This window comes from Equus caballus, chromosome X, assembly GCF_041296265.1.
Source record: "Equus caballus isolate H_3958 breed thoroughbred chromosome X, TB-T2T, whole genome shotgun sequence".
NCBI classification, from domain to species: domain Eukaryota; kingdom Metazoa; phylum Chordata; class Mammalia; order Perissodactyla; family Equidae; genus Equus; species Equus caballus.
Genome location: NC_091715.1, coordinates 142,637,249 through 142,709,337, shown reverse-complemented (window position 1 = coordinate 142,709,337; position 72,089 = coordinate 142,637,249). Strand labels below are relative to the sequence as shown.

Genomic DNA, 72,089 nt, shown 5'->3' with positions numbered 1-72,089 from the left:
TCTTTTCCCACTGTGTCACAGTACAAACCACTTCCTGGCCTAGCCTTCATTCGGAGAGAAGGGCACTTTAAAAAATGTGGACTGCAGCAGTCTCATGATTGAAGGGCCTTGAGAGTTTAAGATGCACAACTCTTTGGCATGCAAGGTATCTGCCCGATGGATTATATGAATGCTTCCCTCCACTGAAGAGCTCAGATTGACAGATACTTCCTTCCAACAATGCTGCTCCCTGTCTTTAGGGCACCCCCCAAATACCCACAAGACTGGCCCCAGATTGGCCTCTGGGCCTTTGAGAGACAGAGACTGGAGGAGTCTGATTGCTTCCTACACAAAGGGCTAGACCTTTAGTTCCTTAGTCTGGATGTTCTATCTCTAGTAATGCCACAAAGATGACAAAAGTTTGGGTTTTCCAAAGCTGCATCAGTCACAACGAGGTTTTCAAAGTGTTTCTCTCTCCTGGCATCCCCTCTATTCCCACTTCTAACTTTCTCAAAATGCTTTCTCCATGTGTGGAACCAAGGGGGCTGGGGACAGGACTTTCTTCTCCTTGTAAGGTCACTGCCATTTATCACCTGTTGCTAATTCCACATTGCCACCTTCACGTCATGGGTGCCTCACGGGGATCAAAAATCCATCCACAAGCTATTAATTGGCCTCAACAAATCATGACTCAGTTAATAAGTAGATCAGGCACCCTGCACTGTGATTAACCTACTGTTAACTGTCCCCCTGGCCTGTCCAAGTACAGAAGTCTTGATCTGTCCTTTGAAACCTGCCAACGCCCAGCCCCACGGGGTTGCCAGGAGCCAGAGCCTCCTCGGAGGGAGAGGCCACAGGCTCTGTCTCAGTTCCAGCTACTGCTGGTGGAGGCAGAGCAGGAGGAACCCTGAGATTTCAGCCAGCCAAGGCCCCCACAATTTATAGACGGAAAACCAAGATCCTGACTTGCTGCCGTGTCTTGGGAGACAGGCAGAAAATTCAAGAGTTCCTCATTGAATCCTGGAGTAGAGGTGGGGCTTGCTGAGAGGATTCAGAATCCATACCAAACTCCGAACCAGCTCCCCAGGCTTGAGGGATTGACTGGGGAGACTGAGGCTATTTAAGTAAACGTTACATTGCAATTAGGAGTCTGTCTGTCTGTCTCTCTCTCTGAGTTTCACTGTTTTCTGAGCCTATAACCTTTAAGCCAGGATTTCCAGGTCCATGTGTTCAAGCTTGAGGACTCATTTCAGACTCACCAAGTGGGGACATATATGAAGGGCCATTTCAAGCTTCTAACCATCCAGTGGTATATGGTGGCACATTCCCACAGACGCCCACTTGCTCTGACCTATCAGGTCTGAGTAGCCATCCCCTACCAAGTAGAACTTTGTAAACCACGTGAAAAAAATAAGAGATTATCTAAAGAAGGGAAAATTTCTTCTCTGAGGAGTCCATTTCTTTAAGAGCCTCCATGGTCCCTGCTCTGTACCCAATCCTTAGGGAAGGCTCTTCATACTCTTGCCCATGAGAATTAACCCTGTACACAGATGCCCCACTACTCCTGAAAATAAACAACCTGGTGAACCTGATCTCACCATGCCATAACTTCCACTTCCCCCTACCTGAGCTGCCTTCCCTGTATGGAATGGAGCTTGCTCCATCAAGGCCTCTTACCTATCCGTGGAAACCCACTTAGGCAACATGCTTGGCACTGGAGGAGATGCCAAGGAGAACAAAATCTAGTCCTTGGCTTCAAGGAGTTCACAGTCTAGGAATGGAGACAGGCAGACCACAAAAGATAATGACTCTGAAAAAGGTGCGAGATGGAGGCGTAAGCAAAGGGGAATCTCAGCAAAAGGAGCTATTAAATCATCCAAGGTCATCAGGAAAGCAAAAGAAGCTTGCCTTGAAGCTGGACCTTGAGTGCTGAGTGTGAGTTCAGATGGGGAGATGAGAAGGGAAGTTCAAACAGATGGAACAGCAAGACCAAAGGCACAGTGGCAGGAGAACGAGACGTATGCTCAGAGAAGAGCCAGAAATTCTGTATGTCAGCAGCACAGGGTAGAATAAGGTTGGGTGTATGTGGCGGGGAGGAGACTAAATAGGAGGATGGGACTGAGTGTGTTTGTTTCTTCCAGTCTTGTTATTGCTGCACAACAAACTACCTCAAACTTACTGGCTTAAAACAATAGCCATTTTATTATATCTCACAATTCCATGGGTTAGGAATCCAAGCAGGGCTGAACTAGGTGATTCTTCTGCCTATATGGCCTTGACAGAGATCACTCAGTGGACGATGAGCTGGCCTGGTGAGCCCACCACAGCTTTTCTCACTTGTCTAGTGCCTTGGCAGGGATGGCTGGAAGGCTAGGCTCAGCTGGCCCTGTCAACTGGAGCACGTACACGTGGCCTTACCAGAATGGTGGTCTCAGGGTGGTTTGAGATTTTATACGGCAGCTCGGGGCTCCAAGAGCTAGTGTTTCAGTGACCCAGGTGGAAGGTGCATGGCCTTTTATGACCCAGCTGCAGAAGTAATATAGCAGCATTTCTCCAGTGCTCTATTCGTTTTAGAAGTCACAACCCCATCCAGATTCAAGTGAGACAGGGATGTATAGATCTCACCCCCCAATGAGAGGAGTGTAAAGAACTTGCAGCAATGTTTTAAAACTTCCATAGATGTCTTATCAGAATAAACCAGGTTTCTAGGGCTCAAGGCTTTCCTGGATCTTGGCTCTCTCTACTTTGTGGATCAAAAGATGAATGAGCTGAACTAGAAATTGATTCAATCCAAGGACCCTGCTCTTGGAGAGTTGCATAAAGGAGTCACAGAGCATAACCCAGCCCCCTTGCCATACGTGTCCACATTTCATTTCTTGGTGGCCAGAAAAGAAATGAAAGTGGTAACTAACTCTTATGGCATCCTTCAAGCACCATTGGAAAGTATACAAGGGAGGTGGTCCACTATATGGAAAATATCTTACCCTGTGAATCTGACACTGACTCTCTGAGGAATGTTGGACAAGCTTATTTTCCTCTCTAGGCTTTACTTCTTTATCTCTGTAGTGCTCCTGCTCAAAATGCTCATAATTTATTATGCTTTTTGCAATCTCATGACTAATTGTTACAGTTTTTCTGCTGCTTCTTTGCTGTCCCTTCCTCCAATGCTTGCCAGTATGGCTTTCATGCTCCTTCTGAGAATACTCCTTCCCTATGGCTGTCTTAAATGCAAGCCGAAACTGTTTGTTTTCTCACACACCTCATGTACCTTAGAGTATAGAAATGGCATTGGTGTCCTTTTTGCTCCAGATCATTACTCCTCCACCTCCTTGTACAATAAAACAAAAACAAAAACTAAACCTCCATTTATTTGAGTCTTATGTCATTTCGGTATACCACACTCTCTCTTTCCTTACTTTTCTGATCTACAGATCCTCTAGCCATTTATTGAGGACTTGGCACCTTGCTCACAGTGTTCCTTTGCACCCTAAGTTCTGCCATCATCAAGGATGACTTCAGCATCCATGTATGTGACTAATTCATCCAACTCCCCAACTTCCCAGTTTCTTAACCTTCTTATTTCTAAAGACGCCCTCCTCATTTCATTGCGGCCACATGCTTCCACCATCAAACCATAGATCTTGTCATTGTCTCACCTCCAGAACTAGTGCTTTAAGCATCCTATTCTCTGACCACAAACTTCTCTCCTTCTGGATTGCTTTCTCTATTCTCCACTACGACCATTTACCATCTTGTGGCTCACAAACTATTGAATCTTTTGTCTCTCCCAATCTTCTAGTCTTTTTCTTTCTCTCCATGACTCCTTATTTCTATTTGGATGGAATGGCCCATCAGTTCAGCTCCACCCTTGCCATTGCTTCCCTAGACTCTCTTGCCTCTCATTTTTTTGTAACCCCAACTCTGCATGAAGTGAACAACCCATTTTCTCTATGCTTGAGTCTCAGTAGCTAAATAATGCTAGAGAAAGTTGCATTTAAGGAAAGTTGATTGCATTCTAAACGCATGATTATCAACTTCAAACAGTCTTCCAACACTGCCTGGCAATTCTACTACATGCCTCTGGTCAATTTACCTTCTCATTTATCCACAATAACTATTTCAAACATTATGTATTATCCTCAAACCTTTAACTTTCTCCCCTAACTCTGCGCCACTCACAGCATAGGATCTCACTTCCTAGTTCACACACATATACAAAATAGAAACCAACAGAAGGAAATTTCCTTATGCTATGTATATCAAACCTACAAAACTACCTATGATAGCACTCATCTTTACCTGCTTCATTCATTTATGTTAGAGAAGGTGACCACCCTTCTGTCTTGATTGAATCCCTCCTCCTTGCTTTGGATCACAATTGGTCCCAATTTCTCATGGCATTACCCTGTTAATTATCCCTTCTCTGTCTTGTATGTTCAACTGCTACCTCTTGTCTAGAATTTGAGTAATGGCAGAACCGGGCTTCTGCTGGCTTGGTTAGGCTGAGTGTGTAACTGGCTCGCACTGGAAGCAAATTCAGTGGACTTCTAGAGCATAGTGGTTTAGAACAGTGGTCTCCAATATAAGGTGCATGGGAGTGATCCATTGTGGTGGGAGAAAAAAGACACTACAACTTGTTCCTATATCTTTAAAGTTAAAAAGTGAGGTAAGAGCTAAGAGGGAAGATGCACAGTGTTCTAGCATTTACAGTAGGGCCCTCATGGCTGCGTAGCAGAATTTTGAGCAGGTCATGTGTGCTAAGTTAAATGGATTTATAGATACCAACCAATTTTTTGTGATAGCTTTATTAAGGTATAATTCACTTACCACAAAATTCATGCCTGTAAAATACACAATTTGGTGAGTTTTAGTGTACTCACAGAGTTGTGCTACCATCACCATTACCTAATTCCAGAACATTTTCATGACCCCAAGAGAGAATCCAAGCCCATTAGCAGTCACTCCTCATTTCCCCTCAACTGTAGGCAAGTACTAAACTACTCTCTGTTTGTATGGATTTGCCTATTTGGAGTATTTCATATAAACAGAATCATATAATATATCTCCTTTTGTGTCTGGATTCTTTCACTTAGCATAATGTCTTCAAGGTTCATCTACATTGTAGCATGGATCAGACTTCATTCCTTTTTATGGCTGAATAATATTAGATTGTACGGATAGACCACATTTTGTTTATCCATTCTTCTGTTGATGGACATTTGGGTTGTTCCCACTGTTTTGCCATTATGATTAGCACTGTTATGAACATTCGTGTACAGGTTTTTGTGTAGATGTATGCTTTTAATTTCCCCTGGATAAACACCTAGTAGTGGAATCGCTGGGTCCCATGCAAACTATGTTTAGCTTTAGCTTTTTGATTAACTGTCAAACTGTTTTCCAAAGTGGGTGTACCATTTTACAATCCCATAAACAATGAATGAGGATATCTACTTCCTCACATCCTCTCCAACACAAAGAATGAGATAAAATATTTGCAAATTATATATCTGATATAGGACTTGTATCTAGAACATAAAAAGAACTCGTATAACTCGAAAAAGACAAATGACCTAAATAAAAAATGAGCAAAGGATCTGAGTAGATATTTCTCCAAAGATGGAATATAAGTGGACAAAAACCACATGAAAAGGTGTTCAACATCATTAGGTATTAGGGAAATGCAAATCAAAACCACAATGAGATTCTAAATCACATGCACTAGGATGACTAAAATCAAAAAGACATCGTCCAGTTTTAACTCAACTTACCCTCACAAAGTAGATGAGTGCTTTAAAAAGTTTCCTGCAAAGAAACAGCAGATTGAAGATAACACTAACAATACAAGCATAAATGAATGACAAGAAAATGGCACCACTGACACGTCAACTAATCTGGGAACAAACCCGTTGTAAGCTACATGACAAGTTAATCCTGTGTGACAAAAAATTGGCAAAAAGTTGAAATTATCAAGACATATGAAATGTGATATTTCATAACTATTGTTAATGATAAACTGTGCATTAAATGTATATTATGTCTTGAGAAATTAGCAAATTGCAAGGTAAAGCCATCAAGATTTATAAGATATTTACACGTATTATTTAGCTTGTATTTATATTATCCTTCTTGAAATTCTACAAATATATTTTATAATATAGATGTATAATATATTTATAATACAGAGATTGTCCAGTGGTGCATGTATATAAGCTATAAATAAATATTCATGTATTGGGGATAGATGATCAAAACTGTTAACTGATGGGATGGGCAATCACAAAAGTGTGAAGATTACTGTGTTAGAGCACAGACCTGGACATATGTTTTAAATGAATCCCTTACTAGATGGTTCACTTTAAACAAGTTATTTAGTCACTCTGTTCTTGATTCCTTATCTGAAAAGTGAGAATACTGATAATCTCTACTTCATGGAGTGGTTGTGAGGACTAAATGATATGGCGCACGTTAAACAGTATGTATGTAGTATGCTCATTAACTACGTTGATGAAGAAGAAGAAGAAGGAGGAGGAGGAGGAGGAGGAGGAAAATAAAAAGAAGAAATAATCTTGGGGGTGGGTAGCAGAGAGAGATTATAGCCCAGCACAGTAACAAACTAGAATTAAATATGAGACCTGACTGTCCTCGACCCCAGAGAATGAACAGTGTACAATATCACAGTCACCCTCACCCTTATGGCCCTGTCTGCTACTTCTCTAAATCTTTTCTCCTCCCTCCCAGATTCCCCATCAGTTCTAGTTTCCAAACTCTACTCTTCCTGGCTAACTAGAGGAAAGAGGAAAACGCCTGTTACTTTATTATGCGGAGAAATTTAATTCTTGTTGATTTCACCTCTTCCACTTCCACTTTGCCCACTGGCTCTGCCTCTCATGGCCACGTGGCCCTAATAAGATGATTTTATAAACAAAGTATTTTTTCTAATAAAATTCAGCTTTCCTCCAGGGCCAACACACTCAAACTGCAGCCGGCTCTTAAAATAATTGTTTTCCTCCTACCATAAGTGAACAAATGAATAATTGAATGAATGAACTATCTTCTCTCCTCGCTGAAAGACCTCAGGGCCTCCTTTCTAATCCAATGAGCAGCCTTACTCTGTTATCTCCCACGTCCCCTAGGAGCTTGCCTTCATTCTGCCACTCCAGGCTGATTTGACTTCCTTAAACTCTCTTCAAGTTAGCCAGGACAGTGTGAGGGTGGGGTCGGGGGCTGTCAATGGAGATTGCCCAGTTTACAAAGGAGGAAGTAGCCATATGTAGCAACATGAACTGTGTTTCACGGACTAGCAAACCTGGGTGGTAGACTCAGTTCTCATGGGCAAGAAGCTAACTTTTGTGGGCTTCAGTTTTTTGTCTGTAAAACAAGGGGATAGACCCAGATAAGAGAGATCTTGTAAATAATTCAGGGGACTACTTTATATTTCCCTGGTGTTGTGGGACAGGAACAGGGCTGAACATTACTGAATTCGATTATCTAAGAATAAACCAGACACAGGAAGGTTCAGCCACTTAAGGCCACCCACAGTGGTTATTGTTGGATGGGGAGATTACAGTAGCTCTTATTTTCACCATTTATATTTGTATACTTTCCAAAACTTACATAACTGTCATGTGCTGATTTTCCAATCAGGCACCATATACTGTCAAGTGAAAAACTCAGGATGCAACTTTAAATATATATAGTCTGATCTCACTTTTGCATAAACATTTATAAGTGTATATAAGAAAATTCCTGAAAGAAAAGAGCCCAAAATGCAATAATGTTTTTCTCTGAGTGGTGGTATTGTGATGTTTTTGATATGTTATAAATTTTATAAAATAAGCATAATTTTTTAATCAGTAAAAAATAAAATATTTAAAAATTAAATTTAAAATCCCTGTTTGCTATCAAAATGGTCGCAAAGTGGACTCCAGCCCTGCTCCATCCCCTTCCTCAGCAATGAACCCAGATCCAGTGTTTTCCTGTTTAAGGTTTGATTTTTGGTAGTTGTTTCCCCTTCAGTTCTGGGACCAGTAGAGTCTACCAGGCCTGTGTTTTGCCACGTGCTTATGGAGTCCTGGAGAAGTTTCATGAGTGTACATGTACTCCATTATTGCCTTTCTTAAAGTTCACCCAGGTACAATACAGGGCAAAGCTGGGGCTTGCTGCAGAGATGTTCGGCCACGATTTGGCCATTCAAGTCCCTGGGTCAGCCTTGAGGTCATTACCAGCTATCCAAGTGTGCTTCTGTCTGGCAAGGTCTATCTCTGCAAATTATATAGCAGCTGTGTCACCAAAAGAGGTATACATTGTAGCGCTCCTTCCACCTTCTAGGTGTGTGAAAGTTCCTGCAGACACCCTCCAGAACTGGAGAACTTAGGCCCTCAGATCCTGACACAATCCCTGATGCCCTGAAATCCTCTTTTTCTCCTTGGGCCTTCTGGGCTGATGCTAATGCAAATACAAGCTTATAGGGAGCTTGGGGTGTCACCATTGGCCTCAACTCACTCTGACTCACATGTAGCCTGCAACCCTACTGGTTCTTGGCTTCACTCTCAGCCCTTGACCACAATTCCTACTTCACTCAGAAAAACAGAAGCAGTCAGAAGAGAACTTCCATATGCTACCCTCACCACACCTACCCCCTACGACTAACTGTATCAACACCTGTTACTCTAACTGTCCATGATTCTACCTAAAGCCTATCTTTCTATTTGCATACTAGATCAGTTTCTCTCTCTTGTGAATTATCAATTCTTCATGCTCTACTTGTTCTTTCCCATAAGTATATAAACATGCTGTTATTTTCCCCAGATCAACAAAGCATTCTCTTGACTTACTTCCCCTGCCAGGTATTGCCTCACTTCTCTGCTTGCCTATACAGCAAAACTCTCTGTCTACACCATCTAAGATTTCTCATTTCTGATTTTTTCTTGAACATTCTCTGGTCAGTCTCTGCTGTCTCCCCACCACAACACACACACATTCTCACACACACACATGCACACACACACACACACACACACACAGACATCCTTCATAGGAACTGCTCTGGACAACGTCATCACTGACCTCTATATGGCTAAATCTATTGATTAATTCTCAGTATTTATCTTACAAGACTCAGTAGCAGCATTTGTCACTGTTAATCACACCCTCCGCCTTGACATACTTTCCTAACTCAGTTTCTGAGCTACAGCACAAACTTGGTTTTCCTACTACCTCACCAGTGGTTCATTCTCAGTCTCCTTTGCTTATTTTTCCTCCTCAGCGTGAACTTTTATTTTTGGAGTAACCCAGTAACCCAGGAAACAGTCTTTGAACCACTTCTCTCTATGTACACTCATTTCCATTCTCTAAATATCTTCTATATACCACTAACTCCCATATTTATATCTCCAGTTCACTTTTATCTTACAAACTGCATACCCATATATCCAACTGCCTATTCAGCATCTGCACTTGGAGATTTAATAGACATCTCAAACTCAACATGTCTAAAACCAAACTACTGATTAACTCCCACAATTTTATCCATCCACAGACTTCCTTATTTCAATTGATGAGAATTTCATACTCCATGTTGCTCAAGCCAAAAACCTTGGAATTATCCTTGATTCCTCTTTTCCTTTCACATTTTATTTTTATTTTTTTATTTTATTTTTATTTTTTTTTCGGATGTACATCATATTTCGAATTCTGCATACATTACATCATGTTCACCACCCGAACACTAATTATAGTGCATCCCCTCACATGGGACCCTAATCACCCCTTTTGCCCTTCCCCCTCTCCCCTTCCCCAATGGTAACCACCAGTCCAATCTCCAATGCTATGTGTTTTTTTTTTTTTTTTGTCATTTTTATCTTCTACTTATGAGTGAGATCATATGGTATTTGACTTTCTCCCTCTGACTTATTTCACTCAGCATAATACCCTCAAGGTCCATCCATGTTGTCACAAATGGCCGGATTTCGTAATTTCTTATGGCTGAGTAGTAGTCCATCGTGTATAAATACCACATCTTCTTTATCCATTCGTCCCTTGATGGGCACCTAGGTTGCTTCCAAGTCTTGGCTATTGTGTATAATGCCGCAGTGAACATAGGGGTGCAAGTATCTTTATGCCTTTATGGTTTCAAGTTCTTTGGATAAATACCCAGCAGTGGAATAGCTGGATCATATGGTAGATCTATCCTTAATTTTCTGAGGATACTCCAAACTGTTTTCCATAGTGGCTGCACCAGTTTGCACTGCCACCAGCAGTGAACAAGGGTTCTCTTCTCTCCACACCCTCTCCAACATTTGTTGTTTCCTGTCTTGTTAATTATAGCCATTATGACCAGAGTGAGGTGCAGCCACATGCAAAAGAATGAAAGTAGACCATTCCCTTACACCATGCACAAAAATCAACTCAAAATGGATTAAAGACTTGAATGTAAGACCCGAAACCATGAGACTTCTAGAAGAAAACATTGACAGTACGCTCTATGACTTTGGTCCAAGCAGCATATTTTCAAGTCCCATGTCTGACCAGGCAAGGGAAACAAAAGATAAAATGAACAAATGGGACTACATCAAACTAAAAAGTTTCTGCACAGCAAAGGAAACCATCAACAAAACGAAAAGACAACCTAACAATTGGGAGAAGATATTTGCCAACCACATATCAGATAAGGGGTTAATATCCAAAATATACAAAGAACTCATACAGCTCAACAACAAAAAAACCAACAATCCAATTAGAAAATGGGCAAAAGATCTGAACAGAGATTTCTCCAAAGAAGATATACAGATGACCAACAGGCATATGAAAAGATGCTCAACATCATTAGCTATCAGGGAAATGTAAATCAAAACTCCTTTCACATTTTATATGTAATCTATCAAGAAATGTTATTGAAAATAAGTTTAAAATATATTCAGAATCCAATGCTTTCTTAACATCTACATCGCTACCACCCTGGTCCAAGTCACTTTCCTGTACTGATACACTATTCTCCTGACTGGTCTCCCTGATGCCACCCTGCCCTTCTATAATCCACTCTCATCACAATAGTCAGAGAAGTCTTTTTAAAAACTAAGTCATAGCTTTCAGCTGTGATGGAGTAAATGGTAGTAGATAAGCTTTCCAGCTGTTTACAACCATGAAACTGCACAAAATATATGAGCAACTGTTTTTCAGGCATTAGAGAACAGAAAGCACATGACTCAGATAACTAAGACAAAGTAAACTCAAAGGTAAGCCTCAAAGTCACCTGACTCTCGGCCTGGAGAAATTTTCCCCATCACAGTGCAGTGAGCTAGAGTCAAGGCAAAGAATGGCATTGCCATGGAGTGAGAAGGCAGAATACAGAGGTAAGGGGATCTGAAGAAGCTGGAATCTGTGGGGCAGGGTACTACAGAGGAGGGATCTACATGAAGTATAGTACCCACAGAGCCATGTGAGGATCCCCTATGAGCGTGAGGTGGGGTTTTTTTGCTTCTTTTTTGTTTTTGTTTTTTTGCTTGAGGAAGATTGTTGCTGCGCCAACATCTGTGCCAATCTTCCTCTATTTTATGTGGGGTGCCGCCACAGTGTGGCTGGACAAGCGGTGCTAGGTCCACACCTGGGATCCAAACCTGCAACCCTGGGCTGCCGAAGCAGAGTGTGCGAACTTAACCACTACGCCACTGGCCAGCCTGTGAGTGTGAGGTGGTTTTGATTTGCATTTCCCTGATGATTAGCGATGTCGAGCACCTTTTCATGTACCTGTTGCCCATCTGTATGTCTTCTTTAGAGAAATGTCTAGTCAGGTCCTTTGCCCACTTTTTAATTGGGTTAGTTGGTTTTTTGGCTTTGGAGTTTTATGAGTGCCTTATATATTTTGGATATTAACTTCTTATCAGATACATGGTTTCCAAACATTTTCTCTCATTCTGTAGGTTGTCTTTTTATTTTGTTGATTGTTTCCTTTGCTGTGCAGAAGCTTTTTATTTTGATGTACTCCCATTTGTTTATTTTTGCTTTTGGTGTCACATCCAAAAAATCATTGCCAAGACCAATGTCAAGGAGATTTTCCCCTAGGTTTTCCTCTAGGAGTTTTATGGTTTCAGATCTTATATTTAAGTCTTTAATCCATTTTGAGTTGATTTTTGTTTATGGTCTAAGATAAGGGTCCAAATTTCATTCTTTTGATTGTGGATTTCCAGTTTTCTCAACAAAATTTATTGAAGAGACTATATTTTCCCCACTCTGTATTCTTCGCACCCTTGTGGAGGATCAGTTGATCTTATATGCATGGATTTATTTCTGGGCACTCCATTTTGCTCCATTGGTGTATATGTCTGTTTTTATGACAGTACCATTCTGTTTTGAACACTATAGCTTTGTAGTATAATTTTAAATCAGGAAGCATAGTGTCTCCAGCTTTGTTCTTCTTGCTCAAGATTGCTTTGCTTACTTGGGGTCTTTTGTGGTTCCATATGAATTTTAGGATTGTTTTTTCTATTTCTATGGAAAATGTCATTGGAATTTTGATAAGGATTTCAGTGACTCTGTAGATTGCTTTGGGTAGTATAGACATTTTAAATATTAATTCTTCCAATCTATGATAAGAAGTGTTGGTGAGGACATAGAGAAAAGGGAACCCTGGTACACGGTTGGTGGGAATGTAAATTGGTACAGCCACTATGAAAAACAGAATAGAGGTTCCTCAAAATTGAAAAAATAGAACTATAATATGATCCAGCAATCCCACTTCTTGGTATACCTCCAAAGGAATTGAAATCAATATCTCAAAGAGGTATTTTCACTCCCATGTTCATTGCAGCATTATTTACTATTGCCAAGATATGGAAACAACCTAAATGCCCATTGATGGGTGATTGGATAAAGAAAATATCGTATTTACAAGCAGCAGAATATTACTGAGCCTTAAAAAAGATGGAATTTTTTGCCATTTGTGACAACATGGATGGACCTAGAGGGCATTATGTTAAATGAAATAAGCCAGACAGAGAAAGACAAATACAGTATGACCTCATTTATATATGGAATATAAAATAGTCAATCTCACAGAAGCATAGAATAGAATGATGGTTTCCAGGTGCTGGGGAGATGGAGAAACAGGGAGGTGATGGTTAAAGGGTGCAAAGTTTCAGTAATGCAAGGTAAATAACTTCTGGAGATCTACTACTATACCCCATAGAGCATATAGCTAAGAATACTTGATTGTATACTTAAAACTTGCTAAGAAACTAGATTTTATGTTAAAAGTTCTTACCATACAAACAAAGAAAACAATAAAGGGGCAGGAGGAAACTTTGGGAGGTGATGGATGTGTTTATGGTCTTGATTGTGGTGATGGTTTCATGGGTGTATATTTATTGCCAAACTCATAGAGTTGTATATAGTAAATATGTACAGCCTTTTATATGTCAATCATACTTCAATAGTTTAACCAATAAAACAGAGTTGCAGCAAAGTGGCAGTGCAGTATTGACATAACAATTAGACATAAACATCAATGGAACAAAAGAGACAGTCTAGAAATAGACTCTTGAACATACATTTAATTGATGTTAGACTAAGGCATCAAGTCAATTCAATGAGGAAAGATACTCTTTAATGAATGGTGCTACAACAAGTGGACATCTTTATGGGAAAAAATGAACTTGAACCCTCGCCGCATACCATATACAAAAATTAATTTGAAACTGAGCATAGACCTAATTGTAAAAGCTAAAACTGTAAAATGTCTAGATGGAAGCTTTGGAGAAAATTCTCATAAACCTGGAATGGGCAAAGATTTCATAGCCAGGACTCAAAAAACACTAACCATAAAAGAAGGAAAACGATAAATTGGGCTTCATAAAAATTAAAAGCCTCCACAAAGAGCAAAGTTAGAGGTCTCATACTAACAGATTTCAAGACCTACTATAAACCTACAGTAATCAAGACTGTAAAAATGTTGTAAGGATGGACACATAGATCAACGCAACAGAATTCAGAGCCCAGAAATAGATGCATGCTTAGAAAGTCATTTGATTTTCAGAGGTTTCAAAGCAATCCAAGTGGGCAATAAAAGACTTTTGAACAAATGGTACTGGAACAACTGGATATCTAAGTGGAAAAAATAAACCTCAACTCATACCACACATCATAAACAAAAATTAATTCAAGATGGATCACAGACCTAGACGTAAAAGCTAAAAACCTACAGCTATGAAAGAAAAATGGAGAATGCCTTTGAGAATTGGTGGTAGGCAAAGGTTCCTTAGGCCACAGAAAGCAATAACCATAAACAACAAAAAAAATAATAAAATAGTCTTAATCAAAATTAAAACTTCTGCACATAATAAGACACCATTAATAAAATTAATGGCAAAACACAGACTGGAAGAAAGTGTTCCCAAAGCATATATCTAAGAAAAACTCCTACAACTCAATAAGAAAAACACAAAAACTCCACTTTAAAAATGGGCAAAATATTTGAACACACACTTCACAAGAGAAAATATATAAATTTCAAAAAAAACACATGAAAATGTATTTAACATCAGTAGTTACCAGGGAAATGTGAAATTAAGCCAAAATAAAATACCACTACACACACATCAAATGACTAAAATTTAAAAAGATTATTGGAGAAACTGGTGCTATTGTACATTGTTGGTTGGAATGTGAAATGCTACAATCACTTTGGAAAAAGTTCTAGAAGATTTTTATAACTAAACATATTCCTACCACGCGACCTATCCATTCTACCCCTAAGTATTTATCCAAGAGAAATGAAAACAGATGTTCACAAAAAGACTTATACAATAAGTGTATAAATAAGTTATACAATAAGGTTCACAGCAGCTTTATTCATAACAGTCAAAAACTAAAATAAGAAACAAATGACTATCAATAGGAGAATTGAGAAACAAAATGCAATATATCTATACAATGAAAGACAGCTCAACAATAAAAAGAAAGGCACTATCGATGCAAAAAACATATTAATGTCTCATAAATAGAGTAATAAGAGCAACCTCAACCCAAGCAAAAGAAAACTTACACAACAGAGTATATAGTGTATGACTCCATTTATATGAAGTTCTAGAATAGTCAAAGTAATCATCCTGCAAAGATGTTAGAACAGTAGTTGCTTTCAGAGGATGATATAGACAAGGATTGACTGGGAAGACGCATGAGGTAATGGTGATGATAATGTTCTACATCCTTCTAAGGATTTGGCTTATTCAGGTGTAGGCATTTGTCAAAGTCAGACGATATCTTTTTGTGTGGCGTGTGAGGAAGATTGGCCCTGAGCTAACATCTGTGCCAATCTTCCTCTATTTTGTATGTGGGATGCTGCTGCAGCATGGCTTAATGAGCAGTGTGTAGATCCATGCCCAGGATCCAAACCTGCGAACCCCGGGCCGACGAAGAAGAGCATGCGAATTTAACCACTACGCCACCAGGCTGGCCCCTCAGGTGATATCTTAATTTGTGCACTTCATTGTATGTAAATTTTAAATTGAAAAAACTGTAAACAAATATTGAATTCTATTTAATTAAATGCCTACTGAAGTATTTATGAGGAAAATAACTTTTGTCTCTAATTTACTTAGAAATGCACACAAAAAATAAGGTAGATTAATGGATCAATAGAAGGATGGACAGATGTGATAAAACAAATAGAATAAAACAATGGTAGAATCTAGGTGGTAGTATAAAAGTTCTTATTTTGCTGTATGTTTTTTACCTAAGGTAAGTGAAAAAATACATCCACACAAAAATTTGTGCCAAAATTTGCATAGTATATTTACTCATGTTTGTCCAAAACTGAAAATTATTTTAATGTCTATCAACGAGTGAATGGATAAACAAACCGTGGTATATCTATATAATGGAATACTACTCCGGATAGAAAATGAATGAACTATGGCTACACACAACATGGATGAATTCCATGAACATAATATTTACCAAAAGAAGGCATTCATAAAGGAATCCATGCAGCATGATTCCACTTACGTAAATTCTAGCATAGGCAAAGCTAGTGCTTTGTGAGTGAAATTAGATAAGTGGCGTTCTCTGGGATGAGAGGTGAGAGTGGGGTGAAGGTGACTTCAAAATAGCATTCAGGAGCTTTACAGGGTGATGCAAATATTCTGTACCTTCATTCTGATGGTGATTACACAACTGTGTACATTAAAAATATCTCATGCAACTGTAGTGCAGTTAAACTTGTTGTATTTTATTGTATGTAAAAAAATACCTGAGCTAGATCATGAATTTTCCCCATTACACAATGGCTCCCCATTTCCTCTCATGGTAAAAGCTAAAATCCTTCCAATGCCCTAAAAGTCCCTAATGATCTGCTCCTGCTTGCCTGCTCCAACCTCTTTGACTTCAACTTTTAATATTGGCCTTGCTCACTCCACTTTTGCTGCACTTGGCCGCCTTGCTTTACTTGGAAAACGCCTAAAGACTTTGCACTTATAATTCCCACTGTCTGGAATTCTGTTTTTCCAGATATCCACAACATGGATCACCCTTCATCTCTTATCTTCTAAATGAGGCCTTCACTGACCATCTATTTAAAATTTCACAGACATACATGCACACACACACACACACTCCTGGAACTCATCATACACCTTACGCTTCTTTTTCACCTTTTTACCTTGGCACTTATCACCTTCAAATGCAGGACATACTTTAGGTATCATATGTGTCAATCATTGTTGATACCGCCTTGTTAGAATGCAAGATTTCCAATAGCAGGGATTTTGGTCTGTTTTGTTCACTGTTGTGTTGCCAGAGCTTGCTACAGTACTTGGGACATATCAGACTCTCAGTATAAATTTGTTGAATAAAGAAATAACCTTCAGGCTGAGATGAGGATCTTCTTGGAGAGGGAAATGTGAGATAGGTCAATTGGCAAACTGCCTCCTCAGAACTGATGGGTGTGACATTAGTTAGGCTTCTGTGTGACTACCCAGTGGCTCCAAACAAACTCCAAATTCCTTTCCCATAAGCAAATTGGACATCCTGTGTGGCAGTCAATATGAGAGCCATTAATACCCTAGAGCTGGGAGAGGGACCTTGAGGGGGTTGGATCCTACTCTGAAGCTCTTTGGGGCCAATATCTTAAAATATAGTTAGATTGTAAATTGGAGACAGATGACTGACAGGCAGAATCCCTGGCTCTGTAGGATGGAAAAGAGGCCCTTCTTTTTGGTAAGGAGAGGTGTGGTTGATGGAACCCTGTTCAGGGTAGGCAGCCTTGTTGAACACTAAGACATCTTATGGAGAAGGATGGCAGAGCTCTGGATTGGGACTCAGGTAATGATAGGGGGACTGGCAGTGACAAAGGAGTATTTTCCTGAGATTTGGCCTTTGCTCCACAGTTTTCTCTCCAAAAATTATCTCTGAGTCTAAATTTTCAAAGTCACTTTTCACATACCTGAGGAATTAGAATAAATGGCAAAGCCTCCAAAGACCTGTTGCAACTGAATAAAATCAGAAGCTTGATGCCTCTTGGTTGAACAGGTTAGAGGATGGGGAAGCAGGGCACTCCCTGAGCTAGAATCTGAAGATTAGGGTTTGAATCACAGCTTGGTAACTCTGGCTATGAAGCCTTGGATAAGTCACTTTCCTTCACTGAGTCCTAATTCCTCATCTATAAAATGGGATACTCATACCAGCATGCCAACTCTACCCCAGGGTTAACATGAGGATCAAATCAAGGTGTGGTCAGGAGACATTTTAGAAACTGAGAAGGTCTGTACAGTATCAGAGGCTGTTGTTCACAGGTTCAGGGAGCACACTGACCAAGGACTAGCTGGCCAACTGGAGTAACTGGATACATTTGAAGATGGAAAGAAGAGTCTTCCAGCTCACCTGATCCTGGCTCAAGTGAGTCTCTGGGTAATGGAGATCAATTATCAACATGTAGTCCTCCCTTGAGCCACCAGCAACAGAATCAACTTCCCCAGACCTACTGTATCAAAATGTCCAGGGGAGCGCTCAGGAATCTGCATTTTAACGAGTCCCCCAAGTGGTTCTGATAGCAATGGAAGTTCAAGACTTGCTTCATCTGTCTGCCTACATATAAAATTTCCCTGACCTTTGGGATTATTTCTCTACAATACTTAGTTCTGCTGATGGTCTTACTCACTAAGGAGAACATTTGTTTGTGGAGGAGTTGCATGGGCCCCACCTCCTCAAACCCATCTTGAACTGTCACATTTATCATCTTGCCTATAGCTGATAATAATGAAGCTGAACTATTAATCGCAAAGAAACAGTCTGATTGCTAAACAATTTGTTTACCAGGTCTCAGATATAGGTGAAACTATTCAGAACTACCTACCAGACATTGCTGAGTCACCTACACAATCTTTGTCATATATCCCCTTAGAGAGTTTCAGTTGGTGAGAGGTTCCAATCATCAGACTTTGCTACGTTCCTCCTGGGGGTCATCAGAGACAGACAAAGAAATGTTCTCTCTCTTTCAAATACAGTGCCAGCTCATGCCTCTCAAATGTACAGGTTCAATGCCAATGGGGCTGGAGGAGCAGGAGAGAACAGAAATAGTGAGAGGCATGAGGCATAGTACTTTTTTTTAAAATTAAGATTATGATAGTTTACAACCTTGTGAAATTTCAGTTGTACATTATTGTTAGTCGTGTTGTGGGTACACCACTTCACCCTTTGTGCCCTCCCCCCACTCCCCCCTCTCCCCTGGTAACCACTGATCAGATCTCCTTGTCTATATGTTAACTTCCACCTATGAGTGGAGTCATACAGAGTTTGTCTTTCTCTGTCTGGCTTATTTCACTTAACATAATACCCTCAAGGTCCAGCCATGTTGTTGTGAATGGGACGATTTTGTCCTTTTGTATGGCTGAGTAGTATTCCATTGTATATATATACCATATCTTCTTTATCCAATCATCAGTTGCTGGGCACTTAGGTTGGTTCCACATCTTGGCTATTGTAAATAATGCTGTGATGAACATAGGGGTGCATGGGACTTTTGGAATTGCTGATTTCACGTTCTTAGGATAGATACCCAGTAGTGGGATGGCTGGGTCATAAGGTATTTCTATTTTTAACTTTTTGAGAAATCTCCATACTGTTTTCCATAGTGGCTGCACCAGTTTGCATTCCCACCAACAGTGTATGAGGGTTCCTTTTTCTCCACAACCTCTCCAACATTTGTCACTCTTGGTTTTGGATATTTTTGCCATTCTAACAGGTGTAAGGTGATATCTTAGTGTAGTTTTGGTTTGCATTTCCCTGATGATTAGTGATGATGAGCATCTTTTCATGTGTCTATTGGCCATCCGTATATCTTCTTTGGAGAAATGTCTGTTCATGTCCCCTGCCCATTTTTAGATCGGGTTGTTTGATTTTTTGTTGTTGAGCTGTGTAAGTTCTTTATATATTACGGAGATTAACCCTTTGTCAGATAAGTAACTTGTAAATACTTTTTCCCAGTTAGTGGGCTGTTTTTTTGTTTCAATCCTGTTTTCCCTTGCCTTGAAGAAGCTCTTTAGTCTGATGAAGTCCCATTTGTTTATTCTTTCTATTGTTTCCCTCGTCTGAGGAGTTATGGTGTCCAAAAAGATTCTTTTGAAACTGATGTCAAAGAGTGTACTGCCTATATTCTCTTCTAGAAGACTTATTGTTTCAGGCCTAATCCTTAGGTCTTTGATCCATTTTGGGTTTGTTTTTGTGAATGGTGAAAAAGAATGGTCAATTTTTATTCTTTTACAAGCGACTGTCCAGTTTTCCCAGCACCATTTGTTGAAGAGACTTTCTTTTCTCCGTTGCAGGTCCTCAGCTCCTTTGTCGAAGATTAACTGTCCATAGATGTGTGGTTTTATTTCTGGGCTTTCAATTCTGTTCCATTGATCTGTGCATCTGTTTTTGTACCAGTACCATGCTGTTTTGATCACTGTAGCTTTGTAGTATGTTTTGAAGTCAGGGATTGTAATGCCTCCGGCTTTGTTCTTCTTTCTCAGGATTGCTTTAGCAATTTGGGGTCTTTTGTTGCCCCATATGAATTTTAGGATTCTTTGTTCAATTGCTGTAAAGAATGTCATTGGGATTCTGAGGCATAGTGCTTTTAAAGGTGTGTTTGTAGAATGAGGATGACCAGCAATCTGGACTCAGAGGATTAGCGGAATGGAGCAAAGTCCATTGTCATGTGTGCCTCCTCAATCCAGGCCCCACTGATTATAGGCAATTACATGGTTTTTTCTAAGCAACTCTTCTAACCTTCCCAAGTAGAAAGAATTTAGTGGAGGGAAAATTTTTGTGCAAAATCCATAGACTTAACAAATAATTTCAAGAAAGTTAGATTTTCTGTTTGGATCCAGGCTAGGGCAGTAATTAGACAAGTAGGTACTCAACATTAGTTCTTATCCCAACTCCCCCACTGACTGACTTGCTGGGTTAGCCTAAGCAAGTCCCTTGCCCTCCCTGGGCATTAGTGTCCCTGCTGTTGCATCAATGGGTCTGGATTCTGAGCCCTATATATCCTCAGTGGCATTCTAGAGTCCCCTCAGTGAGATACAAACTCAAGTGTGAGTTTGTTCCAGCCTTCAGAGGCAGCTTTCTAAAAATAGTGAACAACCCTCATAACTTGACCTTCTTTCCCCCTACGAAAGCTCACTGGGTATTTGTTTAGTTTTGTTTCTAGTTCTCTAAACTTTCTTGATATAAAGCATTGAAAATGTAAAGCAGCTTGGAGAATTTGGAGATAGCCTTCATCTTTGGGCCTTCCTAAAACCAAAGAATGATTTTCATATGAGTGAAAGAGTATGCTCTCCATACTTCAAAGCCTGAGCCATCCTGAGCATAGACTGTGGAGGATAGAGTCTTTGAGAAACCTAGTGGGATTCAAGAGAGCTGGAAGCCTGGAACATGCCTTTCAGGCTTTCCAGGAGTGCTACAATCTCAGAGCCAGGCCTGAATCCCTTCTGCCTAGTTTTCTCTCTCCCTGGGGCCCTTCTGTAGAAGTGACTTCTCTTGAAGGCCAATTGCCAATTACTGGCATGACAAGAAGTTACATGTGTAGGCACTTTTTTCTGAGTGAGGCGAGGTAGCAAGGTGATGACCACAAATCTTGAGGAATTGGTGGCTTTTTCCTTGAGCTTGGTTAAGTGTGAGCTTCCAAATTATGAACACAAAAATAAAGACCCTTATGTTTTGTATTAGTTACGGTAAATTTAAACTACTTAAAAAAGAACCAATAATAGAGCTGTTAAAAGATAAAGTGAGGCATACTAAAAATTTTAAGAGTTCATTTGAGCAAAACTCGATCTAAATTGGGCAGTGCCAAACCATAAGTGGTTAGGAGCACTCCGCTGACAGGAGCTCAGGAAAGACACCAGCACTTCCTCAGCCTTTATTACACTTGACCTTTCCAATAGCACTGTGAGGCAGGCAAAGTGTGAATTTTGGGTTCCAATGGAAAGAGAAATGAAGTAAGGCTCAAAAAAGAAGTTATCTGCCCCACAAGTGGCAAACCTGAGGTCATAACCCTGACCTTCCAACTTCAAGCACCTGTATTTTTTTCACTATCCTATATTCCAACTTTCCTCCTTTCTAATCATCATCTGCTATAGGGTTCTTAGCTGTTCACCTTTGTTTCTGCCTTGCCTACTGCCCGCTCCTCATACTTCCCAGGACATGGTCAAAGCCCCACAAGAATAAGAGCTTCTTTACCTTGGCAGCTCAATGGCACTTATTTCCAATGGGGATTCCCAGGCATAGCCAGACCAAGATATTTTCTGTCCTTTGCCCTATTGCTTAAAACTGGTTCTTGATCACTTTGTACATGTCACTCACACTCCCTAGCAAATCCTCCATTCTGCTCTATTGAAGCCTTTGTTCATCAACCCCTTCAACTCTGGGTCAATACACACTTCTGAATAATGTTCACTATGCTTCCTCAATATTCATATCCACAGGGGCCTTATGTCGCCACTGTTGGGCTTCAATATTTCCTTCTTCACACAAGGGCCAGAGTGCTATTTTCAAAGTTAAGTCTGGTCATGCCACTTGTATTAGTCTGCTAGGGCTACCATAATGAAGTACCACAGACTGGGTGGCTTAAACAACAGACTTTTATTTTCTCATAATTTTGGAGGCTCTAAGTCCCAGATCAAGGTGTCAGCAGGGCTGATTTCTTCTGAGGCCTCTCTCCTTGGTTTGTAGATGACTGCCTTCTCCCCGTGTTTTCACATGGCCTTCCCTCTGTACATGTCTGTGTCCTAATCTCCCCTTCTTATAAGGACACCAGTCCTATTTGATTAGGGCCCCACCCTAACAGACTCATTTAACCTTAATTACTTCTTTCGAGGTACTATTTCCAAATACAATCACCTTCTGAGCTACTAGGGGTGAGAAATTCAACATATGAATTTGGAGATACACAATTCAGCCCATAACACCACTCCTCTGCTCAAAATCTTTTTAATGATCCCCACTTTCAGAGTGAAAACTTCAATGGTTCTGAAGACACGTCAGGATCCATCCTCCGCAACTCCCTCTACCACTCTCCCCTTTGCTTGCTCTCCTTTAGCCACACTGGCCCATTGCCATCTTCCAACATATCAGGCATGCGTCCACCCACCTCAGGGCCTCAGTACTCTTCCTCGCTCTGCCTGGAAGGCCTTCCCCTCAGACATTCGCATGGCGTACTCTCTCCATTCGGATCCCCTTATCAATCACGGCATCTTATTTAAAATAATGAACTGCACCCTCAGCACTACAACATCCCCTCCCCCATGCTTTATTTCTCTTCATAGAATTTTCCACCTTCTAATATACCATGTAATATACTAATTTTTTAAAGTATCTCCTTCCATGAAATGCAAGCCCCATGAGGTCAGGAATCTTTTCTGCTTTGCTTACTTCTATAACTCCAGCCTCTAAAAGAATCTCTGACATATGGTAGGTGCTCAGAAAATATTTTCTAAAAGAATGAATAAGCCATAGTTTACTGAGGAGGGTTGGGGGGTAAGAAAGCCTCAGAGCAACTGAAATCGCCGTGATGAAGCCCAAGCTCCGCACTTTTTTCAGAGTGAGGGGCCCTCAGGATTTCAGTCAGAGCCCCAAAACTTCAGTTTACATAAGGCTCTATGAAATGTGTGTATCTAAATTCCAATCTCATAGCAAATGAGAAATAGCAAGAAAAGGTGATTTCATGCCAGAAGCAGGCTCACTGACAATCATGAGAAGTGGCAGTTGATAGATTGACAGCGAATGAAAAAAGAAGCCCTGTAAAAAGAGATACACTGACTCAAAGAGTACATCCATCTGGGGTCATTTTCCTTAGGAGTAGAGTGAGTATATCTAAGTAGCAACCAAGGAAACAACTGTCATGGCCAAGGCCAGGACATGAAGTTCACAATAAGAACCAGGAGTCATTAGGAAGTCATTAGGACAAGGTTACATATGTCTGGTGTGCTTTGTTTTGCTAAGGTGCAATACCTGGAAGATGTGGGTTTTTTTCTTTATTAGAAGGAAAACCACATATGAGATGTGGTTTAACTCTTTTCAAAAGCCTTGATGCTTAAAGTGATGAACTTTCTTTAGACGCCTTCGTGCAGATCTCTCATTCCCCATGCTGGAAAATGTGATATAAGAAGTATAGTTGTTCTCAGTACAGTTCTGCTCCTCACTTTATCCTGATCTGAGGATGGCAATAAAATGCCTCCAGTTTCCATGAAGACAGGAACCAGAGCTTCCATTGTCTTCCTTAGCCCTCTCCCTCCTCCTACTCACCCCCAAGTTGATACTTGCCTTTTGGATTTTCCTCAGGCCTCCCCACAAGGGCCATCTGGAGAATTTCTGTACAGTTTCCAAAGCCTTTTTTTCTGTCTAATATGCCACGCCTTCATTGGGATTTGTTTGCCAATCAAGCAAATTGCAGCCATTCCTCCATGACCTACTGGGCAAGAAAGCAGGCCTGAGAGGGGATGAAGAAATGTGTCTGAATTCATCCCCACCCTGTAGTGCTCCCTGGGTGTTGGCACCCAGAACCTGAAGCCCATCCAGCCTAAGCCCTGGACAGAGTCCAAGACCCAAACAGGAAGGCCCAGGGTGGGTCCAGTGAGTCAACAATACAGGAGTGCAGCCAGGGTTCAGAACTTCAAGGCATAGTTAACAGAGCCAAGATAAAAAATGCAAACTGAGTGACTTCAGTAGAAGCACAGGGAGGAGGGGGCTAGAGGAAGCAGGGGGAGAAAGCTGGGAAAGGCAAAGTTTCAGCATACCCAGGGCCAAGAGCTCAGGCAAGGTCCAAAGGCAAGTGGAATCATAACGTCCCACTGATCAGAATTCTGCAGGCCCAGTTGCAGGCAGCTTATGTCTACTTCCATGAAAGCGCCAGGGTTCCATCTTCTGCCCAACTCTCTTCCTGCTTTCCATAAGCTTTCTGAGGGACCTCAGCAATTCCCATGGCTTCTCTCACCATCTCTGTGCAGCTGACTTTGCTAGTTGAACAACAGTGGGAAGCCTGTGGCATTAGGCATTGGGGAACCTGTATCCTAGCCCAGCTCTGTTACTTCCTGAGTGCATGATCTGAGGCAAGTCATCTAATTTCTCTGGGACTCAGTTGTCTCAGCTGGGAAGTAGTAAGAACAATGTCTACCTCATAGAATTGGGATAATGATTAAATAAAATCATGAAGATGGAGACACTTTGTAAAACACAAAGTGCTATACAATATCATTCATAATATTAAGTCAGTCAGTCTGTAACTTAGACTTCTGTCCTAAGCTCCAGCCCAACATATTCAACTGCCTCCTGGAAATTTCCACTTGGACATCCCACAGACACCTCAGAGTCAACATATCCCAAACTACAAAAACCCTTAGCTTTCATCTCTAGGCATCCTGTCTCTTTCACGGAGCCTATCTCGGTGAAGGGCACTAGAGGCACTAGGGGGCCAAGCCTGAAATGAAGGTCCCCATAGGCTGAACCCTCCCTCACCACCCACATCCAATCTGTCACCAACTACAAGGCTGAGACTAATACCTGAAGGACTCTCAGTCCTTTCTCTCTAGCCCTCTGCCCTGACCTAGGTCAGATTCTCAGCATTTCCATCTTAGAATATTGCAACAGCATTTTAAAAGATCTAGCTACCTGTGGTCTCACACCCCACCTCCCCCAATCCATGCTTGCCATCATGACCACACTAGTCTTTGAAAAACATAAATCTGACCATTCCAAACTCCTCTACTTAAACTGTGTGATGGCCCCTAAAAGAGAAAACCTAGTTTTAGAACCTTGGCACTAGAGATACCCGCCAGCTTCACTTCCCATCCTATACCTCTAAGTATTCAATGTTCTCATCACTGCTAACCAGAAGCATCCTAAACAGACCATGTCCTCTCCAATCTCCTTGACCCTTTTCCATTTCTGATATACCTCACACCTTATTGTGGAATTTGACCCTTCCTGGAGTTAGGGGACTTCACAGCCAACTGGACATCAGGAGCTCCCCTTAAATAGGTTTCTTCCACTTCCAGTAACTTTTTTCCCAACACAGCCTCACACAGAAGGCAGTTGCTGACTTTGGAATCTCCACAATCCTAACAGAGCACGGGTAGTGGACAGAACTCTGGATTGACTGTCAGATGACTTTAGGTCCAGTTCTTATTCCAGTTCAAGTTCTGCCACTAAAGAAAAGATCCAACTACAATTGTATTGATACAATTGTAAATTGTATCCATTTGTAAATTGTAAAGATACAACAACAATTGTATTGTCTGCAAGATGGTCTTCAATCACATTGCTGAGCTGCTGAATTAAGCAACTCAGCAGCCCACAGACCTCTGGACTTCCTGTTGTAAATGTTTTTGTTGTCTGAGTCAGTCTAAGTAAGAGTTTTCATTACTTGCAGCTAAGAGCTCTGTAAATGATCCAACACAATAGCTGACTTGAGCAATAACACAGGCCTAAGTATGCAAGGGAGCTATCATCTTTCTCACATCAATCAATCAAACAAACAAACAAAACTAGAAACAGGCTCAGAGAAGGAAAGTAATTTCCCCAAGAACACACTGAAAAATTTACGGCTAATTACATTGATTATGACAATACTAAAAACTATTTGCAGCCTGGATTATCAGATGAATAAGTCCTGTTCCCTTCTAATTGTATTGTTAAGCTGCTGTGGGCTCAGTGGCCAGATTTCCACAGGATATTTAGAACTGTATGTAGACTAGCTGCAAACAGACTCCGAGTGAAGTCCTAAGGGCTTGCCTGTGAAGAAATGGCAGAAGCCTTAGTGTTGACTTTGGGACAGCCAGATGAAGGTGACATCTCTATTCTTGGCTAATCTTTGGTCCATAGGGTACCAGAAATACTAGGATAACGTGTCACCGACTTATTTTTGTGTCTGTGTGAATATGATTACCGAATATCACAGAGTGGATACCTACAGAGAGGGAGCTCAAACCATGCCTGCCCATGTGGGCAGGGCAAAAGAGGGGTAGGGACAGGCTCTCTAATTTCAAGTTTAAATGTTTTGTCCTGGCCAACTTAGACTCGAAAAGCAAGAGGAGTCTGACTGGCCCCTCTACCTTCTCTCAGGGAGTTCTTTACTTATCACATCAAAGGACTTCTTTGCTGTAGAGCTAGCCTAAAAGTGACATAGGCTGCCCTGTGAGTAGTGGGCTCTGCATCCCTGGTTAAATCTAAGGTCGAATGCCCCTCTTGTAAGAGTGACTACAAAAGAGATTTCTATTTCAGGAGGAAGCAAGGGCCAGCTCCATCAACTCATTTACAGTCTATTCCAAATGCTGATTCCTCTTACAGCCCATCATACTAGGGCTTTTAGAGACGAACACATATTCTCTGGGTTTTTTTCCTTTCAAAGTTGTCCATAGAAACAGGAAGTCTCAAATTTATCTAGCCCACCACAGAGCCCCTTCTATTTTGTACAAGAGCACTAGCCCTAATAATTTTGGAACTGAAGCCTAAACAATGATATTATTGATGATGCATCAGAAAAGAGAAAACACATGCTCTTTACAAGGACCTTTTTACACTGAAACTACATACTTTCTTGGTGAATTCACCTCCCAGTCTGTTGGAACAAATCTCTTTTGTAGAATAGGCTGCTTCACACTGTATTTTCAATGGCAGAGCTTCCATCCAAGAAGCGTCTGGGAGCACTTGACCAAGCTCAACACTCCCAGTTGTTACAAATGATTGGCAGCTGGGCACAGCAGGCATTGTGAACTCGCCAATAGGTTTTCCACCACCTTAGAAGGAGAAATGTCTTTCATTAAATAGGCTACATTTGCCCAGAGCATCAAGGAAAAGGTGCTCCTCCTGGAAATTCCAATAAGCGACTCCCTCCTTTCCTGCTTAAGCTACAACAAGGCAGGGCAGTGTGTCTGCTGAAGGAAGGCAGGGAAAACACACAGTCTTCCATCTACCTGCCTAGCTCCATCCCCACTGGGAAGCCACTCTGCTCCCAGTCATTGTTGAAGCATCTGTTCCCTTGGGACCTTGTCAGTTGGGAAAGTCTTTTTTAGAGCTGTGGTAAAGAAATGTTGCTCCTCGGGGTTATTCATGCTCAGAAGCCCTGTCCCCTGAACTTCAGGCTCGGGAAAATAGGCAAGCCAGTAAACCATCCAGACTGTTTGGTGCAAAGACCTGCAGCTCTGAGAGATGAGTCATCTGCTTTTACCACCACTTGAAATAGATGATAATAGCTTGGCAGCCTCTCGTATATTAATAGCCTTCTCATTTTACCTTCCTCCTGCTCCCTTTATTCCACATTGGAATTAGAGATGGCAAAAGTGTTTTCAGAGCTGAGTGTCCTGAGCTTCCAAGCCGCCCAGGAAGCCCAAGAGGATCCTAGGAGATTCCCTGCACCCTGGCCAGATGACAGTCCGCAGTCCTTCTCCTATAGCCATTCTTGGTTACATTACCAATTTTAGCTGCTTCATGGCATTTTGGACTGGAAATTATCAGATTTATTTCCTTGTCTATGTATTGCCTGTGTCTTTGCATAAAAATGTAAGCTTCATGAAGGCAGGGACTTATTCTGGCTTATCACTGTATCCCCAGCACGCACAACAGCATCTGTGAGAAAGGAGAGGGGAGGCTGTAAGCGTTAGCCCCTCTTGACACAAAGAGGGAGGATACACAAAAGGGACAGGGGATGGTGATGGAGGAAGCGTCTCACGAAGGTGAGAAGAGGACTCTCTGTAATCAGGGGCTTTTAGATATATACCATCCCATTCCTACCAATCCCTTCTCCAAACCTGAGGGTCACAGATCTACCCCTGGTTAATCACAGATTTCATCATTAAGCTTAAGAGGTTATTAGGGATAAAATCCTGGAGATTGTAAATGAAATGATTCCTCCTCTATTTAGTGTCTCCACTTTGCCCATATAATAGGAAACATCTGTTGCCTTTCCTACAAAAGAAACATTTCTGCTCCTTCTCTTACTCCTCCCTGAGAAGAAGCAGTGGCTTACCTGATCAGTAAGACAGAGCAAAGGAAACGCAGAGATCCTCGTTTCCTGGTTTTTCTATGCCAGGCTTCCGAGCTACACTTGAGGGTTGTCTGCCTTTTGCAGCTACCTGTCGTTAGGATGTGCAGCTAAGTTTAATTTGAGGCAGGGGTGAAGGATGGAGAGGCACTTTTGGAAGCCAATTTGGAGCCTCCGTTTCCTTTATTAGAGGATGTGGGAAGTATCTGTCCTTCTGTATGTCTGACCCCTGTATCATATTTTTAAATTACTCTGGATTTGGAGCGGAAAGGATGGGGGGTTAATCATCTCCTTCGAACCCCAACAAAACCACCACACCCCACACTCCAGTCCTCCACTGTAAGCTTCTGTGCTCATTGCTCATCATGCCAATCCCTGCACTGCTCTGTGCTTCTGCAACTTCCACTGAACTCCTGACCACTCTGGCACCCCCTCTACGTCTTTAAAACCTCCCACTAGCCCACCATCACCTTGCTCTACGAGACAGATGCCTTCACTTTCCCACATCTTGGTGAACAATACCTCCACTTCTCTGTCCAAATCCAGCTCCTGTTCTTCTCCACTTGGAGAACATGGCTTCCCCTGCAGGCCTCTCATTCACACACTCAGTCATTAACCCAGTCAATACACTGTGATGGGCACCAGCTCTGGGGACCAATTGAAGCAGTTTATTTTCCCACACTCAGTCCCTCAGGCTCTGAGATAGGATTGTCACCTTATCCAATGCTGCTTCCAAACCATTCCATCAAATTCTCTCTTGCTCACTCAGTGACATCACAGCAATCCTTACCCTCACTCTCCTGTAGCATCAAGTTTTCACTCTACACTCAGATATTCCCATCAGCAAATACACGTGCTGTCACTTCTCTCATAGAACCTTCTCTTGAGCCTCCTTCCTTCTCCAACAACTGCCCCATTTGGAGGCTATCCTCTGCAATATCACTACCCAAAAGAGTTGTCTATGCTCCTTATCTCCAATTCCTAATCCTTTTTGAACTGATTTCAGTCAGTCTTTTTCTCTCCTCCCCACCCTTCCCAAAACACACACACCATAGAAACTTCTTTTGTCAAGGTTACTAATGACTTATATGTTGCTAACCATGATGGTTAATTCTTAGTCTTATCCCATTTGACCTGCCTCCAACTGTTGCCAATTGAATTCCTCCCTCCTTCTTGACTTCCATGATCCCTCACTCTCTTGATTGTCCTCTCACCTCACTGGTCATGTTTCTCAGTCTTTTTTTGCTGACTCCTTCTCTTCTCCCCAGTCTCTTAATGTCAGAGTACCTTGGAGCACAGTCCTTGGTTCACTTCTCTTCTCTAGCTACACTCACTCCCATGTTCATCTCATCCAGTCCCATGGCTTTAAATGCCATCACTATGTTTATAATTCCCAATTTTATATCCCTAGCCTACACTTTTCCCCACCCAAACTTCAGACTCATCAATGCATCTATACTTGGAGATCTAATCGACACCTCAAACTCAACAAGTCCAAAATTGAACTTCCAACCTATCTACCAAAAAACAAACACAAAAACAAAACTCCAACAAAACAAACAAACAAAAAACAAACAACAAACAAACCCTATTCTATCCATAGCCTTTCCTAATTCAGGTAATGGCAATTCCATCTTTCTGGAGTCATCCTTGACTTCTCTCTTTCTTTTACACCTCATATATAATCAGTCAGGAAATCCTGTTGGCTCTACCTTCAAGGTATATCCAGAGTCTGAACACTTCTCACTATTTATCCAGTGCTATCACCCTGTTTCAAGCCACAGTCATCTCTTTTCTGGATTACTACAATTGCCTCCTGTTTTTATCTTTGCCATCATCAGTTTATTCCAAACACAGTGGTCCTTAAAAAACAGTAAGCCATATTATGTCACTCCTCTGCTCATAACTCTCCCAATGACTCCTGTTTTTAAGCAGAGTAAAAGTTAACATGCTTTCAATGACTACATGACTAAATGATTTGTCAGCCCCACCCATTATCTTTTTGACCTCATCTCCTACTATTTCCTCCTTGTTCACTCTACTCCAGCCACACTGGCTTTCCTGTTGTTCCTGGAACATGCCAAGCACACTCTAACCTTAGGTGATTTTCACTGTTTGTTCCTTTGGATATTTGCTTAGCCCAGTGCCACCTACTCAGTGATGCTCTTTCTGATCATCCTATGTAAAACCGTAATCCACTCTCCCCAGGACTCCCAATCCTACTTACCTTACTCTGCTTGTTATTTTTCTCCAAATAATTTATTACCCTCTAATGTGCTATATATTTGCCTATTATATGCATTTTTTATGTTCGGACTCCTCTCTCTGCAGTAAAGCCTTTTTCTCCTTTCTTTAGCACCTAGAACAGTGCCTGGCACATGGTAACAAATGTTGGTCGAATAAATGAATGAGACTGTCTCTTCCCTCTACTCTTCTTCCCTCCCTCCCTCCTCTGAGGAAGAGGTATTCATTCTCCACTAGTAAACCAATTTTGCACATGGCCTCTGACCATACCCAACTATCTCCTTAAAGACTTCCTTCTCCTTTCTACACTTTCATTCTTATTACCCTCAATTGGCTTCTTTCTCTCAGCCTATAAACATGCTTATGACTCATTCATATTTAAAACACAAAAATCAAAATGTTTCAAATATTCCCTCTATCTGTTGCACTCTGTCCTCCTTCATGGTAAACTTCCTGAGAAGTTCTCTATGTTTTCTGACCTCACATACTCACCTCACACATTCACTCCTCACAGAAGACACTTTCCAGCCCTCATCATTCTCAGCTGCTGCCCAGCAGCATTTACTACCATTGGTACCTCCTCCCTTGAATCTCTGTCTCTTCCTCTCCAAGGCCTTGGGCGAGACCCTAGGGGCCCAGAGAAGAATCAGACATGGTCCCTGTGTTAAGGCCCCCTCCCCATATTTGGTCGGGGAGACAGTGACAGCCCTCCCTGCTTTCCAGTCAGACTTCTCAAATCAGCTGTCTACACTTATACCCTCCTTTCTCTTACTGCCCCTCTCCTGTACTCCTCAAGCCTCTGTGAACTGCCCCCCACCTCACTGCTCCACTGCAGCAGCTCATGCCAAACTCAGCAATGACCTCCCTGTTGATAAACTCAGTGGGCACCCTTCAATCGTTTTCTCATTGAAATGTTGTTGAGCCGGCCATCCTAATAAAAACACCCCTCTCTTCTGTTGGCTGCTGTGACAGCCCTCTCAGGATTCAGGCTTATGCCCTCTTCTTTCTCCCTGGGCGATCACATCCGGTCCCATGGCTCTGAATGGTACCCATGTGCTGGTGACTCTCAATTTCCATCCCCAGCCATGTCTCTCTTCTCCCTTGTAGACTGGATCTGAGTACCACCAGCCTAGGGTGCTCACTCAGTGGTCCAGTTCCCCGAGGGCTACAGTCCTGTTTTGTGTACTCCGTTTCCACTGTCTTGGGACAGCAGCCTTGCTCTGCAGTGTATGTCTGGGGCTGGGCTCTTGCTCCCTGGTCAGGCACTTCCTAGGTGCTGTTCAAGACCTCAGGGATACCAGGTGTGTCTGCACTGCTGTTTATAAACTAATAATAGTAATGGCGATAATGGCACATAAGTTTTGTTGCGTACTGACCATGTGCCAGACACTGTGCTAAATGCTTCACATGGTCTATGCCACTGAATCATCCCAATACCATGTGAGGTAGAAAGCACTGTACCTCCCATTTTACACATGAGGAACATGGGGCTCAAGGGACTTTAAGTGACTTACTCATGGTCATTTAGCTAGTATCTGGTGGAGGATCTGAAATTCAAACCCAGCCTTGCCTAGTGGAGCGCAGAGGCCTAATCAGTGCCCTGTGTTGCCTCTGCCTTCACTGTCTATTTGCTCTGAAGTCTGGCTGCCCCCTGCTTGCCCCTTCATCCACTTCAGCTCCTGGCTTAGCCTTACAGATAGTTCTTTCTCCAGTGTCCCAGGCATCTTGGTCTTGCTGCAAGCTCAGATACTTAACAAGCTGAGGGTCTTGCACAACTTGTCAGGGCTGGTATTTTTCCCTTGGCCTAATAGGAAGAGCAAGTTGTGCATGTGTTACAGTTTTCACCAAGCTAGGGCAGAACACATAGACTTTATGACCAGAAGCTCTTCTTTCACCATTAAACCACATGTATAGCAGGACACGTGATGGTTTGATGTTGGTTATTAAATGTGATTATTCACAACTGACAAGGGAGTTGTTGACAGCTATTATGATCAATGGGTAGCTTGATTTAGTTATAAAAATACAGCTGCTATATTAACTTTTTTGTTTATATCCAATTTGCATATCAAGTTGAAAAGAGACATATTTGAAGTACAAACAGCCTAGGACAGAGAAGTGGGCACACACACACACACACACACACACCCCTAGACAATAAATGTGAATGTTTTTGGAACATTAGAAAGTGAAATGCAAAATGCAAGGGACTGTTGTCATCACCGTGACTAGAAGCCCATCCCCCTCTTCCTGCTTTTCCTTATTTCTGTTCTGCCACCCTGCTCACCTGAGACCCTGTGTCTTCTCCAGCAATCTTCTCTCCTTTGTCTCCTTCCCCACTCCATCTAATGAGCCATCAATCATGTCAATTAAACCTCCCCAATTTTGCTCTCTCCCTTCTAACCATCCCCATGGCTCTGCTGTCATTCAGATCTGTACAACTCCTTTTTGGGAGAAAAGAGGCCCCAGTCTGTCTGTCCTGCAAACATTCTTGCCTGCTCCCTCCAGAGGAATCTTCGTGAAGAACAGTTCTGACATGCAATGTCCCTGTTCAAAACTCTTCTGTAACTGCCCCTTTGCCTACAAAATAAAGTGCAGTTTCTTGGCTTGGCGTTCAAGACCCAGCACTAGCCTATCCAGCCTCCTACTCCAGCTTTACCTCCCACAATGCCTCTTCACACAAATGCTCCCAGAAAACTGCTCCTTGATGTCTATCAAGCACCACGCATTTCTGATTTCAACACCTTGACTAGCTGCCTGCTTGGAATGTCCATCTCTGCACCTCTGCCTGTAAGACCCATTTATTGCTGCAAGGCTCAAGTTCATGTGAAGTACAGGCTCCTCCTGCCTGCATGCAGCTTTCAGGATTGCCCAGCCAGAGGGAGGCGGGTCTTCCTAGGAACTCCAGGACAATCACAACTTTCTATCTTGTGCTAGTAATTTCTGAGAGAAGTCCCCTCTCCTCTCTTGAACCACATGTGTGACAGCCAAGACTCTGTCTGAGGGCTTGCTGCATATTCCTCCATCACCCAGTCCAGGCCCAGCACACTCCAGCATGCGGGAAATACTTGGAGAGCTGCAACACAACAATAAGGCTCAGGAGTTTCAACAGGTCCTCCAGCCATCTGTGGATGAAGTTTATAAGGAAGACAGCAAGTGTGATTAGTCTCAACCTGTAAGAGAAAGGTGTCCCCTCCCCCATGGGGGCCTCTGATGACAAAGCTGTAATGGCTTGCCTTGTTTGGCTGCCTTGGATTCAGTCACTCATTCAGCAAATATGATTAATGCCTACTGGTCATTGGGCACGGCACTCAACTCAGGGGAATACAGGTAAATCAGACAAACCTCCATCTCCTGGAGCTGCAATGTCAGCGGAGGAAGAGGCATGCACATAAGACACTTCAAGTCCAAGGCAGACTACCCTAAGTGCAGAATTTTCCCTCTCTGCAGCAGTCTGGTGCTGGAGAGAAAGGCAGGCAGATGGTCGGGCAGCTTTCTCTTCCTAGTAGGCTCAGGAATGCTCTCTGTTAGCCTGTTCCCTGCTCTGCAGCACGTCTCCCCAGGGCAAGAGCAGCTACATAATTTGCAGGGCCTGGGGAAAAATGAAAATGCAGGGCCACTTGTTCAAAAATTAAGAATTTCAAGGAAACGACAGCCAAGCATTAAACAAAGTGTGGAGCCCTTTAGTGTGCAGGGCCCTGTGGAACCGCACAGGTCACATACCCATGAAGTTGGTCCTGCCACAGGGCAAGGAATCAAACACACAAGAGACCTGAATGTGTCCTGAGGTCTTTCCTTTTCTCTTGCATGAGTGTGAAGGGAGCCCAGGTGCCCGTGACCTCGGTGGCACTAGGGCACGCACAGCTACACACAGGCCAGTAACAAATATTTGCAAAGTGCCTACTGTGTGCCCAGAACTTATCTGAGTTTCAGGGATACGGTAGAAAACCAGATGAACATGTTTTATGGTTTGGTTTTTGTCACTGAGCTTACTCCAGTGGGGGAAACCCAACACAAACAAGCTAAAAAAAAAAAAAAAACGCCCAAGAAAAGCTTCCATTGTGAAGACGACAAAGCAGAGGGATGGGACAGGGTAGGGTAATGGAAAGGGTGTGTCAGATTAGCGTGGTACAGCGAAGCCTCTCCAAAGAGCCATCGCACCAGCTGGGATGCACACAACCCCTTCTAGAGGAACAGGTAGGGTGCTGGTAGTGTTTGGCATCAGCTTGTTAGGCAAATCTCTGTAATCCCTTCCCCTCTGAAGTGAATCATGAGGGTCTAAGCAAGAAAGATGAAGTCCCAGGATGCTGGAGACTCTAGAGATGTCCTCCTTGAATGGGGTACTGACCCCCACCACGACCCTCATGTCTTCTCACTTCTTCTGACATGACCAGGAGCCAAGTCTCCAGAAAGATTTGGCGAGCCAGCATTGGAGAGGGGGTTTCCAAGGTCCCCCCAACCCCAGGTCTCACACACAGGCTCCAGGGCTGAACTGGGAGCCACATTGCATCAGTGTCTCCATGGGGTTCAGAGAAAGTCCTCCAGTGAATGCCTCAGCCTGGTCGTCTGTTGGCGGGTCCTCCCCAGATCCCAAATACTACCTGTGTAGCTCAGGTCAGAGCTTGCTGGGGAGAATCCCAAGTCTCTTTTTCCCCTGTGCCAAGGAAGGTGCCAGTTACCCAGCTCCCTTTGGATGCCAAGAGATGTGCTCTGAAGGACTGGAAGTTGTCGAGTGAGGGCGGGGGAAATTTCAGAGGCCAGGCGACTTGGGGAAGCTATGGGGTGCAACAGGTGGTGGTGGGGGGAGCCAAGGGCTAGAGGCCATAGTTCGACCCCGTGGAGCACCAGCGGACTGGAGGGAGTTATAGAGGAGGCAGAAGCCCACTCAGACCCCATCTCGCCCCTTTCAGGCCCAGTCTGTGACTGCCCTTCCAGCCGCAGCCAAGGGCCGCCGGTTTCCCCCGCCTGGGGCCCCCGAGCCACTAGCTCCCCCTCTCCTCCCTCCCTCTGCCCTTCCCCGCGCCGGCTGGCAGCGCCACAGTGGTGGTGGCAGGGGCCGGGGTCCCTGGTGCCAGGGCTCCCTCCTCGTCTCCCTCCTCCTCTGCCCGCCGGCCAAAGCTACCTCCCTCCCCGCCCCACCCCCGCTCCTCTGCCGCAGCAGCGTACACGTCGTCGTCGTCGATTTCCATCGGGGCTCAGGGGGCGGGGCCAAGGTGGAGGACCCGGGGCGGGGCGGGGCGAGGGGGAGGAGTGAAAGTTGGAGCGCAGCAAAACGCTCCACGCCTCGCTTGGCGCAGCCAGACCGTGTGCAGCGACCGCCATACAGGTGGTCGCGCCGGTCCCCGCCACGATGTTGACCAAAGTTCTCCTGATCCTCCTGGGCATGTCCATAATTCTCCCTTCGAGGTGAGTCTCCATCCTGGGACCCAGGCGTCCTCCGCACCCAGCTCCCTCTCTCCGGGAGCGAATCTGGCTCCAGGGACCCCCGCACCCAGGCGTTCTGCGAGCCCCGCGCGCACCTTGCCCCCTGGCCCTCGACGCGCGACCAGCCTCCACCCGGCTCCCTCTAGGACAGGCGCCCCGGGCCCCTGAAAGGGCGCCCAGGAAAGAAGGCGGGATGCCTGTCCCCTGGCGGCTCTCGTTCCCGGACTCCCACTCTCCAGACCACTGCAGCGGCCTGGGAACGAGCATGCCCCTCCCTCTCTGAGTCTTCCATAGGAAGAGGCGAGCGGCCCGTGGGGTAACGGGACTGGGGAGGACTTTGGGAAGGTGACGCCCAGAAAGGCTCGCGGGCTGGGGGAGCGAAACTGCGCCTAAAATGTTTGAGTGTTGGCTAGTCTGTCTTCTCTTAGAAATTTTTTTTCTCAGCGCCTTACTGAGCACCAGGGACTGTGCCAAACAACTCTGACTTTACTTGCGTCCCTTCCCGCTGCTCGTCTTGGTGCCAGTCCCAGGCATGAGTCCTGGTTTAGTCTAAGGGTTCCTGCCCCAGCTATCCACCCCAACCCCTCCTGCTGCCATCCTCCCCCTTCCTTCCTTATTCCCCCAGACACCCTGCTGAGTCTTGGGCAGACTGGAGCTAGAGGCCGCGAATGTTATTTTCTGAGGTCTATGGTTTAAGTCCTAGATTTCAATCCCTCCCCGCTTTTCCAAAGGCTGGCAGCATGTTTCCCCCTTGAGCAACCGCTCCCCTCACACCTTCTTCTGGCCCTGGGACTTTTCTGGGAAGGTTGTCCCCTGCATTTCTGGCTTTTTGGGTGGAAGATGACTGCTTCATATTTTTTAGACGGTTGGGTGTGAACTATCACAAGTTCCTAAGCTTCCTGACCTGTGGAACATTCTTGAAGTCTCCATGGCACTGAGTTTGTGTCTTGCTTGTCTATTTTGGGGAGAGGGGAGATGGCTTCTCTCTCCACCCCAGAGTGCTTTAGCTCCTCAAGGGAGGGGCTGTGTGGCTCCCTGCTGGCTCACTGGCGCTCAAGGGGGCTGACCTCAGCAGGGGCTTAGTAAATATTCCTGAGCGCCTGCTGGGAATTTCCAGTCATCCATATTCCTTCAGATGTGAATTGCACTGGTTAGGAAAGCTGACATGGTGACTGGCTAGGGGCAAAAAAGGGATGGGGGAGGCAGAAGGAGGGAGGGGGAGCAGAGAGGAAAACAGCAGGAAGGGGGGCTGTTGAGATGGCAACTACCCTTCTAGTCATGGGGAAGAGCTGCAGTAACTGCTGTTCAGACACTGTCAACATGGCAACCTGTGATGTCAGGCAAGAGCTGAGGAGGTGGCAGTGGGGTATACTGGCAAGGGCCACACTGAACCAGGAAACCTTGCTCTGGGCCAGGCTCAGCCTCAAATTCGTTGTGCGACTTTGGGCACAGCCCTTCTCCCATCTGGGACTCAGTTTCTCCATCTGTAAGATGAAAAAGATGGCTAATTTGGAAAAAGCAATCCAGTGACCCTTCTCTTGTTGCCTTCCCTCCTGTCAGCCCATTGAATCAGCCTCCTCAGTGGGAGGAGGGGGATGCAGAGATTCAGCTCCATCTTGGACCATCACATCTGGAGGGATATGGGTGTCTGAAAAGGCCCCGTGGCGAGATCCCATTAGTCCAGGGCATGAGTTTTTTTTTCAAGTTTTTATTATTTCTATCCCTGAAAGTGGGCTTAATGTCTGGCTGAGGAAACGTGTGCATTGTCAGCAGCTCCTTAACCACAAGGATCCCAGGAGGAGAGTGTTTTTTTGTGTTTTTTACTTGCAAAAGCTAATTGTAGGATTACAGCGACCTCAAGACCCTCTGATATCATTTTCATTGCAGACGTAGTGTGGTAACGGGAGCTTCGGTGGTCCCCAGGCTTTTGCTTGTTTATTTATTTGCCTCTTAAACCTTGGGGTTCTTGTCGTTGGCTTCAAACTTCTCGGAGGGGCTGTGAGGGCTCTTGGGTAGTCTTGGCTGACAGTACCAATCCTGATTGTGTCGTGCTCCCTGGCAAGTCACTCATTTTGCAAGGTCTCAGGCCCTTCACTATTCTCTCTCCTGCCCTCCCAACGTAGCTGGCATTATCTTTTCAGAGGACTAGGGGGAGAGCCTCAGGGAAAGAGGACGTCTCTGAATGTGGTGTTTGGAAATGGAAACTGCTTTGCCCAAGCCCAGTTCTTCCCTTGCCCACAGTGGGAATTAGCCACGTCAGACATGAGAAATGGCATAGGCTTGGCACATCTGTACACCAGTTAAGCAATTCTAGAACTTGAAATATTGTAGGAAAATGCATTTTGCTGCTCAAGTTGGCAATCCCTTGGTCTTCAGTACAGAGGTCATGTCCATGTGTCTTGCCCTGTTAACCCTTTATTTTGGGAAGTAAGTTGCTTGATGGCCTTTTTTAAAAAAATAAAATCATTTTGGAAGTGTAACATACAAATATAAAAGTATAGAAATCATGAGTGAACAGCTCAGTGGATTTTCACAAAGTAAACATGGCCATATAACCAGCACCTAGACCAGGAAATAGAACATTGCCAGTCCTCTCCCCCACCAGGCCTCACCACATGCCTCCTCCCAGTACACTCTCCTCTCCAAAGGAAACCACTCTCCTGCCTTCCAACATCACAGATTAATTTTGCTGGTTGCTTTTTAAAAAGCTTCTAATTGTAAATATTTTAAAAGATATATAAAATAGAGGGAACAGTAGAATGAATCCCCATGTACCCATCACCAGCCTCATTAATTGTGGAGCTCATGGTCACTCTTTTCTCTGTACCCCACCCACTTTCTATTTCCAGTTTAAATTATTTTAAAGCAAATCTCAGACATCATATTGTTTTATATGTATTTCAATATGTATTTATTTTAATATGTATTATTATAATATGTATTTCTAGTCCTAAGGACTCAAAAAACATGATAAAGTACCACTATTACACCAAAAATTTTAGAATAATTTCTTCATGCTGAAGAAACTATCCAGTGTTCACATGTCCCCTATTGTGTCATAAATGTTTTTTGTTTTGTTTTTACAGTTTTCCTTTTAAAGTCAGGATCCAAATAAGGTCCATATATTAGCAGATTTTTATTAGCATTTCTATTTTTCAAAACACTTTTTATTCAATTAGAACATATATGCAGAAAAATGCTTAAATCATAAGTGAAAGGCTGATGAGTTGTCAGAAAATGACCACACCGCTGTCAAGACACCTACATCAGGGACTGGAGCGTGACCAGAACCTCAGAAGCCCCTGGTGCTCCCTTCCTCACTGTCTCCCAGCAAAGGTAGTATGACCCTGACTTCTAACACCATCGGTGTGTTCCATGCATTGGCAGATAGCTTTTTAAATTTTTGTTTTATTTCATTTAATTCTTATTTTTGGTTCTGGTGCATGGCTGTAGCGCTCGGATTGGACTCCTGTTGGCCACCTGTTTCCTGGACGACAGTCTATGGGTGAAGGACTCCTGTCTTTTCTTAGTGCTTAGAGCTTACCCTGACCCCTGGCCCTCAACTCCTATATAATGAGTATCACAAAAGCAAAGAAATGCAGAATATTCCCACAGCATTCTAGTCCTCTCTGGAAGAGGCTGCTGTGGCTTTCTGGAGCATTCCTCAGCAGTCCTGGCCCTCTGCCTGCCCGTTTGCTCCCATTTGGTGCTGGCCAGGCAGACTGGAGACCAAGGCAAGTAACGGCAGCTGGTTAGTCAGAGCTCACACACCAATGCCCTCTTCATTTTACACTGAAAAATTCTTTTAAAATCTCGAGCTTGGTTTAGGTATTGATTTTTTTTTAGATAAACAATTAACATAAAAGAGGGATAGCATGGAAAGTTCCCAAAGAGCAGCAAGATTTAGAAGAAATTAACAAGTATAATCTGTTGCTGGCTCATAATTTACTGTTACCAGTCACTCTTTAACTCTGCTGTGGGTTGCAGACTTATTTTGCTTTGCTTCTGTCCCAAGAGGCACCAGCTGGGGCTCCTACAGAGTGGAGGACAAAGCTTCGTTTTTTTGTTTGTATGTTCTAGGATTGAGGGACCTCATGTTGAATGGGAGAAGGGACCCTCTGCCCCTGATGATGACGTCTATGGCCCCAAGCCCCAGGCTTCCGAAAAGAAGCTCCCCTCTGAAGAAACAAAGCCCGCTGCTATTGGTACCCAGGGCACACTTGGCAAACTGCCAGCAGCCACTCAGATCCTGAACAGTATCCTGAATAACTATGACCACAAACTGCGCCCTGGCATTGGTGGTGAGTAGCGGAACATAGTTCTTTGCCCTCTGGAGGTGGAAGGTTGAGGGCGTAAGTGTGGATAATGGGCCTGGGGCGCAGGTGGAGTGCCATGCATGTGGGCAGGAACAGCTGTTGCTGACCTGTCTGGTAAGAGATATCAACTCTAGTCTCAGAAATGCCCTTAATCTTATTCTATGGGCCGGCCCCGTGGCCGAGTGGTTAAGTCTGCGCGTTCCGCTTCAGCGGCCCAGGCTTTGGGTCCTGGGCGTGGACATGGCACCGTTCATTAGGCCATGTTGAGACGGCATCCCACATGCCACAACTAGAAGGACCCACAACTAAAATATACAACTATGTACTGGGGGGATTTGGGGAGAAAAAAGCAGGGGAAAAAAATCTTATTCTAGACTTTTCTCTCCTCTCACTCTTAGTTTTTCCAAATAGAAAATCAGATGACTGGACTAGATTGACCTTTGAGGTATGTCTAGCTGTTAACAGTTTATGAATTGAGTCTTGCCATGAAAGAACAAAGACAGAAAGAAAATCAGATGTTGAGCCTGTGTAGTCCAATCCTTACCCAGCTCCCCTTTCTCATACCCTCCTCTACCCCATGCCCCAGATTAACACTTACCTCTGCCACTTCTGCTTCCTTTACAGAAAAGCCAACTGTGGTCACTGTGGAGCTCTCTGTCAACACCCTTGGTCCCATCTCTATCCTGGACATGGTGAGTACTGAGCTTTGATGACAGTATCTCCGAGCCCAGGGAGCTGACCCTTGGGGCCTTTCACATACTTTGTGTATCTGTAACAAGAGTTTTGTGGGGGGAGAGATTTTAACCAACACCGACTTGAGAAGGAGGCTAGAAAAGGTAAGTCCTTCGCTGCCTGAAGAGGACCTTCAGAATCCTGACTATATTTTCCAGTCTTTCACTCAAAATAAAAATAATAAAGCAACTTTAAACACCACGATTGAATGGCTCTTTTATTCTGGTAATGACTTTTATGGACCTAAGTCTATAGTTACCAACTCTTGCTCTAAGACTGTTTCTCTAATTTTGCGCTGGTTCCTTCTCTCCTTTTCCACTGCTATCATCCTAGTGCCAATACTGTCCCCAGTTAGCCTTCATTATCTCCCACCTGAAATATGCAAAAGTGAAAGTCTCTGCCTACCCCAGTCCACCTACTAACTTGGCCACTTGAGTGATGTGCCTCCTGTCCTGGTCCTGCTTAAAGTATGATGTTCAACCCCACATTCTAACAGTCAAGGTCCTCCATGGCTGGGGCCAACCCAGTGCTCTGGTTTTATTTCTTTTCATCTCTTTAGAGACCACGTGCTCTAGTCACACTAGAGTATAGATGTTCCAAGACCATTTTGTACTTCCGAGCCTTTGTTCAAGCTGTTTCCTATCTGGGATGCCATTGCTCCAATTTTCTACTTGTCATAAGCCTTATCCTTCAGGTGTAGCTCAAATGACATCTCTTTCATAGGCATCTTCCCTGACCTCTACAGCTGTTCATTGCCCTCTTCTTACACCACACTTCTCTCTTTGGCACTCAGATCTTTCTAGTTTATATCACAGTTCTTTTCCTGGTTTTCCCTACCTCGTTGTGTCATAATTATGTGCTCTATGTCTGCCTTGCTCTCTCAACTATGGGCTCCTTGATGTCAAGGACTCAGTATATGTTAGCTGAGCAAATTAATTATGAAAGATGTTCTATAGAAGTCACTTTCATCTGCCGAGCCTGATAATGAGGAATGCTGTGGTAACCAACTTCATCGCAGCCATGGACTTGGCCGAGGCCAGGTAAGACACAGTTTTAGCATACCTATCAGTACGTGACAAGTGCCTTGTGTTTGGGTGAGCTCACAGTCTAGTCTCTGAGATAGGACTTGTAAATAGACACTCAAAGGTAAATAACCATTCGTGGAAGATCAAGGTGTTTACATAGGCTGAGTGAAAGAGTGAAGTTTTCCCCTGTGATGCTTTGTTTGGCTACCCGGTTCTTGAGGCACAGTGTACTTATATATTGCTATGTAACAAATTACCCCAAAACGCAGTGTCTTAAAACAACAAATACTCATTAGCTCACAGCTTGTGTGGGTTAGAAATCCGTATGACTTAGCTGGGTCCTCTGTTTCAGAGTCTCTCATAAGGCTGCAATTAAGGTGTCAGTTGGGGCTAGGGTCTCATCCGAAGGCTCAACTGAAGGAAGATCCACTTCCAAGCTCTCACATAGTTGTTGACAGGATTCAGTTCTTCTCTGGCTGTTGTCTGGAGGCCTCCCACAGTCCTTGCCATGTGGGCCTCTCCACAGGGTAGCTCACAACATGGCAGCTGGCTTCCCTAAGAATGAGTGCGAGTGTGAGAAAAGGTGCCCAAGATGGAAGCCACGAACTTTTATAATCTAATTTTGGGAGTGACGTCTCATTGCTTCTGTGGTATTCTGTTCATTAGAAGCACGTCATTAGGTCCAGCCCACAGTCAGGTGGAGGGAATTACACACGGACGCCAGGAGGTGAAGATCATTGCTGGGCCATCATAGAGTCTGCCTTGACAGCCATGATGTTCTCCTGTTGGAGCTAGTAGAGGCTTGTAACTCCTAGAGTGGAATGCTTGGAAATAACAAGAAGAGAAGTATGAAAGCAGATCTTAGTGAGTTTCTGTCGACATTTTAAAGTTTTTTCCGCCTCCTTTCATGTCAGATTTGGTTTTTGCTGTTATTAATGTGCTTACCACTAAATGAATATGACTTTAGCAATCAGTTCGATTAAAATTGTTGATAAACTGAGAAACATTTGGTTTTGAGCAAGAGCCAGAGGTTGAGGTCCGTGGTTCCACCATCACGGCTCCTGTTTACTCTTAATAGGAAATGGACCTTTCAGGTCTTTGGTGGGGGCATGGAGGAAGTGGCCTGAAGAGTAGTGGAAAATTTGTGGCTACAATCTCCTTGCTATTTGTGTAAGATATAATTTTGGAAAACTAATTTCTATCATCCGTAAAAGCCCTGTGGCAGCAGAGCAGTAGTCCCACTCACAGTAGCTGAATGCCCTCTCTCTCCTTGCTTTGTGCCTATTAATGTTGGCAGCATTGGCCTCACCTGAGGTGCCAGGAAGTGCTGATACCTAACAAGACTGAGGGATAGTCTAATAACTCGGCAGTCACAGGACCTGGCATGCTATACAGAACTGGTCCAAAGAGGAGCCAACAGCTTGATCTTCTTTGTCCAGTAAGTTAGTGCTTTAGCCTGGGCCAGGTGCCTTTAGAAGATTTCAAACACTCATGTGGTCTTAAATTTCCCCAAGAAGTCTGGCCTTCTTCATAGTTCCAAATAATTCTTTAAAGCTGTGGGAGGTCCCAGTTTTTGTACAGCCTACTTTTCCCTTGTGACAACCTAGAGTCCTGTGCTTGGTGAGGAGGGAGCACACGTCTATCTCACACAGCCACAGCACTTGCCAATGAACAGAGCATACTTGTCTTCTTGGATCCTTGTGATAGCCTTTGTGGCAGGTAGGGCTGCCACTGGGATCCTCATTTTATGTTTGAGGCAACTGAGCCTCTTAGCAAGGTGCTGAATCTCCAGTATTCTGTTGGCCATGTGTAAAAGGTTGTTTGAGGGGAGTTCTAATACCCTTCAGTCAATTAGATGTTGTATAGAGCCCAGGATTTGTCCTCAGAGAGAGAAACCTGAGCCTACAGCATGTGGATTTAAATCAAATGTTTCTACTAGTCTCCTGGCTAAACTTTTGAAACACCTAGCCTGAGCTTAGAAGGCAGTGACCAGTTTAGGAGCAACTGCCCATCACAGCATCAACAGTTGCTGAGGCTGCTTCTCACTGTGGTAATTATTGCAAGTAATTCTAATTAAGCCACTTGCTTGACACCAAATTTCTAGAGTTTCAGCTGAGCTAAAAGAGATGTACAGCCCAAGCTCCCTTGTCAAACTGGGGAAAAATTGAACCATTAGTTATCTGTTGATGTATAATGAACTTAGAATTGGTATCTTGTTAAATAGAAATTAAGTGCTCAGTTGAAGTACCATAACACAGAGAAGGAGCACAGTGTGGATTGTGGAGGGGAAGCCTTCCCCTGGCTACCAAGCAGTTCACATGGCCTAGGAACGAAGGAGGCTCTGCAGGCGAAATTGGGACTGGCAGCCACCGGTACCGCGGAAACGCTGAAGGTCAATTGTGAAGGCTGGTGGGACTGGGCAGGGCAGGGCAGGGCTGGGGGCTCTCATGTGAACAGTAGCCAGGCTCTGCCAGATTTTTTCTGTCTCTTTCTCTGGACTACTCCGGGGAACATTCCCAGTCTTGGAGGCTGGATCCTGACAATTTGGCAGTGACTTTCACCTCCTTTTGGCCTGGACTGCAGAGACAAGTGGGAATTGTCTTGACCTTTCCCCTGAGGGCTCTTACTGACCTCCAGGGTTGTGGATTTCTGGTTGGTGTTCATTGTTTGATGCAGGATAACTCAGGGGAAAGACCTAGGAATCCTGCAGAGGAAAGTAGGACCTTGGTACCCAGAGGGATTGTTGGTGCAAGTGATATAAGCACTGGAGAGGGAGATTGGTGAACGTCGTCCCAGGGAAAGGCCGTGGTAATGGAGCTCTGAGCATCAGAGCCAGTGTGCTGCCATTAACTGTTTGTGTGATTTTGGACAGGCTCCTTTCTCTTTGAGCCTCAGTGTCTCTATTCTAAAGTAAAGGGGGCTGGGCTAGCCCTCAAGGTTCTACCTTGGCCTGGTTCTGGTACTTGCTGTTCAAGCTGCTTGTAGTTTTATTGCGGTCTATTTTTTCTCCCTTCAATACCATGGTGCAAACTACTAACTTCTCATACTTCTTCCTATTAAACATCCTTCTTGATGTTTAACAGACTGTTGATGGGATAGACAATATCTGAAGACCAAATAATCATCAATACATCTATGCATATGCACACACACATTCAGAGGTTAGGTGCCCTTGTGTAAAAGGAAAAACAAAACAAAAAAAATGATTCAAAAAACATGACACTAAATAGACATTTCTCTTCATTTTTAAATATAATTCTGGAGAATGAAGGATTGAGGTTAATTAACGTCTCTGCTCCCTAAATAAAAGCTGAAAGGGGAAACTTCACAATATGCAGTCAAAGGTATGTGTGTTTATGACTGTTTAAAATGATTCTGAGCTGAGATCTTCAATTTGCTGTGGGAGTGTGGGGGCTGAGAAGGTGCTGACCTGGCTGGAGTAGCACCACAGCCCTACAAGGGAGTAGTGACAGGATGAGCCTAGCCAATGCGATTAAGCCACCATTGCCTATCTGTTTCTAGATGAAATGTGTCTTCCCAGACTGTTATCCATTTGGGAATGTTCCTTTCTTTTGAGAATACCTGGAAGTAGAAAGCTCCTACAGCCAAACTCATGCTGCTTTCCCCTGTGCAATCTAAGTGGGTTTTGTCTGCTTCGCAGGCCCATCGCAGGATGGCATGGGGATGTTCTTTGTTTGCACAGCCCCAAGTGTGTGCTTTTCTATTCTTCTCACCAGGAATACACCATTGACATCACCTTCTACCAGACCTGGTATGATGAACGCCTCCGTTACAATGGCAGCTTTGAGAGCTTTGTCCTGAGTGGCAACATGGTGAGCCAGTTATGGATCCCGGACACCTTTTTTAGGAATTCTAAGAGGACCCAAGAGCATATGATCACCATGCCCAACCAGATGGTCCGCATCCACAAGGATGGCAAGGTGTTGTACACAATTAGGTATGTCAAGTCTCTGAAGTCTTACCTCTTGGGAATCTTCCTCCCCTTCTGAGAATTTTCACCAAAGGACCATGGGCAGAAGTTTCATCCTGAATGTTACTTCTAAGGGCCCTTCAAGCTTTCCGAGACCATAAGTTCAACCCCTTCATGTACAGACACAGACAGTAAGGCTTCAAAGTAGAAAGATATTGCTTAAGGCCACAGACCAAGTGTGTGGAAGAGCTGGAACTGGTACCCAGTTACTTGGCTCCCAGTCCAGAGCTCCTCCAACTAGAATGTACCAGTATGTCTGTATTGCCTGGACGATTCCATCCCAAGTGGGCACTGGATGTAAAGACACGTCCACGGTGATGGAATTGTCCAGGCGGAGCAGCAGCACAGCAGTTGGAAAGATACCTAACACCAGGCTAGATACCTGAATGCCTGGCAGGGGATGGTGTGGGGGCAGGGAGGTGGTAGAGAGTGGGAGGATGTTGGCGGGTCCTGGAAGCTCGTATGGACAAGAAACAAGAGCTCATCCTAGTTGGTCCATACATTTCTCTGATGGTGGAGACCAGAGTAGCCAGATATGTCCAAGCTGTTCTTCCTCTCTTTTTGTCTCTCTTTTGAGCTCTTTATCTCAAATACCACTGTTGCCACTCATTGGTGGTGGTCCCCAGGTCCAAGTTGGGTGGATATCTGAGTGCTCAGGGCTAGCCTAATGAGGCTCCTTTCTCCCTTCCAGGATGACCATTGATGCTGGATGCTCACTCCACATGCTCAAATTTCCAATGGATTCTCACTCTTGCCCTCTGTCTTTCTCTAGCTGTGAGTACCTTCTTAGGTTTCTGGGGCCCCAGAGTCATGCTGGGCCCCTTCTTTTTCTCATCCTTGTCCTTCATATTTTTCTGCTTCTGCTTTTCTCCTAAGATGGTGCCAAGGTTTCCTAGGGCCTCCTAATGCATCTTCATCTCTTTTCCTGCTGACGATACTGTGTTGCTTAACCTGGGCCTCATGTTGGATCCCTCCTTCTCCCTTCCACCCCATCTCAAGTCAGTCACTGGCCTCTGAAATGTATCTCAAGTATGTCTGTTCCTCTCCATCTCCACTGTCACCAGGTCTTTGTCATCTTCCACTTGGACTTTTTTAACATCTTCACTTTGAGACTGAACATGTCCCAAACTAAATACATTGTCTCCCCCCAGCTGCTACCCTCAAAACAAATGTGTTGCTTTTGTGTTCCCATCTGTCTCATTGAAAGGCACCATCACCCACTCAGTTGTCCAAACCAAGAACTTTGATGCTTTTTTCTCCTTCACCCCCTATATCTAATCAATCAACATATCCTGTTGGTGTTCCCTCCCGAATATCTATTGATTCTGTTTCTCTGCATTCTCACTGCCACAGCTTTGACTCCTGCATTCATTCATTTTATTGTGCCTGGATTACTGCCCTGGCCTCTCATAACTGGTCTCCCTGACAAACAGGCCATCCTCATATAATGACCACAGTGACCTGGCTGAAGCATCATCTAGACCAGCTCACTTCTTAGTTTCAAATCTTTCCAGAACCCTCATGGATCAATTCCACATTCCTTAAAATGACCCTCGAGGCCCTTCATGAACTGGCCCCTGCTATTCACTCCTACACCTCATCTATCCTCTGTGAGCTAACCATCCTGAACTTTTGGAATTTCTATAATAAATCAGGCATTTTCACCTTTCTGTGCATAGAAACCGTCCTCACCCCTTTAGCCTCATCCATGCAGAAAATATTTACTCAACTTTTAAGACTTATTGGGAATATCACCTACTCTATGAAGTCTTTTCTGGGTGTGTCCCAAAGTGATCTTTCCCTCCTCTGTTTCCCCACTGTCCCGTGAGCAGAGGTTTCTCAGAGCAATTCCAGCAATTACAGATGTATGTGCACTGTCTTACTCAATAAAATGTGAATGCCTGAGGGTAGGGCTTCTGCCTTGCTCATCTCTGTATTTCCAGCACAGGGCGCAGTACTGAGAAATGTTCTGTAAATGCGCTAATAGAATGGACATCAACAATGAGGTAAGAGAGGTGAGGTCATACAACTGGTGAGGCCAGAGTCAGGACTCCAAGCCATTGCTCAGACTCCATGCTGGTGGAGACCTCAACTGGGCTACCCAGACTCACATGACCCTCCTTTCCATGTTGCTTTACAGTTTCCTATCCTGAGAATGAGATGATCTACAAGTGGGAAAATTTCGAGGTTGAAATACATGAGAATAATTCCTGGAAGCTATTCCAGTTTGATTTTACAGGAGTGAGCAATGAGACTGAAACTATCTCAACCCAAGCTGGTAAGTGCACTTTTGCAGCCAGAGCTAGGCAGAGGCCCAGGAAGGTGGTAGGAATGACTGGAGGTGGCCATCCATATAAATAAATGCTGTGTAATAATCCCATGGAAATACTGTAGAACATGGCTCTTGTCTTGTAAATGCTAAGCACTTACAACTGTTTGCAGAGGAAACTGAGACTTTCTGCAAAGAAGTAAGTGCTTTGCCAAGTCCTGGAGAGGGTAGGTAAGTAGATAAAGTTTTATTGCTGTCAAAATTTACAACTAGCTTTGTCATGCAGACCCATTAATTTCAAGGTCTTTGTTACAGCTGACCTACTCAGATGACTTTGGGGACTGAAGCTCATGTGAGTTCTCCATACCCAGAACCAATTTAGGCTGGTTGAGTGGGAAGAAAAGTCCATCTTAACAAGAGGTGGTGGCTAGAATTTTAATGGCAGCTAGGTGAGGGCCGGGATAGTATGGAGGAAGTTTCAGCAGGTGCTGCATCAACATTTATTTCAAAGGAGCAGCTCTGACAAGCACAGATTCCTGTCATAGGCTTCATGGTAGATTCAAAATGGACATGGTAATCATTGGTTTTCTGAACTTGTCCCTAACAATGACTAAAAGGGAGGGTCCTGGGTCTCTTAAACTTAAGCTCCCAACTAGACGTGAGCATCTTTGCTTGTGTTCTTAAGTGATCTAAATGAGGAGCCAAGAGATATCCCCAGGGTTCTCCCAGAGCAGCCCTGGAAACCCTCTTCACATGTACTGACCAAGTCAGGGCAGTGGAGACACTGCCCTCACCTTTTCCAGACTGCAGTTGGAGCCAGTCACCCAACCAGCCAATTGCCATGGGAGGCATCTTGCTTTGCTTCCGTGTGGCTAGGCAGAAAATCTACTTTTGTCTCTCTTGTTGAGTTGGTCACTAAGTGAGAGATAGCTCATGCTCATCTGGCTAGAGCTTTGCTTGCACAGTGCTAGGCATGGGCAGAGGGATGCTTTACAAATGCTTTCTTTTTCTTCGGGGGCTCTGGCTAAGCAGTTTTACTACCTTTGACTCAGGATCCTTGCTCTTCTGCCAGCTAACCATGGGCCTGCCTCTTGCCTTTCTACACCTCAGTTTCCCCAGACAACTGGGGACCCATCATCAAAAGCAGCAGAGGAGACAAGGGCCAGGGGCTTTCAAGTCACTAGTGGTTCCGTTTAGTAGATGGTTGTGCATTGTTTCAAAATGGTGCCCTAGTGACTACAAAGCCCCAGAGCCAGCATCATCACCGAAGCAGTAATAGGTAAGCACCAGCCTTCCTTGGGAGAGAGGAGAGATCTTGGGGTGAAATGTGGAGGGCTTCTTTCTCTTCTGCTAGAGACTAGTTGACCTTGAATCATGGTGTCTCCATTATCATAGTTATCTTTGGAACCTGTCCCAAACCCTTCCAGTTGGCCCCTGGAAAATTCTCTCCATCAGGAGCAGACTTACGTACTCAACTCTTAAGGGTTCAGAATGCAGTGGTAGCTTACTACTCTGGCCACCTTGGGCCTTGAACTAGAGAATCTCTGCTTCAAGAGGCTCTCAGAGAGTCCAGCTTTGCCCCCAGTGAGTGAGTTAATCCTTCACTGGTGGCTGTTGAGCCTCTGATGGAATCTTACCTGTGATCAGGATTTCACATTTTGCGAAGGAGTCTTTTTTCTTCTCTAGACAACTCTGTCCTTCAGAAAACTCTCCCTGTTCATTGAAATCGAAGTCTCTGGAAATTCCACCCATTGGACTTAGTTCTTTTTTCCCTAGAACTACTGAGCTTACGGTAAGTCCAGTCACTCTTCCACAAGGTCAAGATGAAAGGACCAGTATCATGGTTCCAGCGCTGGGTCATAGTCCTTTATAGGCTATACAGCCCTACTTTATTTTTCTTCCCTTGTTCTTCAAAGCTTTGGGTCTACTCATCCTTCTAGTCTTGGTCCTTTGGACACAGTCTTTTTAATTGTGTTCTGACAGTGCAGTGACCAACTGTGGTCTGGCCAAAGCAGATAAGAGCAAAAAGCATCTTTAATGTTTTTTTTTTTTCTTTTTGCTTTGGCTCCTCAGCCCCAGATATCTTTTTATCTTTTTTTCCTTACCCATGCTCCCCCATTCCTCAGGAATAAGAAAGTATGTGCTAGTATCCTTCTCTTGGCCTTTAAAGACAAATTTCCATCTCTTGACAAGTAGAGAAGGTTCTTCTTTGGCTGGAATAAATAAAATAAAAATAGAAAAAGCTGATAGGATAATAAATCTTCTTGTAACAAGAATATATAAACTCAGCAAATAAATCTTCTTGTAACAAGAATATATAAACTCAGCAAAGTTTTGCAGGAAGTGGTTGTAGCTAAATAGGGATGTCTTAAATTGCAGTCAAGACCCCACGCAAGAGAACTAAGAACTTGATAAATACATTCTGGCTGGTAGGCAGGTGTGAGTAGTCCCTTCAGAAGCCCTGGAGTAGGAGTTCTATCCCCAAAGCTACTACTCTGGACACAGGTATTCCACTGACCTCAGGCTACGTCCTTGCCTTTTCCCAGAAGATTCTAAAAAGTCTTGCCCCTTGAGTTTCAGTGCTGCCAAAGTGAGTAGGAAAGGCTACTCTTCTCATTCATCTCCAACATACCTAGACCTGATTTCCAAATTAGGAAGACACCTGGACAGGTTAGTGTTCTGGTCTGCTTTACAAAGCTGTTGCAAGGCAGCAGCAAGAGTTGCTGAGCATCTGCTAGGTTCCAGGCTGTGCTGGGCTTAGATGGGCTGGAGCAAAGCCACAGGGCTCACATGAGCCCTACCCTGAAGGGGATTAAAAGCCCACCTAATTCAAGGCCAAGTAATTCTGCAGCATCACTGAGGTGGAAGTTTGGAGCTTAGCTTCACTAAGGAGCCAGAATTTGAACTATTACAAATCCAATATGATGTTGAGACTGAAGAGGGATGTTCTGGGTTCAGAAAAGCCCCCCAAATCCTTGGAGTCATGATGAGCATGCAGAGTGTTTGGGATGAGTGTGTCAGAGTATAAGGCAGCATTGAGGGTACAACAGCAGATGCCAACTGGAGATGTAGGTTGTCATCAGGTCCTGTAGAAGCCATCACTATCTAGGGTGTGAGTCAACATCAAAGACATGATGCCCAAGTGAATGTGAAGACCTCGGTCTGCCTTGTGTATGTATACTCTGCAGACCTGATATCTGGAGCGCTGGCTGAAATGTTCACTTTCAACTAATTCTTATATTTTCTCAGAACACTCCATTTGGCTTAGGACAGTAGACTAAGAACAGGGAGTCCAGGGTTTGAATATTGGTGTATATATGCAAGCTTTCTCAGGGCTTCTGAGAGAAGATGGGATTAGCTGAGGGTAAGGTGTGTATGTGTACCTCTGTGAATAAGATGTCAGTTGGAGTCAGATTGTGGTGGGCCTTTAATGTCATATTACAGTGTATACTTGATTCTACAGCTCTTGAAGAGCAGGGAACCACCAGGGGTTTGGGGGTAGGCGGGTGATTTCTTTTGGCTACTGATGGAACAGTGTTAATTAAGGCATTTCACCAGCATATAAATGTATAGGAAGGAGGCTGAATGGATTCTGTGCTTCACCCACCACAGCACAAGCTGCCCGTGGCTCATTTCCTGAGAGCCTACATTGCAAGGGCCAGCAGCACAGATGTAAGACTGTGATTCTGCAGACTAGATATGGCACCTCAATGGATGTGAAGGCCTCAGTCAGCCATCTGGACATGAGCTGTGTGGTCCTGATATCTAGAGGGCTGAGTGATTCTTTTTCACTTTCATCTGACTCTTCTGCCACCCTAGAAAGACAGATGTGGGATGTGGGAAAGTGAACTGAGAAAGAAGTGATTAAGGTTCTGGCCCTGGCTTAGCTCTTAACTGACCATGGGTCTTGCAGTGTGTCTCCTCTCTGGGCTTCTTCTGATCCTTTGTGTGTGGCATTGCAATAATGTGCCCCTATCCTAGGACTGTGGTGGGGATCCATGAGCTGAACGATGAGACCCTTAATGTGCCTGTCCTGCCTGGGGGAGACCCTCATGTCAGTGCTGTAATGAAGTGGTATTTTTTATGTTTTTTAGGTGATTTCATGGTGATGACGCTTTTCTTCAATGTGAGCAGGCATTTTGGCTTTGTTACCTTTCAAAACTATATTCCTTCTTTTGTGACCACAATGGTCTCCTGGGTTTCCTTTTGGATCAAGAAAGAGTCTGCTCCTGCCAGGACCTCTTTAGGTAAGTGGATAAGGTGGACATACCCCTGGGCATAGAATTGCCTTATCAGAGGTCCTTTCAGCAGCACAACATATGGATCAGTAGCTGAGCCCATCTCCACTCCTGTCTTTCCCAGGAGTCACCTCTGTACTCACCATGACCACACTGGGCACCTTTTCCCGGAGGAATTTCCCACGTGTCTCCTATATCACAACCTTGGATTTCTATATTGCCATGTGCTTCTTCTTCTGCTTCTGTGCTCTGATGGAGTTTGCTGTGCTCAACTTCTTGACCTACAGCTGGAGAATACCCCGTGCTTCTCCAAGACTTCGCCATGTATGACCTGGGTATGGGAGTGGTGGCAAGGCTTTGGAGTACGGAGGCATGCAAGTGAGGGCACTAGGACACACGACACATGGTGGCCCGCTCACTGAGTAATGGGGGTAACCTGGGTTTTGGTGAGGACTTGAATAAACTTTCTGATGTGATGGGGGGACCTCTGGGGGGAAAGAAACAGTGTGCCAAGGACAGAATCTCCAGAAACTCCTGAGGCAGCACCTAGGCTTGGTTCTTCTTCCCTTGACTTTGTCTTACTTCTTCGCTTGTCCATTTCAGCCTCGTCCCCGTGCCCTTACCCGTCCCCATGCCCGCCAGCATCAGGAGGCTTTTGTGTGCGAGATCGACGACTCTGAGGAGAGTGATGAAGAGGAGGCCCCATCCTGCCCAGCCTGGCAGTCCCTCAGCCCACGTAGCACCCGGCGCCATGGCGGCTGCTGCAGGTGGTTCAAGAAGTACCTCTGCGTGGTCCGCAGTTGTAAGGGCAGTATCTGGCAGCAGGGCCGCCTCTTCATCCACATCTACCGCTTGGATAACTACTCGCGAGTTGTTTTCCCAGTGTCCTTCTTTTTCTTCAATGTGCTCTACTGGCTTGTTTGCCTTAACCTGTAAGTACCAGCTGGTACCCTGTGAGGTAGCCTTCCTAGTTCCCCAGGAGGTCCTGCACCCCTTGCCAAGGGAGTTGGGGGAAAGCAGCAGCAGCAGGAGCAACTAGAGTGTCTTTCCTTCCCCATTCCCCAAATATAAGCCTGCAGAGAACTGGTCTTTGCTGGCCCTCTTCCCTACCTGGCCCATTCACTGAATCTCCTTGGCAGCCCCTTTCAAGTAAAATGAGCCACCTCTCTATTCTTCAAGGGGCACTTATGATGCTCAGGCTTAAAAATCATAGGCTCTCGGTGACCAGCTCCTTAAGACCGTGCCCGTATATGAGCAGATTAACTATCTCCCAACAGTGCTGACCACGACTGCCTTTTTCCAGAAACCCAATACTGCCTTTGTGGTGCTCCAGGCCCAGCTCTGGCCTCAGCCTCAAAGTGCACAGACCAGCTGCTTGCCTGTTCCTGACACCTCCGTAAGATGCTGGGCAGCAGTGTAACAGGGGATGGGGACCCCCATACTTAGCTCAGATTATTATATTCTTGGTTCTAGCTCCCTGCCCTCCCTTCCCCTGCAGATAGACAGACACTTGCATTATCCTTTAGGAGAGGGGAGACAGCAATTGAGCCTCTTTGGGACAGTATCCCTCCCTCTGCTGCTGTGACACCTCCTTCTCCCCTGCCGCCCGCCTCCATCTCTCATCTGCACCACCAATCCAATGCTTGCATCCAGTGGGTATCTATTTTAGTGTGTGATAATAGTAATGACCCCCTGCTTTGTATGCCACCTTCTTCCTCCTTCTTGACCCCTGTGACTCTTTCTGTAACTTCCCCAGTGACTTTCCCAGCCTCAACCCAGGTGCTAGGCCATGGTGACTTCCCAGGGCCAAGAAACTAAGAGAACTCTGCTTTGCAGCAGGCATTACTTGCATTGATTGGTGCCTACCTAAGGCACAGCATAGGAGTTCTGCCACTTTCTTGGCCCCTGGACCCATGAGCCAGTCCACTCTTATCCCTGGGGCACTCTCACAATCACAATCAATCAATTGAACTCCCTTAAATTTGTACAGCACTTTACCTTTTGCAGAGCACTTTTGACAAATTATTTCTATTTTGAGCCTCACCATAGCCCTGTGATATATTCAGGGCAGGATTCTTATCCCCATTTTGCAGATGAGAACCCTGGGGCACAGATTTCTATGGGACTGGGGATCTCACTGGAAACTACCCATGAGCCCACTGTCACCTTGTAGACCACATGACAGGGCTCGGCAGCTCTGTTCACCATGATTCAATTCTATAGCCTCTGCTGGCACCCCAGTGGCATAGCCCAGAGTGGCAGCCTCTCTTAAGCATTGGGCTGCTCAATTCCTGGGCCTCAGGTGCTCAGACTGCCCCCAAGATCGAGCCTCTCCTGGCTCTGGTAACCCAGTGAGGTGAATTTGGACATGCCCCAATGCTTGTATATGCTCAATGAAATCTGTGTCTGTATTTTACTGGGGTGGTGGGTAGGGTGTGGGATCCATCTGCTTTTTGTCACCATCACCTGAAAAGGGGAAATATGTCAATAAATATATCAGCAAAGCATGGAAAGTGTGGCTGGTTTCTCGGGTATTCAAGTTTGTTCACAGCTCAGGTTTTAAATCTTAAATCATTGGCCTGAACCTTTGTCTCATCCCCTCTCCCATCCATGACTCCCAGACCACCAAGCATGCATCATGTGGAGAGCTGAAGGGAAGGAGTGGCCAAGTGGGTGGCCTCCTTTTACTGATTCCCTTACTTGGTCCTATGCTGCTGCCCCCCTCCATGTCCCTTTCACGTTGCCCATCATTCTAGCCTCACCTAGTCAGAGCTAGAAGGTTCCTAGACACCATCAGACTCAGAACACTTCCCCCAACCAGGTAAAGATGGAGATGCTGAGGCACAGAGAGGAGTGTTTGCTGTGTGTCTACTGTCACAACCAGTCAGTAGTGGAGTGGAACCAGACCCCAGAAATCCCAACACCCTGTCTTGGCTAGGAGCAAGCCTGAAGATCCTGATTGATCCACACTTCAAATGAAAGGTTTCTAAAGGTATATTGGGAAGTGTTGGCCCTGGCATCCTGTGACGCATCCAACCCTAAGGGAACTCAGAAACAATAATAAGAACAAAGGAAGAGACAAAAATGGCATCTGAACACCCACCATTTTTGCCATAAAGTTCTTGAAATGATGCTCACTTTCCCTATAAGAAATCCACATGCCTCTACTGTGTATTTTCTGATGTCCTAACCCACAGAAAATTACAAGAAACAATTTAGAGCAAGGAAAATAGTTCCTCACTTTTACTTTACATTAGAAAGATAAGAGAATAAAGGGTAGCCTGGCATCTGAGCAATGGAGGCATGCAAATTGGTGAGCACTCATATTTAAATGCATTTTGAAAGAGAAACAGTGCAAACCAGATTCCTTAATCACACTACAGCAAAGCTAAGAACAAATAAAGTTCCTACCCTTTGTAAATTTTCAAAAGCTCACACAAACAGTTCTTTAAAAATGAAGACATTGAAACCATAATTGGGCACATAATACCTAAAAAATAAAATTAGTGAAGAAAAAACTACATATTAAAGCTCATGGAATGCAGCCAACGCTGCACTTAGGAAAAAATCATAATTGAAGCATTTCAGTTACCACAATGGAAGAAAATTGAGTTAAGCATTGAAACTTCGAAACTGGAAAAAGGATAAAAGCACGCTACACCTTACAAAAGTTTTGGGGGAAGAGGAATTTTTAAAATAAATAGTGTATGGAGAACTAATTAATCATTTAAAAAACAATAAGTAAAACTGGCTCTCTGTCTCTTTACATCGAAATTACAGATGAATCTAAGATTTAAAAACTTTTTAGGGAAACCATAAGACAATATGGGTGAATATGTTTATATTCGTGGGATGGGAAAGGCCTTTCTAAGCATGATATAAGACACCAGAAACTATAAAGGAAAATACTGAAAAGTTTGTCCATATTAAGAAATAATAATAACTAAAGCAAAAGGCAAAAAAAAAAAAAATGTATAGCAAAACACACCATTACTGGTTAGTTTTTCTTGGAAGCAGTCTCTCAGACTGAGATTAGAGTGTAGGAAATTGATTGGGGAGTGCTGGTAGGGTCAAGCCTGTGGGGGGAGTGAAGGGAGCAGGGCTGGGTAGAGAAGAGATTGGCCTGCAAGGCAGTCACAATAAGGTCCTCAGCTGAACACATGGGGAATTCTGGAGTTGGGTTGGGCCTTCAGATTGTCACAAATCAGAGCAAAGGGGTTGGATCTTTAAACACTTGCACTGACCACTAATTAGTTGTGAGCATGAACTTGGAAGGGATATGAGCTTGGTATGTATGCAGAAGGACTCAGCTGAAGGCTGTCAGCCTCCAACAATCTCAGCAGCTGAAGAAATGAGGGCTTCTGTGCCAAAGGGCTGGGGATGTGGGAAGGTCTTGGTGGCACACCACAGCATCCTCTATAGTTCATCCCTCACCTTGCTCAGGCTCATTTGCTTCATATAAATAAATTCCAGAGCAATTCTTCCAGGGTTATATTGAACTTCTTTTCCGGAGGAAAAGTTACAAAATCAGTAAAACACACTACAGCATCTGCCATTGGAGCTGGTCTTAGGGCCTCAACTGTTACTTATCATCTCCATGCTGCACTACCCATTCTAGATTTCCTCTCACTCTCAACTAATATTTTCTGCTGTTCTAGGTTGCTTGACTGGTGGAGTGACTAAAAGCTTCATCCTTGAGGGGTCTGAGACTCTGGACACCATGCCCTTCTTAGGCCATGGCTAGAAGGCTTGTTGTCATTTCTAAGAGATATCTAAATGGCTCACCCAGACACCAAACCTATTCTTGCCCGCCCCCATTGTATAGCAGTGGTCTTATCTCCCCCCCCCCCCCCCAGTGATTAGGGTCAATTCCCGCTGTCAGGATGGTGACTTATTTTCTTTTGGCTGGTGCTAAAAGTGAACAGGCAGCAGCCATGGATTGCAATTTAATGGAACTCTTGTGTTGTCCCCTGAGGAAGGCACTTGCAACCTGGGAGTTAAGAACTCTAAACCTGCAGAACTCAGAATTATGAGGATGGGAAGCACATATTCCCCAAGTGGGTCACTGGGAGGGATGATAAGCAAGACAACTCCTATTCCTATTCCTTAATTCCCAAACCTGTATATTCTCCTGTATAATGGTCATTGATTTAGGATGTATAATGCTTCCTGGTGGGTGACACCCCATCTTCTCAGGATATCGTTTCCAAGCTGGCACTTCAATTGTGCCTTCAACACACATTTTATCACTCTGTCTGGCCAGCGCCTTCTCGGTGGTGCAGTATGTAATAGAATCCTAGGCCGTGTGCCCAATGTTGGACTCCTTTGGCCAGAAAGTGGATCCCTGGGTCCAATCCAATGTTATGTAAATTCTTGTTTCAGTAGATTAAACACTCTATGCTGTTGAATAGTGGTGCTGGCTGAGGCCCTCCAGGAAAGAAAGACAAACCCAAATCCTGAATTTGTGTTGATTGCTGTTGAGATGAATCATTGTCCCGTGCAGTTTTGAAGAGGTTCGGTGTAGCCAACTTGCCCCAAAGTTACTTACTGGTTTCCTTCAAAAATGGTTATATATTGGAGATTCACCACTGGTCTCTGTTGTAGGCAAGGTCAATAGCTAAGCCAGCCTTAGTGAGTAGGTGATTATGCTGTTATGCCCATGTTTTAACTTCAACCCTGCCATTGTTGTAGAGTTTCCAAATTTAGTAAATACAAATCCAGGATATCCAGTTAAATTTGAATTTCAGATGAACAACAAATAAATATTAGCATAAGTGTGTTTTATTTGAGGTCACAGTGTCCCTGGGCTGCTCCTATCCAAGGACTGATCACAGTAGGGGTACTAGAGTCTGGACACTTCTGCCAAATGCTGAGGGGCTCTTCCAACAAACAACCTTTGCACTGGAGCTCCTCATAAGCCTGACTGAGACTTCATCAAATTTCCCCTGCAGTCTTGGAGTCTTCCCCCTATTCCTCCTTGCTGCTCCTTCGCCTTTCAGGTATTAGGCCTCGTTCCCATCTGGAGGTTTTTCTGGCCAACTCCTGCTCCTTCTTCATTTATCTTTCACGAACTTTTCCCCCAATAAATCTCTTGCTCTTCTAATCTCATCTTGGCATCTGCTTTCCAGACAACCTAAACTGACACAATTGATACCACAAATAAAACAAGAAAGCACACAGTAAGATGGGATTCTGAGACGGGGTCACTCACCATCTGGCTGGCAAGAAGCAACCCATCCTGAATGGTATACAGGGCACAGATAGTATCTGGCACAATGTGACAGCCCAATGCCTGAAGATTTCACTGGTGGTTACCTGGGAAAACATCCCAATGGAGGGAACTCTGTTGCTGATTCAGGCATTTGAAGGCTATGGGGGAAACTATATCCAAAGAAAGTGGAGTTGGCCAGTTATTACTAAATTGTATTGATGATCTACAGAGAGACAAGGAGAAACTGAGAACAGATGACTGCAGTTTTAATACCTTAAAGGGTAAAGATAAGAGTCAGGGGGCCTCTTTGGAAGCTTATAAAGAGAACTTTATCTCCTACAGTGGAAAAGAAGAAGACATAGATGAGAAGCAAATGCAGAACTTAATAATTACACTTGCAAATATCCAGAGATGATTAAATGTCTAGCCAAGGCATGTCCTATGAGGCTAATGTGAGGGCTCTATTTGGAACAACCTGAAACCCTTAAACATAGAATGGGGACATGCAGATGGGTGCCTTCAAAAATTGAGGCTTTGTAGACTTTCCTGGACTCTTAAAGCCTGTAGAGGTGGTCTACCTCTCCCTGTTAAGAACTAGAACTTCTACACTCCTGGAAGACTTTTTAAAGACCTTTCTCAGGGCAACAGGTGCTCCCTTCAGGAGATGTTCAACTTAATTTCCTGGCTGTCAAGCCAATAATTGGAGATAAATCCTAGCATAATCTACTGGGAAAGTACTAGTGGGATGACTGGATCCACAGATCCATTCAACGTTCATCTTCCCAGCCCTATAGTGCAAATTGGATTTTATATATCTGGAAGTTGGAATAAGTTCCACATTGAGTCCTTGATCTGTGTTATAAAAGCTATCATAGTGGGAAAGGCCAAGTGGAAACTTCTAAAAATGCCCTTCCCAGCCAAGACAGTAAAGCAAAAACACTATCACAGACTGGATGGAGGAAATTAGTGCCACTCCTAAAGATTTCAAGGAAGTACCCATCATATCTCCATTTAATTTGCCAGTCTGGCCCCTGAAGAAACTGGATGGATCCTGGATAATGACTGTATATTGCCGCAGGCTTCACCAAGTTGTAGTCTGTATTACAACTGCTGCGCCATATTGTTGCTAGAATAGATTAATAAAGTCTCAGGTACATGGTATACAGCAACTGATTTGGCAAATGTGTGCTTTTCCCTTCCTATGAGAAAAGGGGGGGGGGGGAAACAGTGGGCAGGATAAGAACACTTATTTACAGTTTTCCCCAGGGCTTTGTTGATTCTCACAACCCCCAGTCAGAAAAGATCAAGGTTGTCAGGATATCAAATCCATTACACCATCTGATCTAACACCATAATACTGATTGGACAGGATGAGTAAGAGGCGTCTGTAGGACACCTGTGCTCCAGAGCATGGGAGATAAACCTTATAAAGAGCCAGGGACCTGCCATTTCAATAAAGATTTTAGGAGTCCAGTAGTCAGAGGCATACCAGGACACCCCCTTCAAAGTAGAAGAGAAATCATTGCGTCTTGAATCCTCTACCACAGAGATGGAAGTAGTGCACCTGGTAGACCTCTTTGGGTTCTGGGCACAGAACACCCCACCCCCAGGATTATTGCTCCAGTCCATATATCCGGTGACATGGAAGGCTGAGAGCTATGAGAGAGGTTGGGTGCAGGAGAGGAATCTGCAGCAGGTCCAGGCTGCAGTGCAAGCAGCCGCTTACACCATCTCTGACGGATCCCATGGTGTCTATCAGTTATGGGCAAGGATACAGCGTAGAGTTCAAGGCCAGCCCCTGTAGGAGAATTGCTACACAGGCCCCTGGGGCTCTGGAGCAGGGCAATGCCATCTGCATCACAGAATTATATGCCTTTCCAGAAACAGCTTCTGGTGTGCTTCTAGGCCCTGGTAGAGACAAAATGCTTGACTGTTGGACACTAAGTGACTGTGTGTCTGGGAGCTGGTTGCTGTCAGAGCCACCAAGTCATAAAGACAGACTCAATAGCAGTCCATCCTAAATTGAGCCTGAGCAGCACCGGAGTGCAAGAGTAAGTGCCAGAAAAGTAGTCCAGACTCCTAGATGTTACAGTTTCCCTAGCTCCCCTCCATTAGCTCATACCAGTGGGCATTTTGGGAATCCTGTAGAACAAACTAAAGAAGGAAAAAGGCTCGGCTTGGTTTATAGATAAGTCAAGTTCAATAGTGTGTGAAAGTTGAGAAAGGATGGAGGCTATATTATAGTCACACTGATGGGTGATCTTCAAAGACAGTTGAGGGGCAAAATTTTCCCAGTGGGTGGAGCTGCAAGCTGTACACATGGTCATCTGGTCATTAACTTTGTTTGGAAGGAAAAGTATCCAGTGTGAGAATATATATATATATATATATATATATATATATATGGACTGAATGTGTGCCTCCAAAATTTATATGTTGAAGTTCTAATTCACAATGTGACAGCATTTCGAGGTGGGGCCTTTGGGAGGTGATTGTGTTTAGATGAGTTCCTGAGGGTGGAGTCCTCATGGTGTGGTTAGTGTCCTTATAAGAAGAGGAGGAGACATGACAGCTTTCTCTCTCTCCACATGTGCACCCAGAGGAAAGGCCAAGTGAGCAACTCAGAAAGAAAGCAGCCATCTGAGAGCTAGGAAGAGGGCCCTCACTAAAAACCAAATCTGTTGGCACCTTGATCTTGAACTTACCAGCCTCCAGAACTGTGAGAAATAAATGTCTATTGTTTAAGCCACCCAGTCTATGGTATTTTGTTATAACAGCCTGAGCTGACTAACACTGTCTATATATATAATATATACACATATATATACACATTTATATATCTATACGTTTATAGAAAATCTCTCTCTCTCTACATATATATATATATATAATTCATTGAAGGGGTTCTGGGTTTGAAAAATGACTCACGGGGCTGGCCTGGTGGTGCAGTGGTTAAGTGCGCTCGTTCCGCTTCAGCAGCCCAGGGTTTGCCCGTTTGGATCCCAAGTGTGGACATTGCACTGCTTGGCAAGCCATGCTGTGGTAGGCGTCCCACATATAAAGTAGAGGAAGATGGGCATGGATGTCACCTCAGGGCCAGTCTTCCTCAACAAAAAGAGGAGGATTGGCAACAGATGTTAGCTCAGGGCTGATCTTCCCTCCACGCCCCCTCCAGAAAAAGACAAAATGACTTAAATCTAGAAACTGGGCAAGGGATCATGACCTTTGTGTTTTTGTTTTGTTTTTTTTTTTTGGTGAGGAAGATTGGCTCCGAGCTAACATCCATTGCCAATCTTCCTCTTTTATGCTTGAGGAACATTGGCCCTGAGCTAACATCTGTACCAATCTTCCTCTATTTTGTATGCAGGACACCACCACAGTGTGGCTTGATGAGCGCTATGTAGGTCTGCACCCGGGATCCGAACCCACAAACCCCAGGCCGCCAAAGCGAACTTAACTACTACACCACTGGGCAAGCCCAAGGATCATGACTTTATATTGGGGTGGCCCTCATCCTCCTGATCATCTATATTTGATTTATTTTGGTTGTACAGATGGAGCAATAGCCTTGGTACCTGCCACAAGGAAATCTTTCTTCTAAAAACTATCTCCATACTCCTCTTCAAGTTAGACCCCTGGCTGCAACTCTAACCTTATTGCTTATTCTGATAATTATGCACACCTTGCTTCTGACAACTAAGCACCATCACCTGATCTCTATTATTTTGGGATTCTATTATTGCTAATAGGGAGCCGAATTCTACAACAGCCTCTTTTACTGGCTACCCTAACCTTCAACCACTACTAAACTTCTTGGAGTTACTGGTGCCTCTTTCATGAGTACATTCCATAACACTTTGGCAAATACAGTGTCCTCCTGGCTCTCCCATGGAACATAGTTATTCGAGTGGGTTTTCTGGCCTAACAAGATATATTCACTCTTCCATGTCCATTTCTCTAAGCATTTTATCCCTTCTTTCACTGTCTTTCTTGACGCATTTCACCTTGTCTTAGTGTGGGCCATCACCTTCTTCTTGTTTCTAAAAGCCATCTTAACAGCATATTAACACTATTTTGCAGGGGACTTGCCAGGCTATTAAATGTTGTATTACCTATACCTATAAAGTGTCCCTTATTCAATGTTATGCTCTGTTTCTATTGATCTTGCACTCTTAGAACCCAGTCCCATACATACTCTCAGAGCTCCTGGTGGTATGTTAGCTAGATCTTGTAGATCCTTTGGAGTATAGTCTGTGTCATCTATTAGCAGATGCAATATTTAACCATGTTATGTTGTGACTTAACCCTAGTTATTGCTCTGTTATATGGGAAGGTGAATGGAGACAGATCTTGAAAGGGATGCATATTGTCATGCAAGGCACAGACCTCTGCATGGCCTTCAAGCGAGCAGGCAGTAATATTTTTTTCACAGGAAGGAATGGTTCATTTCTGCCAGCTTAGGAGATTCAGAGGAATTTGAGAAATCAAGATGTTTGAGTACATCAACCCAGATGTCCCCACTCCATGTTCCAGGTTCCTACTCCAGCCCTGAAGTTCTGATCTTCATGTAGCTAACCTCCAGAAGTTTAGAATTTAACCTCTTCCTCTTATAATTAATCCCTGGGTCTGATAATCAGCTTTTCCTACCTGCCTCTGGTTGCAGAAGAAGAGTGTCTTTATATGCTGCCAAGGAGATCCTCTGTTTTTACACTTAGTCTTTAATGGGTGACTAATCACCTTCAGCCTTTGAATGTCTTTCCCCAATGTTTTGATTGCTCCCAGCATCATCCACCCATTCCAATGTTCTTATATTTATTATTTCCCCTGCATTTCTCAAACGCCTGATATTTTGCACCCGCCATGCATTCTCTTCTACTGGTGTACCATGTCAGTTCACCACCAATGAATGTTATCAATTGCACTGCTATTGGGCTCTGCCCACTACCAGTGATGAGGTTCTTGTTGCCAACTTGCATGTGGGTGAGGTGAGGTGATTCAGCTCAAAATCCCATTTTACAGTTGGCATTTGGGCATGCAGTTGGCTTTCTAACTCCTGGCACCAACTTTTGTAAGTTGGAGTCCCCAGGAAGCTGACTCTGGAAATGGAGACTTGCATGCAGGAAGTTCATGGGAGAGTACTCTTCAAATCAACATTTCGGTGGGGAAGAAAGGAAACAGAATTAAATAGAAGAAGTTGAACTGCAATGCATTCATTACAAAAGCCTCAGTCCATCTCCCAGGGGACACTGAAGCTAAAGTGACCCTTTAGAGTTGTCCTAAATTGGGGCAAGGGAAACAGGCCTTTACATTTCCTCATTGACCAGTTATTGGATACAAGCTACTCCAAGAAAGGAAGTATGACTTGCACAAGGTGACTTTATCTGTGAGCAATCTCTGAGTGAGGGACTCAGGTAAGACCTTTAGCCACAAACACTCCTGGCATTTGGGGAAAGGGATGCTTCAGTTGTGAGGCGGCAGTGATCAGAACTACAATATCCACTCAATGCACCATTAGAAGGTTTGAAACATGAGCAACGAACTGTCAGAGTTGTTTGCACTAAGGGTTAATGACCCTAAAATATCAGTGCTTTAACCAAATTAAAAATAAAACAAAAGGCAAAAGCCACAATAGAAAACTGGCTAAAGGATATGAAGAGAAAATTTCATAACACAAATGGCAAAAATACATGAAAAGATGTTCAACTTTGCTAGCAATCTGAGATACAAATGCACACACATACATATGTGTGTATATATGTATGTATGTAGTTAGCAAGGATGAAAAGGATTAATATTACTCTGTGTTAGGAGAGTAAATAGGCTTTCTCTACACAGTTGTGTAAATTGGTGCAACCATTCTGGAAGGATTTATAGAAGTAATATGTATCAAAATATAAAATCTGCATAGAATTTTTTATCCAGTTGATTACATTCCTAAGAATTTATCTCATGGGGATTATAGGACAAATGAGCAAAGATATACATATAAGGACTACATATTACAGTCTTGTGTCTAAGAGAGGACTTTTAAAATGACTTAATTGTCCATCAAGTGATTATAATAGTTTAAATCCATTTATAATACAGCCACACAAAGGAATACTCTGAAATTATTTTAAAAGTCTAAGATATGTCTGTATTGACGTAAAAGACATCCAAGGAATTACTGAGTGAAAAAAATCAGATTGCAATGTACCAGACTTACTATTATCTCACTGAAACAAGCTGTTACTATAAACAAATTATATATAAATAATTTATATATATATACATATATAATTTTTATTTTATTATTTATACTTTTCTATATTATTTCTATTTTATACAATGGCACTTATTTTCTTTAAAACAAGAAATAAATCAATTTCACTATTAGCCTAACCATAAAATAAATCAGAAAGGGTGTCAAAAGACAACTTCAAACCACAGGCATGGTGAGAAAAGCAAGAAAGAATAGTGGCCAGCCTACTAGAGTGAAGGGAAACCAAAAAACTAGGAAAGGGAAATTATTCAAAAAGCATAGTAATCTAGGATTATTTTGTGCAGGGGTAAATATAGCACAATATTATGGAGAATAAAGTAAATGATGCTCATAAAATGATTTTGGGTCACAAAGAAAACCTTAAAGCCCTTTTAATATTGTCCGCTAAAGAAGACAAATAAATGTATACTTTTCAAATGGAGTTTCCACCTGGACAGTTAAAACAAGAGACTATGGCAGTGCCTATAGGAGCAAACTGAAGTTCTGTTGCAAATGCCATTTTGTGCAGCTTCTATTCCCCATGGAACAATAGAAATCTTGACAAGTAATGGCATCTCAAATAGAGTATTGAGCTAACTCTTGATGCTCCACATGTGTGGGAACCAAGAACATTTGAATCATTAAATACTGTGAGGCTCCAAACACCAGTCAACTGGAACGGAGTGCCTTAAGAGTTATCTTTTTGGGGCCGGCCCCATAGCCTAGTGGTTACGTTTGGTGCACTCCATTTCAGGGGCCTGGGTTCGGTTTCTGGGCGTGGACCTACACCACTTGTCAGAGACCATGCTGTGACAGTGACCCACATACAAAATAGAGGAAGATTGACACAGTTGTTAGCTCAGGGTGCATCATCCATAGTAAAAAAAAATAATAATAATCTTTTTTGTGTGCGTGCATGGGTGAGGAGTGACTCTAAGTGCTGCTAGCAAAATAAAGGAAGAAGGAAAGACAAAAGGGTAACCTATAGAGGAAAGAATCCCCCTCTGAATAATTAGGAGCTGACTCAAGAATCAAATTAATATCCCTCATTGTCTGAGAGGGCAGGACTATGAGAGGAGCTAGTTCATCCCTTCATAGTAGAGCTGGGAAGCAGGAGGTCCCTGGGTGGGGCAGCATTTGTCCCTCTTAGTAAGCGGCTGAGGGTTATTGAGTGCTATCCAGGGTTTCTTCTCACTTGCAGCTTGTACAGGCTCAGTTTCCTCTATTTTCTTCAAAAGCCCAGTAACCTGGGGCCTCAAAAGGCTAGCCAGAAATGGTGGGAGATGCACAGACCTGGACCAAGGAAATCGACTGCTTCAGTACATTCAGGAAGGTAGCAAATAAGGCCTCTATGGATTAATGCCAGTCCTGTATGTCTTCTGACACCACCGCTTATAATAGATACCAGAGAAGCAAACAGTGGAGGAAATTGAGCCCACCTAGAAAATCTGAGTTGGCACAGAAATGTGCAGAGGGAAGTCTTGAAAAACTCAACAGCAGCACAGATAAGCACGGTATGGTGACTTTCGCATTTCATAAAATCAGATGTGACCTGCCTTTGTATTTGGAGAAAAAGGCAACTCATTAATGATCTCCAGAAGCCATCAATATTAGTTTGTTAAGGCTGCCATAACAAAGTACCACAGATTATGAGGTTTAAACAACAGAAAGTTATCTTCTCACAGTTTGGGAGGCTAAAAGTCCGAGATCAAGGTGTCAGTAGGATTGTTTCATCTGAGGCCTCTCTCCTTGACTTTGAGATGCTGTCTTGCCCCTCTGTTCTCACATGGTCTTCCCTCTGTACCTGTCTGTGTCCTAATCTCCTCTTCTTATAAGGATAAAGGTCATATTGGATTAGAGCTTATCCATATGACCTCATTTTACCTTAATTATCTCTGTAAAGCCCCTATCTCCACATTCTAAGGTACTGGGGGTTAGGGCCTCAACACATGAATTTTTTGAGGGGGCCAACTCAGCCCATTAACACCACCCATAAGGCTCCTCTTATTTGTATAAACAAATGTACCAGGTGCACTGCCCTTCAGGCTCCAGCTCTGAGCTGCAGAAGAGAACACTGAGAGGACAAGGGCAAATACTTGTCTCCTCATTCAGATCACTTATTCCCTCTCAGACTGAGGACTGCACCACTCTATAGCCTATCACCTTAGAATCTTTAATAACTGCCCAGCACTGTGCTAGGCATCGTAAGGAACACATGAGGAATATGGCACTACAGTGGCCCTCAAGTTGTTTATTGTCTTGTAGATTGCAAACAGATGGAAGAGCCCATAAAAGGAGAATGGATAGAAAAAGTGTCGGGGTCACTCATAACAGGAAGAATGCAATGACTTCCGTAACCAATCTTGCCCCTGAAGCTGAGAACTCCAGGCCCCAAGAATAATGTAATTGAAGAATGAAATGACAGAAATACAGGTGATTTTATTGGTAAAAACATGTCTCATTGCAATTGGAGTCCAGCAAAAGCCCTTTCCTAAGCAGACTCTCAGAGAAAGAGGCTTTCACAAAGATTTCATGAGCTTCAAAATTAAAATAATTTTCCATGTTCCCTTCAATGTCCCTCACAGTATAATAGACACAACCAAATGCCATAGGAGAAGGGTGGCTGGCCATGGGGTGGATTGATGTGCAGAGAAACTTATAAGACCTGTTGCAACAACTTTTGTGCTCTTCTGATATTCTGAGCAGGCTACGACTAAACTCCTGGGTGCCTCACGCTAAATTGCCTAAATCCTCAAGATTCATATCAAATATTAGATTTATTGTTAGTGCCCTCAGCTCAATTCCAACTCCTAGCACCCCTGTGTGCAGCAGAGCAGAAACCCACCTGGTCATTTTTGCGCCATCCTCTTACCTTCTAGTGCTATATCAGACAATGCTCCACTACTATTCGCAGGGTTTTAATAGCCAATTTTTTGGAAGTGGGTGGCCAGATCCTTCTTCCTACTCTATGTTAGTCTGGAAGCTCTGCTGAAACCTGTCCACCATGAGGTGACCCCGCTGGTATTTGAGATACTGGTAGCATAACTTTTAGCATCACAGCAACACACAGCCACCACAGTATGACAATCGACAGATGGGTGATGTGGTTCCCTGACTGGGAAACAACCCCAGGCTGTGGCAGTGAGAGCGCCAAATCTTAACCACTTGACCACCAGGGCTAGCTATCAAGTATATAGAAAATATATTATTCCTCTTTCCCAATAGCCTTTTTACACTGAATGGGAGAAATAACTGTGCCCAAGATCTGGAGACAAAGTGAATTACAAGAGGCATCATGACTCAGCTAGCTGGGAAGGACAGCTAAGGAAAACCAGAATGGAGATGTCTGACCATCTTTAATTATACTGACTTGAAGAGTTTGGATGCAGGATAGCATATTCGGAGTTCCAAGTATGACCAGATGTCCAGTTTCACTTGAATATTGGATCTTTATATAATTCGTAATATTATATCTCAAAAACAGACACGTCACTGTGCATCGGTGAGCTCAGGACAGGCCTTCCATGGAGTTGGATGGAGAGCAGGAGTGGAACCAGAACCAGATCAATGGTCTCCAAGTTTAGATCTTTAGATCTCATGCCTTGGAGGTATGAAACGCAGAGGCTGGCCTAGTATCACAACATCATCATCCACAGATTTGCACCATTTCTCTGATATGGGTTTGTTTTTCTAACAATATCATTAATTTTGGTATTCAAGAGTTATGGAGTGAACTCCCACTGTGTGCTAGAACCTATGGATAAATGCTATGGAGAAAAAGCAGAATAAGGGAGTTAAGGAGCATCTGGGAGCTGGGTAGGCCTTTTTTATATTGAGAGCTCAGAGAAGAACTCACTGATAAGGTGTGTGAAGGAGGTGAGGAAGTGAGCTATGTGGCTATCTGGGGAAAGACTGTTCCATGCACAGGGAATAGGAAGTGCAAAACCCCCAAGGCAGGAGCATGTCTGATGTGGATGAAGTATAGCTTGGAGATCAGAGTGGCTGGACTTGCCTGAACTTGAGGACAAGTAATTAGAGAGGTAAGAGAGGCAGAAGGGAGCCAAATAGTGTAAGGTCACCTAGTCATTTGTAAGGACTTTGGCTACTGCTCTGAGTGTGAGGGCTCTTGAACAGAGAAATCACTTGGTCTGACTTAGTTTTTTAAAAGATCACCCAAGCTACACTGTTAAATTTAAGCTGTCACCAGGAAAGGGCATAGACAGTGATATCACTTAGGAGACTATTGCAATAGTCCAGGTGAGAGTTCACGGTGGCTGAGACCAAGAGGAAGACAGTGCGAAGTAGATGGGTAATGAGAAAATTGTTACGGTTAAGCCAATAACATTTGCTGATAGATCGGATAAGATTCTGCAGGTGAGACTTTTCTTTCCACTCACTGCATCATTTAAATTCTCAAGGTCTGCACAAAGGAGCATACTTGGAGTTCCAAGTCAGAAAGGGAATCCACAGGGTCTTGTACCTCTTAATTGATGCCCTTGAAAATGCAAGATTTGAGAACAGATACTTAAACTCTAATGCTTGCCTTATCCTGCAGGGCACATTCAATCTTGGTTGACTTGTATAGTCTTAGTTTGAGGTCAATAACCATGTGACATGCTTAATTCTTTGATAAATGTAGTTTTGCCAGGGCACCAGTGAAGCTGATAGGGAACCGAATTAAAGGCAGACGAGTAAAACCCTCAGATAGATAATTCCCACTACAGTAAGTATAAACTCGAGGGGAAATGCAGCATTATAACTTCTTCAAGTTCAAATATGCGCATTTAAAGTAAAAAACTTGAGGGAAATTTATTAAATTGGACAAGAAGGGTGATCCAAAGCACATGATAGCCTCATGTAGCACTTCCCAAAACGCGGAATCAGTCCTGAAAGGACTCAGGCACTGTGGAAAGGTTTCTTTTCCAGAAGAATGGGCTTTAAAAAGTTTTAGGAGCTCTTCTAAAAGTAAAATGACTGCCTCACCATAGAGACATGGTCCTGGTATAGATTTCAAACCTGTTTCATATTTTAATAACTGAATAACAGCAGCCTACAGTAAGGTCAATTAGATGTTTCCCATCTTTATCACCAAGTTTGACAGACAGTAAGGGAACTAGTAACAGCTAACCACATGGTGGTCAAAATTTAAATCCAATCCTGTGGGAGCAATGTAGTATTAACTCTATGCCAGGAAATGTCTAACTTTCATGAGGAAGGTGATTATGCTCTATTTTTAGACCTTGACTAGATCTCAATCCAAGAGACAGCAAGAGAAGAGGCAAGCACTTTAGGTAGTAGCCAAATTAATGGTAAACTTTTGGTCAAAAGTCCATAGAAGGAAGAGTCTTCGTACACATGACCTTTGGAGAAGACTGGGAAGAGGGTACTGACCCGAGGACTCTGTAGAGTTTTGCTAATGAAAAATGAAGGAAAGAGATCACCTTCCTGTACAACAATATGAAGAGTTCTGCTGACCTGCTCCCCAGGGAAACAGTGAAAACGGTACAAACGGCAGCAACAACAACAATCATTTAAAGCCTCTGGAAACGGTCCTAAGGGTGAACAGCAAATGAGGAAACATGTATTTCAGAACATCTACAAATATTCCATAAAAAAGGCAAGAATCTGTGGCATTTAAATGAAGATTGCTCCCCCTCTCCCACCTCCCAATTCAGTGAGGCAGAGGCTCCTGCCGTCGGAGATAACAATAACAACCACAGCAAAGAACTGGGAAGGACAATTACAACAGACTCAGAGGGCTCCAGGGTTAGAAATTATTAGTCACAGATTTAAAATAACTGAGTTTGATATGTTCAAGGAAATGAAACTATAGACTGAGAATATTTTTTTCATGGAACTAGTAAATATGAAAAATAGTATAATGAATATTCTAAAGCTGAAAATACAGTTACTGATAGTAAAAATAAATAGATAGGTATAACAACAAATTCATCACAGCAGGAGAGAAAATTAATAAAGTGGGAGATAGATCAGGAAAAAATATCTAGAGTTAAGTGGAGACAAAAAGATGACAAATATATAAGATAGGGTAAGAGACATAGGGGCTATAGGGAGAAGGAATAACATAGTGTAAAAGGAATCCAGGAGGAGATGAGAGAGAGCATGGAGCAAACACAGTATCTAAAGATATAATAGTAACAGTTTTTCTACAATGGTCAAGGACATGAACCCATGGATTTAAGAAGTGCTATGAATACAAGTAGCATAAAAATAAATAAATCTATTCTAGGCACATTATACTAACACTGTTTCATACCAAAGCCAAAGATTGAAAAAAGAAAAAAACATCCTTCAGGTGTTAATTTCCCATGGCAGCTGTGACAAATTACCACAAACTTGGTGGCTTAAAATAACAGAAATTTATTCTCTCACAGTCACAGAAGTCAGAAGTCTGAAATCAGTGTCCCTGGGCCAAAATCTAGGTGTCAGCAGGATTGTGCTCCCTCCAAATGCTCTAGCAGAGAATCTGTTCCTCGCCTCTTCCAGCTTCTTCTGACAACCAACATTCCTTGGTTTGTAGCCACATCATTCTCTGCCTCTGTGGCCATATTGCCTTCCCCCCTTCTGTTTGTGTAAACTTCTCTCTGCTTCTTTCTTATACAGACATTTGTGAACATTTAGGGCCTAGCTGGGTAATCCGGAATAATCTCCCCATCTCAAAATCATTAAATTGCCACATAAAGTAGCATACACAAATTCCAGGGATTAGGACATGGATATCTTCGGGAGGGGGCAGTATTTAGCCTCCCAAACTAGAAAAGAGCAGTAATTAGACTGACAGCTAAATTCTCAACAGAAACTATGAAAGGCACAATACAATGTATGGTGTCTGCCAAACACAGACAAAACATAGCTTCCAATTTATAATTCTATATCCAGAGAAAATATATTTCA

At 43.6% G+C, this 72,089-nt stretch overlaps 1 protein-coding gene and 1 non-coding gene across 2 annotated transcripts; both read left to right on the top strand.

Annotated features, from left to right (window-relative positions):
- The first annotated feature begins 35,970 nt into the window (after positions 1 to 35,970).
- On the top strand, positions 35,971 to 55,235 carry GABRE (gamma-aminobutyric acid type A receptor subunit epsilon). Its single transcript, XM_001505074.5, has 9 exons — positions 35,971 to 36,133; positions 40,232 to 40,452; positions 41,092 to 41,159; positions 45,962 to 46,182; positions 46,907 to 46,989; positions 48,356 to 48,493; positions 52,579 to 52,731; positions 52,847 to 53,046; positions 53,326 to 55,235. The coding sequence occupies exons 1-9, from the start codon at positions 36,078 to 36,080 to the stop codon at positions 53,656 to 53,658; spliced, it is 1,473 nt and encodes a 490-aa protein (XP_001505124.1). The 5' UTR covers positions 35,971 to 36,077; the 3' UTR covers positions 53,659 to 55,235.
- MIR224 (microRNA mir-224) lies at positions 49,651 to 49,731 on the top strand. Its single transcript, NR_033082.1, has one exon. It is a non-coding gene; the product is annotated as a microRNA mir-224 (primary transcript).
- Positions 55,236 to 72,089: the final 16,854 nt, after the last annotated feature.

What these genes read in the sequence shown, in the direction of transcription:
- GABRE (XM_001505074.5), top strand. Translation starts at nt 36,078, where the DNA reads ATGTTGACCAAAGTTCTCCTGATCCTCCTGGGCATGTCCATAATTCTC. An exon ending in TCCATAATTCTCCCTTCGAG is followed by an intron (nt 36,134 to 40,231) that starts GTGAGTCTCCAT and finishes TGTATGTTCTAG; the next exon opens with GATTGAGGGACCTCATGTTG. An exon ending in AACTATCTCAACCCAAGCTG is followed by an intron (nt 48,494 to 52,578) that starts GTAAGTGCACTT and finishes TATGTTTTTTAG; the next exon opens with GTGATTTCATGGTGATGACG.